Here is a 72089-nt window from a genome sequence, read left to right on the forward strand (position 1 = left end):
TAAAAACCAGTGCAAATAAAAATTGGCAAAAAAATGATTTCAAAAGAAATTCTTCTTATTAAAAATAGTGTCAAAAGATACTAAATTTCATTCATATAAAATACATTCAAATTTAAATTCTAATTATGTATCTTTTCAACAAAGTGACCTTTTTAATGAATGTTTTTCAACAAACAGTGCTGAAAATGATGTGGGAAACAACTGACCCTGCACACTTTTGGTAGTTGTTTAACAGGGTGCAATCTCTTGGGGAGTGATTTTCAACATTAACGATACTTCAATGTCACATAGACACAGGTCTAGTGATTCCATTTGCTCCAAGTAATCTCACTCACAGGCACAAAAACAATCATAGCAGTTCTTTCCATGTTGGCAAAAGGTAGGAAACAACTTCAATGCCCATCATGAAGGAAGCTAAATGAATCAGGGACAATATTTTATGCAATCATCAAAAAAGTGAAGTGGATATTTACGCAATGGTTTCTAAAATATGTTGTAAAGTGATAGAGTTCCAGACTGTATGCAGAGGGTGCTAATATTTTCAATAACAGCAGAATAATATATATATCTCTCTCTCACACACACACACACACGGACTCAAATCAATTAATTTTATTTAAGAGAGTACTGAGATAGCATAATAGTTGTGGCCTCAGGGTGAGGAAATTGCATTTTGAAATTAAAATTAGGAGGATGACTTGCCTTTTAAAATATTCCTTTTGGTAGTTGAAAATATGTCATAATCATGCTGGATTGAAAATAAAGCTTTAAAAAACCTCCTTTTAGTAGATGGTTTGTTAATCACATTGGCATATTACTGGTCAATAGCAGCCATCTTCTTACATAGGCTTCAGAGACAGCAAGATTCCCAGGGCCAGAGGAAGGTTTAAATGTCTGAGAAAGAGGGTGAGTCAGCTGTAGAGGCAGTTCTGGACTCAAGGCTCTTTACCACCTCAGTCCCCAACCACACTGCCATTCACTACAGGTTCCCCTGTAGTCTTATGAGATTGCCAAATATGTTCTTTGTCCAACTCTTCTCCAAAGAGGAATGAAAACTTGTTTGTGGTTTCTAACAATTAGGTATTACAAAAAGATATCTATTTATCTATCCATCCATCTACCTATTGATCTATTACCTATCATCTATCTATCATCTATCTGCCTGATAGAGATATAAACTAAAACATTTGTATAATTCACATAATAATAGAGATAAGAGTGGCATACATTTGAACTAAGCAATGTAAGGAAGGTAATTTTTGTCTGCTCACTGCTGAATTTAAGCATCTAGAAAAAAGTACATCTTTAATCATAAGTATTCATAAAGTGAATGAAAGAATTAAGAGAATTTCTTATTGATACAACCCAATAGTGTTTGGTCCTATTCAATACTCATTTCCCATTGAACAGGGAAGCCTACTCCACCCAAAGTAAAATCATCATCTCCAAGGAGCATTTCCTGGAACACTCAATAGATATTATTTCTATTTGCTTATCTCTCTACCAGGAGCTGCTGTCCATTTCTTTTATTCCAACTTCTCACCTTAGATTGTAAAACACTTCTGGAAAATTCTCTAAATTTTCTGTCTGCAAATGCCTTTTATGTGTTAAGTGCACACTGTGACACTGATAAGATTAATTTTCTCTGCATATTAAATGAAAGTAAATGAATCCCCAACACAAATCTTACCAGTTTTGATAAGAGCTTATGCAAAGGATAAGATGTTCAGTGGTCTCCTTGTATTCTCAAGATAATTTGGCCACTTTACTCAAATAAATTTTTTTTTAAAAAAAGTGTTTCAATAATTCTGTCTGAGCTCTTTGATGTCACTGAGGCTCAGGTTCTCGCCTGCATGGCAGACGACAAAGTTGTCCTGGATTCATCCCACACTGTCTGAAATCCATTCTCACTGGGAAATGCTTCTCTTTTCCTTTCTTGCAGTAGTATTTAAACAGGAATGATGCAAAGTTATAGGTGTCTGGGGAAAGTCATTCCCTAAAGTGTCTCTTCCCTTTTAATTAAGACACATGAACTAGATGTGATAAAGAACTTAATCTTCAATATGTATTAATAGATTATGGGTAAACGGTAATCTCTTCTTGCAATTAAAGGTGTTATTTGGGCCATAAATGACATCTTTTGACTAAAAAAGCCCCAAACAAACAGTGATTATCTACTGGCATAGTGCCCAGGACTTGGTATCTTATACCATTATCCAAGAAAATGAATTAGGACTTCTTAAAGAAATGGCTGATTCTAGGTTTGGGGCAGGGAATGTACAAGATGAACTGGAGCATCTTGTAAGGTTAGAAAGTACAGATGTTAATGCACACACACAAGTACAGTCACTCACACTCTTGAGAATATGCCAAAGGGACACAAGAGCCAATGGATAGACCTTCCAATGCCAAAAGATGAAAAAAAAAATTGAGCAACAAAATCAATGACACTGAATTGAAGTATGTAACTCATAGTTTATAAAATCCACAAGTTCATAATTATATAACCCTTAAATAAATAATTAAAAAGGCGTTAATAGACAATTCTTCCATTAAAAATAATTCCTAATGATTTTGTAGGTTGTCTGCTCTCAAAGGGTTATAGGATAACTCTCAATCTCTTCTTTGTGTGCTGTACACAACTGAATTCCTTCCTAAAGGCACATTGTGGAATGGGGCAGGGGTACAAAATTACAGAGGAGAAATGTGACAATACCACTTCAGCCAGTTGATCAGAATTAACATGAACAGTAATGAATCACACTGAAAGTATGTATCCACTGGTATGATGTGATGCAAATGGCACTTTGCCTCTGTGACCTCCCAATAACCCACAAGCCCAGTCTAATCTTGAATGAAGTACCAGACAAACCCCACATGAAGTTTTTTATATAAAATATCTGACTAGTTCTTCTTGGAACTGTCAAGATTATCAAAAACAAGAAATATTGAGCACAAATATTGTGATGGATACTGAGTAAGGTGTAGAATTGTTGAATCATCACACACCTGAAACTAATATAACACTGTATATTAATCTACTTGAAATAAATAAATAAAAGAATATTCAGAAAAACGGTCACTTTTTTCAGGGGTGCTAACAAAGACATGATAGTTGAATGCAACGTGGTATGGCAGATGAAATTTTGGAGAAGAAAAGTGGCATTATTTAGAAAATAAAGTATGGATGTTAGTTAACAATAATGCATTCACATCAGGTGTATTAGTTGTGACACATGTACCACACTATATAAGATGGTAATAAGAGAAACTGAGTATAAGATATATGGGGGCTCTGTGTATTATTTCCACAATTTTCCTGTAAGTGTAAACCTGTTACAAAATATAAAGTTTATTAAAAATAGTTTATTTGACTTAATATGTCATAAAAGTTTGTGTTTTAGCATGGGTCCGAAATACCTTCCTGTTCAATACCAAATAAAATTTCACTGTATGCATGCCACAGTTTGTTTATTCATATGTTGATGGACACTTGGGTTGCTTACACGTTTTGACTATCATGACTAATGCTGATATGGACATGGGTGTACACAGATCTCTTCTGGTGCCCACTCAATGCTTTGGCATATACCCAGAAGTGGAAATGCTAGGTCAGTTGGTTTTATTTTATTTTATTTTTTACTTTCTGATGAATGTCATACTGCCTTTCACAGTGGTTGCACCATTTTTATATTCCCTTTTTTTAACAGTTCAATAAGATTCCTTTATTTTTTTAGTTTTTATTTTATTTATTTATTTTTTTAATAAATTAATTTTTTATTGGTGTTCAATTTACCAACATACAGAATAACACCCAGTGCTCATCCCGTCAAGTACCCCCCTCAGTGCCCGTCACCCATTCACCCCCACCCCCCACCCTCCTCCCCTTCCACCACCCCTAGTTCATTTCCCAGAGTTAGGAGTCTTTATGTTCTGTCTCCCTTTCTGATATTTCCCACACATTTCTTCTCCCTTCCCTTATATTCCCTTTCACTATTATTTATATTGCCCAAATGAATGAGACCATATAATGTTTGTCCTTCTCCGATTGACTTACTTCATTCAGCATAATACCCTCCAGTTCCATCCACGTTGAAGCAAATCGTGGGTATTTGTCGTTTCTAATGGCTGAGGAATATTCCATTGTATACATAGACCACATCTTCTTTATCCATTCATCTTTCGATGGGCACCGAGGCTCCTTCCACAGTTTGGCTATTGTGGACATTGCTGCTAGAAACATCGGGGTGCAGGAGTCCCGGCGTTTCATTGCATCTGCATCTTTGGGGTAAATCCCCAACAGCGCAATTGCTGGGTCATAGGGCAGGTTTATTTTTAACTCTTTGAGGAACCTCCACACAGTTTTCCAGAGTGGGTGCACCAGTTCACACTCCCACCAACAGTGTAAGAGGGTTCCCTTTTCTCCGCATCCTCTCCAACATTTGTGGTTTCCTGCCTTGTTAATTTTCCCCATTCTCACTGGTGTGAGGTGGTATCTCATTGTGGTTTTGATTTGTATTTCCCTGATGGCAAGTGATGCAGAGCAGTTTCTCATGTGCATGTTGGCCATGTCTATGTCTTCCTCTGTGAGATATCTCTTCATGTCTTTTGCCCATTTCATGATTGGATTGTTTGTTTCATTAGTGTTGAGTTTAATAAGTTCTTTATAGATTTTGGAAACTAGCCCTTTATCTGATACGTCAATTGCAAATATCTTCTCCCATTCTGTAGGTTGTCTTTGAGTTTTGTTGACTGTATCCTTGCTGTGCAAAAGCTTCTTATCTTGATGAAGTCCCAATAGTTCATTTTTTTGCTTTTGTTTCTTTTGCCTTCGTGGATGTATCTTGCAAGAAGTTACTGTGACCGAGTTCAAAAAGGGTGTTGCCTGTGTTCTCCTCTAGGATTTTGATGGAATCTTTTCTCACATTTAGATCTTTCATCCATTTTGAGTTTATCTTTGTGTATGGTGAAAGAGAGTGGTCTAGTTTCATTCTTCTGCATGTGGATGTCCAATTTTCCCAGCGCCTTTTATTGAAGAGACTGTCTTTCTTCCAGTGGCTTGTCTTTCCTCCTTTATCGAACATTAGTTGACCATAAAGTTCAGGGTCCACTTCTGGGTTCTCTATTCCTTTCCACTGATCTATGTGTCTGTTTTTGTGTCAGTACCACACTGTCTTGATGACCACAGCTTTGTAGTACAACCTGAAATCTGGCATTGTGATGCCCCCAGCTATGGTTTTCTTTTTTAAAATTCCCCTGGCTATTCGGGGTCTTTGGAGTCATTGGAGTTTTAATAGGGATTGTATTAATAGTGTATTGTTTTGGATATTATTGACATCTAAACAATATTGAGTCTTCTGATCCATGAAAACATGGTATCTTTCAGAGCACACACATAACACACACAAATAGATTTACTGTAAAGAATTGGCTTTTTTGTATATGGGAGATGGCAGGTGAAAATCTGTACAATGTCCCATTTTGAGTCTATAGACCAGAAACTACTATAAACCAGTAAGAGCCAATGTCCCAGTTCAGGTCAATGGGCAGGAGGCTACTATAGAATCAGGAAGAGTTAATGTGTCCATGACAATCCCTCAGACATGAAGAGCTTATAGTTCAGTTTGGGCCCCAGGTAGGAGAATTCCCTCTTACTCAGGTGAGGTTAGCCTTTTGTAATTTTCAGGCCTTTGTTTGGCTGGATGAGGATCCTACATTAGTGAGAGCAATCTACTTTATTCAGGGTGCCAATTCAAAAGTTAATATCATCCAGAAAAAAATCTCATGGTCACAACCCAAAACAACACACAAACAAATATGTGTGCACTCTGAGGTTCAGGCACTCTGCAGCCAGTACAAGTTCATTGCTTATCCACTAGCATCAATAGACATCTCCTTAAATTGTACTGAATCTCCAAATAAAGACAACTCAAGGTCATAATTCTACCTAACATCATAAAGCTATTCTCTATACAACAGAAAATACACTAAAATTTCCACAAGTAGGGAAGGTGATTTTTGAGGGTGATTACGTTTACGTTCATATTCAATAAGTTAAATACTATGATGAAAAATAAAAATTCTGAGGATTCTTGGGTGGCTCAGCGGTTTAGCACCTGCCTTCGGCCCAGGGCATGATCCTGGAACCCTGGGATTGAGTCCTACATCAGGTTCCTTGCATGGAGCCTGCTTATCCCTCTGCCTGTGTCTCTACCTCCCTTCTCTTTCTGTGCCTCTCATGAATAGATAAATAAAATCTTTTAAAAAAGAGAAAAAGAAAAATTCTGAAATGCTATGACAGAAAGCCAGTATGTGTTCTGTTACATGTTAAGGTAATAAGAGAGGGAAGAAAACAAAAAATATTTGCTTTATATATATTCACACACAAATATATTCGTAATACAAAGAGTAAATACAATCTTCACTTTTGTAACAGTCACATGAATAATTTATAGTTTCTTCTGTTAATCATCCTGTATTCAATGTGCCTTTTGTACAAGCACCAAAGCTGGTCATAGCTGGTTCCTTAGCTGGTGGAGTGACATTTTTTACTTTATTTAAAGTTGTTTGTTTTTTTTTTTTTTTTTTTTGACATAAAGAGACATAGAGACAGAGATGGAGAGCACAAGCAGGGAGAAGAGAGTCTGGGGTCATTGCCTGAGCCAAAAGCAGACTCTTAACCAATTGAGCCATCCAGGCTCCCCCGAATCTTGACACCTTTAAGAAAAAAATCTGGCAAGTTAGTCCCAAAATACTACTCCAGAAAATATTAAATAACAAATTTTATTATTTTTTTATTATTATTTTATTATTTTTGTTTAAAAATAAAAATTTTTAACAAAATTTTTATCATAATTAAGGAAATTCTGGTCAAAATTAGGGTCAAATTTATTTTAATCATATCATTCTTTCTAAGCACACTGGATTCCAAAAATGAGATTTTTTCCTTTTATAAATATGATTACTGAAGGGTCTGGGTCATTAGTAATTCTGTCTCTATGGTTGTAGTTTTCCATTGACCTTATCACAGAGCATGGGTACTAACAGTGGTCCTACAGGATCTCCTGTATTCTGCCTATACTCTTCCTTCCATTCTGGAGCAGTCGTCCAACTACCCTTGGTTACCAGGTTCAATCACCACAGCCAGCACAGCAACTTACTTCTTTGCCTATTGATTCAAGGTCATGAGCAGCCCAAAGGGGTGAGTTGGCAGTCTCAGCTCTCTGTTCAGTTGAGTCTTGTCTCTCCTGCCGGGAGAATTTCTCCCTTTGGAATGAAGACTTCAAAGCAAGAAAAACATAAGTTAATGGGAACAGGAAACAAACTTTTTGCTACTGTGTCACTAAGGGTTATAAGAGTGCTGCCTTTTCCATTTCTACCTTTGGTTACAGGACTTGCTTTGAGTAGAAAAGCAACAAGTAATGAGTGTTGATGCAGAGCATATATGGCCTTCCAGAGATCTGAAGACTCTTGCTCCAGCTCTAGAAGGTGTTGCTACCTAGCTGGTAGTATAACGAATTTTGCCAAAGTTCACTGCACCATTTTATCAGGCCAATTGCTTCAAGATAGTGTGAAATATAATAAGACTGGTGGGTTCCATGTGCGTGGGACCACTGTGACACTTCATTTGCTGTGAAGTGAGATCATTGATCAGAAGCAATGCTGTATGCAATACTATAATGGTGGATTAAATGTTCTCTAAATCCATGGATGGTAATGTTGGCGGAAGAGTTGCATGCAGAGAAGGAAAATCCTTATCCCATGAAAGTGTCTATGCTATTAGCAACAAAATCCTTCTCTTCCATGATAGAAGCAGTCCAATGTAATCAACCTGCAAGCAGGCTGATCATGCTAAGGTCTGGTGCCATATTGGGGACTTTATGTTGCTTCTTTGCTTCCGCTGCTGGAAGGTTGGGCATTTAGCAGTGCTCTCATGATCAGGCTATCTTTGGTAGGGGAAAGTCCATGTTATTGAGCTCATGTACAATCCCCATCTCTGCCACCATGGCCACTTTGTTCATAAGCCCACTGGGTGATGACAGAAGTGACTGGGATAGAGGCTGACTGGTACGTGATGTTGGGTCATTGTACCCACTTGATTATTAAATTCCTCCTCTCCTGGTCACTCTTTGATGGGTACTCATAAAGGACACAAATACACTTTGTGTATTTTTACTAATTCAGAAAGTTATGCAAACATGCCTCTTTCTCACGGTTTCTTGTTACCAATTTTCCAATAATGTTTTCTTCGTGTCCCTGATCATTCAACCAAATCCTTGGCCAAAACTCATGAATCAGTATACCGTCTACATCTGGCCATTTCTCCTTCCAAGAACATGAATACCAGGTGTATTGCTTAAAGTTCTCGCCACTGAGTTCTCTTCACCACTGTCCTTCATGGATTTTCCAGAATGGGGCTCTGGTGTTGCATCAAGTTGCTTTTGAGGTATACTCACATATCGCCACAGAATTTTCTCTACAGCAGGCCCAAATCTTTTCTACTTCTGCCAATTGATCATAGTGAATCCCTCATGAAGCCTTGGGTACAGGCTAGGAGAGAGAAAGCATTAAAGCAAAAGTGGGGACCATGAGTATCTGGCCACTTCTTCATGTTAATTTTTCTTCAGTTCCTTTTTGGGCCAGATCACATATACAGTGATCCTTCCTTATACTGGGGGAGATATGTGTTTCAAGACCCTCAGTGGATGCTGAATCTATGGATAGTACTGAACCCTATATATAATGTGATTTTCTATACATACATACCTGTGATATAGATTAATTTCTAAATTAGGCATAGTAAGAGATTAACAACAATAATAAAATAGAAAAATTACCACAATACACTATAATAAAAGTTATCTGAATATAGTCTGTGTGTGTGTGTGTGTGTGTGTGTGTGTGTGTGTCTTTCTCAAATACCTGAATGTATTGTACTCACCCTTCTCCTTGGGATGATGTGAGATGATAAAATGCTGTTGTGATGAGATGAAGTGAGGGGAATAACACAGACATTGTACTATAGCATGACTCTACTACTGACCTTTTGACAATATGTGAGAAGGATCATCTGCTTCTGAATTCAAGGTAATTATAACCATGGAAAGAAAATCATGAATCACTTGATAAATAGACCATAGTAAAACACTCAAATGAAGAATCTGTTGCCCTTCCAATCCAAGGAGGCCTACTGGCTGTTGTGCATCATTTTGGTGTTGGAGGGGATAGTTGGCCCAAGATACTCTTCACTTTAAAAGGGATATCTTTTGGTTAGGTTTTATTTAAATTCAAGTTAGTTAACATATAGTGATTATTAATTTGGGAGTAGAATTTAGTGATATATCAGTTGCATAGAACAGCCAGTGCTCATCACCTCATGTGCCCTCCTTAATGCCCATCATCCAATTACCCCAACCCCCCACTCTCCTCCCTTCCAGCAACCCTCAGTGTTTTCTGGGTACTTAAGAGTCTCTTATGATTTTTCTCCCTCTCTGTTTCTATCCTATTTTATATTTCCTTCAAAAGAACTATCTCGAGGGGATCCTTGGGTGGCTCAGCGATTTGGCTCCTGTCTTTGGAGGGCCTGATCCTGTTCTCTCTCTCTCTCTATCATAAATAAACAAATAAATAAATAAATCTTAAAAAATAAAAAAGAACTATCTCGATATGTTTTATATCCCTTGGACCATGGAAATTTCACAAAGCTTCAGTTACTTGAATTTTAATTATATTTATTTTGCATCCTGTGACTGCATCCGCAGAAGTGTCTTACCAATAAGTCTAGAGTAGTTATGTCTTAATCATTGGAACCACTCAGTGTAATGTCACCCTTATGATGTACCCGTTTGGATACTTTGTATAATGAAAGACAATCAAGGTTCCTACAAATTAAATTATGACATTGTGCCTGAGAGTTGACACACCCCTAAGAGAGGTCAGTGAAGGCATGTTGCTGGCCTTGTAAGGTGAAGTAAAATATTAAAGGGGATCTATCAAGGCCAAAACAAACAAACAAACAAACAAACAAAAAACAAAAATGCCTGGTGTCAGAGAGAGGAGTCCATACAGTTGTGTAACCTCTATGAGTCTCAAAGTTTTCATTTCCCAAATCAGGTTAATGACATTTAACAACTATCTTTTGAAGAATTGGACTGAGGCTAAAATATATTATACTATTTGAAAACTGTTGAAACACAATGTTTACTATATATAGAAAATACCAGTCTTTAAGATGCTACTGAAAACCCTACCTTATAGACTTAGATGATCTCAATGATGTTTAGGGATTTTCAGGAATAATTACACCTTCAAATTGACCTCTTCTTGGATAGTAAACTTTCAATATGAAAGATAAGACACACTCAGACACAGACTATTAGGCAATTAGATAACCAATTTATGGTTCTTGAAAAGTGTTTCTATTAATCTAAATCTTTCTTTCTACCCTAAGGCATCAAAATTCTTCATAGAAAATCCGGGATTTGAATTTAGAATGAATTATTTTGAAACTCTGTGGAGAAATGGTCTCCAGATGGCTTTGGTCCCATAGGCTAGAGACAAGAAATGTGGAGGAAACACTTTCTTTTCTTTTCATTTTTTTTTTTCCAAATGGGTCATTCTTGTAATGAATCTTGCTCTGGAAATGTAAACGCTTCACAATATTTTCCTCTGGCATCGCAGAGATATTTAAAGAGATTTCCAAAAAGATTCAAGGACCTTGGCTTAGAGCTGCTGCTTTCTCGCTCTGGAATGATCTCCTGTGATGGAAAGACTTTGTCTTAGAAGCAGGTATGCTAAAGAGACATGATTGAGAAACACCCAATTTTGAGTAAGGAATTGCATTCCCTCTACTGGGAACCCAACCATGCAAGAATGCCCTTTCTTTTTGTGAACTTTGGTTTCCAAGAAGGCTAAAGGTAATGTGAATAGGAAAATGGCATAATTTGGGTGTGGAGTCCTGTAATGTTCTTAACCTGTTGACTCAGGTCACAGAAAGACCTTCTGCCTCCCTAACAATATTAAAACATTTCTGAAAATTTGCTATTAATTGCATCAGAGCTAGAGCAATGAGGGCATAAAATCAATGGAATGAAATTAAACAGAAGCTCTAATAGGCTCCTAATTAATAATCTCTGGAACTCATGATCTGGTCAGTAAGGACTAGGCAACATTAAAGTTGTGGAGAGATATCAAAACACAAGCAGTAAATTCTAATTTTAACCACAAGAATTGTTCCACATTCTTGTCACCTGGTATTGTTATTTTCCATGTAGTCATTCAAGGAGGTATGTGGTGATATAGTATTGTGGTTTTGATTTGCTTTCCCTGATGACTAATGATGTTGAGCATTTTTTTTTCACACTATTTTTGGCCATTTCCATATACATTTTAAGTTTTCATTTAAATTGCAGTTAGTTAACATACAAGGTAATATTAGTTTCAGGTGTACAATATAGTGATTCAAATCTATAAGGCTCATCACAAGTGCCGTCCTTAACCCTCCTTACTTATTTAACACACACCCCCCCCCATCTCCCTTCTGGTAACCATCATATTGTTCTCTATATTTAGAAGTCTGTTTCTTGGTTTTCCTCCATCTCTCTGATCTCTCTGTCTCTTCCTCCCCCCATACTTCATTGCTTTATTTCTTAAATTCCACATATGAGTGAAATCATATGGTATTTATATTTCTCTGACTTATTTTGTTTAGCATAATACTTTCTTGCTCCATCTATGTCATTGCAAATGTAAGTTTTCATTCTTTTTGTTGGTTAATCATTCCATTTTATACATATGGTTATATATATATGGTTATATATATGGTTGTATATATGGATATATATATCATATTACATCAAATCCAACACATCTTCTTTATCCATTTATCAGGTGATGGATTCTTGGACAATTTCCATGATTTGGCTATTGTAAAAAATGCTGCTGTAAATATTGAGATGCATGTATCCTTTGAGTTAGTACTTTTGTATTCTTTGAACAAATACCTAATAGTGCAATACCTGTATTATTGGGTGGTATCCAAAATATATATAGAACTTATAAAACTTAAGAATCAAAGAACAAATAATCCCATTAGAAAATGGGCATAAGACTTGAATAGACATTTTTCCAGAGATGACATGCAGATGGCTAACAGACACATGAAAAGATGCTCAACATCACTGCTCATGAGGAAACACAAACCAAAACTTCAATGAGAAATCACCTCACACTTGTCAGAATGGCTAAAATCTACAATACAAGAAGGAAAAGATGTAGGCAAGGATGTGGATACAGGGGAACACTTTTGCACTGTCAGTGGTAATGCAAAGAGGTGCAGCCACTCTAGAAAATAGTACAGAGGTTCCTCAAAAAGGTAAAAACAAAACTACCTTATGACTCAGCATTTGCATATCTTTTTGTGTTGATTTCTTCCAAGACGTTTGTACAACATAAAAATAGTAGTTCTCAGTTTTTTATTACTTCTCTCTAAGCATTCTTTATATATTCTGGATATAGGACTTTTTGCTATATATATCATATATTAAAATAGATATAAACTATATTTTATATAGTTTACATATAAAATTACATATACAAATTTTATATAATATAAAATGTTCATAAAGTGTATGTCTATATATGGCTTTTTCCTAGTGCATGGATAGCCTTTACATATTTAAAAATTGCATCTAATGAGAAAAAGAATTAAAACTTTAACATTTTTCTAATAATTTCTTATAATAATTAAAATTGTTATAATTATTTTGCAATATTTAATAAATATTGATCTACCCCCAAAGTTAAAAATACTCTTTTTCATATGTTTATAGGTTTTTCTTTTAACATCTAAATGTCTGATTCATTTTTGGTTAATTTTTGTGTATAATGTGAAATAGTATCTGTGATTCATTCTTTTTCTCATATGGATATCCAATTGACCCAGCATAATTAGTAGAAAAAAAGTCTATTCTTTCCTTCATAGAATTACCTTGACATCTTTGTAAAAAAAATCACACATTTAGGTCTATTTATGGACATTCTATTGTTTCGATGATCTATGTTTATCCTTATAGCAATACCACACAGCGTTGTTATGGGAACTTAATATAGATCTTTTATTTAGCTAGAATAAATTTTCTAACTATTCTCCTTTTTTCTCCCTAGATTTTACATATAGGTGGTAGCACACACTATTTGTCTTTCCCCTTCTGGCTTCTTTTACTTAGCATAATGCTTTCCAGATTTACCTTGACATTGCAAATGGCAAGATTTTCTTCTTTTAAATGGGCAAATAATATTTATCTTCTTTATTCATTCATTTAGAAGGACATTTGTTTTTCCCCATATCTTGATTATTGCAAATAATGCTGAAGTTAATATGGGTGTGCAGATATGTCCTCATGTTATTAATTTTTTTTAAATTGTATGTGTTTAAGTAGGCTTCACACCCAAGGTGAAGCTTAAGCTCCAGGTCCTGAGATCGAGAGTCACATGCTCTACAGACTGAGCCAACCAGGAACCCCCAAGGTGCTTAATTTAAGTCTTTTAAATATACATCATATCTATGATAGTACATTTTTAAAGTTTTTGAAGTCTGACCATATTCTTTCTCTAATGGCCATGCAACTTTGCATTGCCACCAACAGTGGCAGAACAACAGAATTGTTCCCATTCTTGCTAACATTTTTTATCTTTTGTCTTGTTTTATAATAACAGTCTGAACAGGTGTGAGGTGATAATTTTTTTTTTTCAGTTGTGGTTTTGATTTACACTTCCCGGTAATGATGTTGAGCACCTTTTCATATATATATTCTTTGGCCTTTTCTATGTCTTCTTTGAAAAAATGACGATTCAGGTCTTTTGCCCGATTTCAATTGGATTATTTATTTATTTACTTGCTATTAAGTTGCAAGAATTCAATATGTGTTTTCTTTTATCTTATGATTTTTAAAAACTTCTTATCAATTACGTTTTGTGAATATTTTCCCCATTCTGTAGATTGCCTTTCAATGTCCTGTATCTTGTTTCTTTTCTGTGCAGAATTCTTTGATTTGATGTAGTCTCACTTGTTCATTGGATTTTGTTGCCTGGTTCTTTTTTTTTTTTTTTTCTGATCCAAGAAATAATTTGCAAGAGTAATGTCAAAAATCTTTTTCCCATGGTATTTTGATAGGGATTGCATTGAACGTGTAAATTGCCCTGGGTAGCATTGACATTTTCACAATATTAATTCTGCCAATCCATGAGCATGGAATATTTTTCCATCTCTTTGTGTCTTCCTCAATTTCTTTCAGAAGTGTTCTATAGTTTTTAGGGTATAGATCCTTTACCTCTTTGGTTAGGTTTATTCCTAGGTATCTTATGCTTTTGGGTGCAATTGTAAATGGGATGGACTCCTTAATTTCTCTTTCTTCAGTCTCATTGTTAGTGTATAGGAATGCCATTGATTTCTGGGCATTGATTTTGTATCCTGCCACGCTACCAAATTGCTGTATGAGTTCTTTTTCAGAGACTTAGAACAAATTATTGTAAGATTTGTGTGGAATCAGAAAAGACCCCGAATAGCCAGGGGAATTTTAAAAAAGAAAACCATAGCTGGGGGCATCACAATGCCAGATTTCAGGTTGTACTACAAAGCTGTGGTCATCAAGACAGTGTGGTACTGGCACAAAAACAGACACATAGACCAATGGAACAGAATAGAGAATCCAGAAATGGACCCTGAACTTTATGGTCAACTAATATTCGACAAAGGAGGAAAGACGATCCACTGGAAGAAAGACAGTCTCTTCAATAAATGGTGCTGGGAAAACTGGACATCCACATGCAGAAGAATGAAACTAGACCACTCTCTTGCACCATACACAAAGATAAACTCAAAATGGATGAAAGATTTAAATGTGAGACAAGACTCCATCAAAATCCTAGAGGAGAACACAGGCAACACCCTTTTTGAACTTGGCCACAGTAACTTCTTGCAAGATACATCCACGAAAACAAAAGAAACAAAAGCAAAAATGAACTATTGGGACTTCATCAAGATAAGAAGCTTTTGCACAGCAAAGGATACAGTCAACAAAACTCAAAGACAACCTACAGAATGGGAGAAGATATTTGCAAATGACGTATCAGATAAAGGGCTAGTTTATGTCAAAAATCTTTTTCCCTCTTTTTTCTTCGGGGAGTTTTATGGTATTAAGTCTTATGTTTACCTCTGGTTTACTCCAATTTAATTTTATGATTTTTGTGAAGTAGATGTCCTATTTTATTTTTTTCATATGGATATCCAGTTTTCTCAAAACTATTTTTTGAACATATTGTTCTTTCCCTATTGTGTGTTTTGGAACCCTAGTCAAAAATCAGTTGACTATATATGTGTATGTTGTCTAGGTTCTTTGTTCTGTGTCACTGTTCCATGTACTGTTTTTATGGCAATATCATACTGTTTGTTTACTATAGCTTTGTCATCCAGCTTGAAATTAGGTATGGGATGCCTCCAGGTTTACTCTTCTTTCTCAAAGATTGCTTTGGTTATTCAGGGTATTTTTGTAGTTCCAAAGAGAATAAGGATTGTTTTTGTCTCTTCCCGAGAGAAATGCCATTAGAATTTTGATCAGAATTGCGTTGAATCTATAGATCACTTTGGGGTATATGGATATTTTCACAATATTTATCTTTCTAATCCATAAGCACAGCTTACCTTTCCATTTATTTGTGTATCTCTGAATCCATTTCATCAACGTCTTATGTTTTTCAGTCTACGAAGCTTTTTCCTGCTTGGTTAAATTTATTTCTGAGTAGTTTATTGATTTTGAAGTTGTTGTAAACGGGATCACTTTCTTAATTTCTCTTTTGGGGTTTGTCGTTACTTTGTAGAAATGCAATTGATTTTTATATGTTGATTTTTTATTTTTCAACTTAATGTGATTCATTTATTATTTCTAATATTTTTTGGTGGAGTCTTTAGGATTTTCTATATATATGTCATTTGTTAATAGAAGAGCGTTCCTTCTTCTTTTCTCAATAAGATGCTTTTATTTATTTTGTAACCTAGTTTACTAAAAGTCTTTTTAGTAAAAAGTTGAATATAAGTAGTGAGAGTGAATACCCTTGTATTTTTTTACTTTAACAGGGAAATATTGTGTAGATTGTGGTTTTGGATTGTTTAGTGATTTTTCTAAATTGTTTTCTTAAAAATCTATATTCTTTGCTATGTGCAGTTATTGAACTGTCCCTTCGATTAGCCTAGTGGTTAGCTAGTTATTTGACAGAGACATCTTTAAACTATTTGAACAAAAAATAATAATACATAAATCTTGATCTAACATTTGTTGTGTTCAGATTGATGTAATGTGTCTTCTTTAATATAGGTTATGGCTTTTTCTTTTTTAATAATATAATATTTAGTTGTGCAAATATTCCATCTACACATGCAAATAATATGTATTCTTTGTTAGATGTATAATTTTATGTATGTGTCTACAATACTTTTAAAAGTATTGTGTAGATTTTCTCTATCTTTCCTGATGTATTGCTTGCTTTATTTATCAATAATTTAAAAAGGAACACTGAAATCTTCAACTGTGAAGATGGATTCATATTTTTTTCGTATGGATTTACTTAATTTTGTTTCATGCATTTTGAATCTGTATTCTTATGTGCATGTATGAGTCTGAGTCCTGTGCCAAAAAGAAGACAAATGGTATAATTTAAGAGCTGTATTGGAAGTGGTTATTTTCATGATGTGTACAACTGTAGGAGATCCCAAGGAATGTGTAATGGCCCTTGTGAAGTTGAGTGTGTTAGAGTATGGTGGGTGCACAGAAGGGGTGAGCAGAAGACATGGAAATGAGCAATATAGGAAAGAAAAATATATTATAAAATAAAACCTTAGATGGACCTTCATGGACCCATGACAATCATGTGGTATGAACTAAGGGCTATCATTTACTCAACCTGTTCCCATTAGATTCTACTGACATTCTAGTTCTCTCTCACCCAAGGTAGGGAGGGAGATAAAAGAAAGCAAAACAAAAACAAACAAACAAAAAAAAAAAACTAAAATAAGGAGAGAAATGATTGTGCGTTGTGGCCTTTCCAAATTCTAACCACTGCCCAAACTAGGTAATATCCAGTAACATAGAAAGGTTATAATTGGAATGATAAGGAATTCAATACTAATTATATATATACATATATATATAATGTAATGTATATATAATGTAATATATATAATATATATTATATATGTATCGTGATAATACTGATATATTAATAATATATACATATATAATGTAATGTGATATATATATGTATCTTACTAAACAACAGAGACTTCAGTCTTTAAATAAATTATTCTAGGAGAGGAGAGAGGGGGGAAAAACAAATACCCATAATATTACATCAGTGCTATAACACTAGAGAAGTACTGAATCACTCAGGTAATAACTCTCATGAGATAAATAAAATAAACCTCAAGCCCATATATGGGCTTCGATGATCTTATAAAAATATGAGCTTTATTTATCAAATAGTAACCACATATGCATTGGCCACTGTAAGATGCCTGTGGGACTTTCAGGCCCCTCTGTGCTTTTAATTCAAGGTATTCCCAGTAATGCTCTCCTGAAAGGTTCTTTTGGTTGGAAGATTCACAGGAGAGTCAGAGACATTCCACATGTATTTTCTGTTGTATAGCACAGGCATAGAAATTAAAAAACAAAACAAAATAGCCTCAGAGATCCTTGACATTCCAAAGAGATGCAAAATCCTGCAGAAATGAGCATTCTGGTATGTCTCTCTGTGTGTGCGTGTGTGTGTGTGTGTGTAGTATTTTTATATATTAATTTTTACATATATATGTATATTTAAATTGGGAGAAAATAATTGGGATTTTTAGCAATTCATTTTACACAAAAATTTGGTCTTATTGAAATCCTATCTTTATGTGTAAATTCTTCTGGAATAAATTTTCTTCATGGTTATTTCTAAGAGAAATCATTAAAGATATTCAGAATAAAATATGGATAATTTGAGGACAAATTGAAGATTTAAAGATTTTCTTTATACATGTAAGAGGGTATTTAAGCAAAATGAATGAAGTGTGAGCTCCCAAATCATACAGAAAAAGATTAGATACAGACTCCCCCTTAGTGCTTGTGTAACCTTGGGTCCAAATTTCCTTATTTGTGAAACGGGGACAATAGTACAATAATATACCTCATCAAGTCATAGTGTAGGTGAAATGGCTGTTATATGAAAAGTACTTACTAAATACTAAAGTGCCTAGAGTATATTATTACTTAGTATTTGGTATTTAAACATTTTAGTCTAAATATATCACATAATTCAGCCCATACCTTTCAACTTCACATTTTATTTTATTATAAATATGATAAATCATTTTAAAAAGCCAAAAAGAAATCAGGGTGGTTTGGTGGCTCAGTCAGTTAAGCATCTGACTCTGGTTTAGGCCCAGGTCATGATCTCAGGGTCTTGAGATCAAGTCCTGCACTGGCTCTGCATTCAGTGTGGGGTCTGCTTGAGATTCTCTCTCTCCTCCTGCCCCTGCCCCTGCTTGCTCTCTCTCTCAAATAAATAAATATTTTTAAAAAGGCAGAAAAATCATGTCAAATTGTCCTTGATACATTCTGTAGACTCTTATGCTTTAGTCATAATCCCCACTTCCAAATAAGCTAATGAAACTTTTTTTCTTTTTAACCTGTAGTTGACATGTGTTTGCAAATAATTCCTCAGAGATTTTTCTCAAGTAACTTAAAATTTAAGGGGAGATCCTTGAAAGAAATTCTTTAAATAAAAAGTATGCAAAAAGATGGACTCAAATTTCATTACCCCAAAAACCTGTAAATATTTGTGGTGTGTGTTTGTATGAGAGAGGGGGTGGGGAAGAGAGAGGGAGAGAGGAGGAACAGGTTTGTTTTGTTTTTATGGATTAAATAAAGACCACAAAGAAAATGATCTGAAGATGAGCCAGGGTATATTCATGCATAAAGGAACTTTCCCAGAGGATTCTATGGGCACTGTTTTGCAGAACGTTTTTCTATATGGAACTGTGTTTTCCTAACTGATGTTCAATCACTGTAAGCTGAGCGACACTGGACCAAACATTGGGAGGGGTTGACTCTTGCACCAATGTCCAGGACACATTCTAAACTGAGAGTTGAACTTGCTACAGTTTTGTTCTACAATTTTATGAAAAATTATCCTTGAATTCATATATGTCCTTTAACCAATCATATTCTTCCACATAAATAAGGAATAGGTTTGGATATTATCAATTTATACATAGAAAATACTTTGCTAAGCTCCATTGTTTCAACCCAGAACAAATTGATACAAACACCGATTTTTGTCTTTGCATTTAATATATTTGTAATGAGTTTTTCAACTATCCTGTTGTAGTAGAATACAAAATCCACAGGGAAAATCAATCAACTGATGAAAGTATCGATAATCTGTTTCCTTATATAACAACTTGTTCTTTTACATTTTGGGGAGCATTCTTCTTCACCCTTGATCATATCAGAATCATAAGCCTCTGTAAGTGAACTTTATTTCACTCTTGGCACAGGGCAGGCATATCCAGTATCACTACGAGCTGAAGCAGGAGGATTGGGAAGAATGAATTGCTCAGTACTAAGAAGAAAAAGGTAACAAGACATAGGAGACTGGATGCTCACCTTCATGATCATTAGACCAGAGACTGTCCACTACATCATACTGTTCCCTCACTGGTATCATTAAAATAAATCATTGACATTAACAGTGTTTTAGGAAAGTTATGATTTTGCTGTGGCAGATATTTGTTCATGGGTAAAAGGTGATGGTTCAACATATTCACTCTCTGCTCTTAGGTCTACTGCATCTAAGTGACTGTGCAGCTCTAACTGCATGTTTAAATATACAGGACACTATTTAATCACATTGGGTTCTTCAATACATCAACAGAAAACAACTAGCTTTCCACAATGTTTCTAATGTTTCAACAGCAGCCTCTAACATGTGTCTTTAGAATGATGGGGAAAAAGGGAAAGTTTTTGTATAACAATAAACTGTGTTCCTATATTCAGTTGCCCAGATTGTGTTCCAGTTCCCTGTTCCCTTCCTCTCCATGTTCTGAATCTCAACCAAACCTGTCAAAAAGAAGAATCACTGAAACTATTATCAACTAATTAAGGATATTTCTCTGCTACGATTAAGAGCCTTGATTTTGTCCTAATTTCAATAATTTATCTTAAGTTCTACTGGATATGTTGAAAGTTTGTGTGTGATTGGTACATTATATATAAATTCCCAAATGTCCATCAACTGATGAATGGATAAAGAAGATGTGGTGGTACATATAAACAGTGAAATATTACTCAGTTATTAAAAGAATGAAATCTTGCAATTTGCAACAATGTGGATGGAGCTAGAGTGTATTATGTTAAGCAAAATAGGTCAATCAGAGAAAGACAAATACCATATGATCTCATTCATTTGTGGAATTTAAGAAACAAACTAGATGAACATAGGATAAGGGAAAAAATAAAGAAAGGGTAGCAGACCATAAAAGACTCTTAACTACAGAGAACAAAATGAGGGTTGTCGGAGGGAGGTGGGTGGGAGAGGGGCTAGATAGGTGATGGGTATTATGGAGGGCACTTGAGATGAGCACTGGGTGTTATACATGTAAGGTACAAATCACTAGATTCCATACCTGCACCCAATTTTACCATATATATCAAAATTATTTTGGCTATTATTTATATAGCTAAAATTTAAATGAAAAATTGAAACAAAAAAAGAAATATGACAATTACATGCAACACACACAAATATATGTAGCACAGTGAAGGGATGGTATTTGTTTAAACTTATATGGGTAGTTAATGGCAGAGATGGAGTAAGACCCGTATCTTTGGGATCCCTGGGTGGCGCAGCGGTTTGGCGCCTGCCTTTGGCCCAGGGCGCGATCCTGGAGACACGGGATCGAATCCCACGTCGGGCTCCTGGTGCATGGAGCCTGCTTCTCCCTCTGCCTGTGTCTCTGCCTCTCTCTCTCTCTCTCACTGTGCGCCTATCATAAATAAATAAAAATTAAAAAAAAAGACCCGTATCTTTTAAGGAGGTGGAAAACAGCTGGAAGCCCATTTACTCAGTGGGTAATGTGGCATAGATGTTAAGAGCATAGAAATGGCATCTGATATAGGCATCTGATATCTTAGATTGCTACCTAATACTTTAATGATTTGGTGGAATTAACTGAACCAACCTATTTTTTCTGTTTTCTCATATGTAAAATGAGTATCAGAATAGTAACCATTGCCTTGTTATGACTTCAATGCTTGCAAAATGTTTACAACAATTTCAAACATAATATATGCTTTTATCAAATATAATTTGAGAGCAGCCCGGATGACTCAGTAGTTTAGCGCTGCCTTCAGCCTAGGGCATGATCCTAGAGTCCTGGGACCAGGTCCCATATCAGGCTCCCTGCATGGAGCCTGCTTCTCCCTCTACCTGTGTTTCTGCCTCTCTCTCTCTCTCTCTCTCTCTCTCTCTCTCTCTCTCTCTCTGTGTGTGTGTCTCATAAATATATAAATAAAATCTTTAAAAAAAATAAATAAATAAATAATATAAATAATAATTTGAAATATAATGATGCACTTCCTCTGAAAGGATTTAAAAGAGTGTAGCAAATTCTCTATAATCTAAATCTTTTTTAATAAATATTCCAAAACTTAAAACACTATTGTAGATATCATATATTCTTTATCATTTCAGATGAATTAAGTTTCTGTTGTGTCTCTGGAATCACCTCAACCTCATGGAAAATCAGAACAATGTCACAGAATTTGTTTTCATGGGTCTATGGGAAAATAAACAAGCGGAGCTACTGTTCTTTCTCTTGTTCCTGCTCTGTTATTTGGCAATCTTAATGGGAAACTTCATCATCTTACTCACGATCATCCACAGCCATCTAATTGAACAACCAATGTACTACTTTCTCTGCCACCTTTCCCTCATGGACCTCTGCTACACCTCCACTGTAGTCCCCAGACTAATCAGGGACTTAGGTGCAGCAAGAAAAACATTTCCTATAACAACTGTATGACCCAGCTCTTCACTGCCCACTTGCTGGCAGGTGTGGAGATATTCATCTTGGTGTCCATGGCTTTAGACCGCTATGTTGCCATTGTCAAGCCCCTGCATTACATGGTCATCATGAACCGGCGGAGGTGTAACCTGTTGATTTTCATGGCCTGGGGTGTGGGGTTTTGGCACTCTGTTGCTCTATTGCTCATGGTACTCAATTTACCTTTCTGTGGTCCTAATCAGATAGATCATTACATATGTGATGTGAAGCCTCTTTTGAAACTGGTGTGCAGAGATATTCGTGTTGTTAATATCTTGGTGATTTCAAACGCAAGAATGGTGGTGGTTGCTGTGTTTCTTGTCCTGGTGGCTTCTTACATTCTCATATTATATAATCTTAGGACCCACTCCTCTGTAGGGAGACGCAAAGCTCTCTCCACCTGCAGCTCTCATGTAATGGTGGTCATTGTATTCTTTGTGCCTTGTATCTATATTTATGTTCTACCTGCAGGGAGTGAAAACAAGGATAAGGAGATCTCTGTGTTTTACACTGTGATTGCTCCCTTGTTGAATCCTCTCATCTATACCCTGAGAAACATGGAGATGAGAAATGCCATGTGGAAGGTGTGGTCTAAATTGGCACATATGAAATTCAGGTAAAGATGAAATTCATTCCACTTCTGACTATGTGTTCCCAGGGTATATATAATTTGAGATGTTATAGAAAACATATAGCTTTCTTTGGGGAGTTGAACTAAATGAGCTCTAACAATATGAGACAAGAAGCAAGTCACTGTGGTTCAGATTGCAATATGTACACTAAGGTTGCCAACTAGTTCCGGATGTGGTTGAATGGGTTTGAGGAATGCTAGAAATGTCTTTCTAAAACACATGCCTAATCATAGCACTGTCCTCTCCAATAATGTACACAGAACAAGATTTCCTTGGAATAAAATCCAAAGTTCTCACTTATTAATCACAATTGGTCCTGGCTGAATCTGCTAATCTCAGAAGGCACTATAATGGTAGAAAGGATGGTGTTAAAATGTAAACAAGTTTTTGGGTCAGGGAGAGCTCAGTGATTACTGACTCCGGTACATTTTTATCTTTGTGTCTTGGCAATTTGCTTTAATTATATATGCATCTCCATCTTTCAAATATCTATGAAATGTGTAATACTGTACTTTATAAAGTTGAAATATTGCCTTGGTTAACATGTGTGAAGATTGAGAAGCATGTGGCTTCTAGAAACATAGATTTTTCCTCTTTTTGTACTTTTCTTCATTTGTTTCCCTCTCCTTGGATGCTTGCAGCCAGCTACACTGCACTCTACATTCTCCAAACATACTCTAAAGTCTATCAGCTCTATGACTGTTTCCTCTATCTTTTCTGCTTATAATGCTGCTCCCATGACGCGTTAGTGTTCATGTCTTACGTATAAGTCACACTCCTGATATTTTCTTATTCCAGAAGATTTTGCCAATTCATGAACAAACCAGTAGTATTTATTATTTTTTCCTTGTTCTTTTGTTGCTATGAAACTGGGTAATTACTCCTTTTAAAATAATACTGTGTTCCATATTGGTGTTTCTTCTTATATGTTTTTCCAGTTTGATCGAGTCAACTCAGTCAAAAATGTACTGTATCTTTATTTTTCTTTTATCTATTTTCTAGGAATAAACCCATACAAATTAATAAATAAACAGTGAATTAAATTCAAAGATGCTATCTTTTCTTTTTATTGGATTTTACATGCTCTTCTCACATATCCAGAACTTCCCCTTATGTTATGAACTATCATGCATTAGTAACAAAATATGTAATGTCAGAAAAGTTAAAAATTCAACATACGTCCCATGTAGCTCTCAGGAAAGGAATAAATCCATGAGATTCCAGCTCCCTATTATGTCTTTTTACTTATTTTCTACATTTGAAGACACTACTACTTTAATTTTCTTTTATCCTCTTGTCTTTTGAATCATATAATCCCATTAGCTCTGTGTCTTCGTTCCCATTTGTGTAGACATTTCTCTCTGCTGAAGCATTTGCCCTTTCTCAGAAGAATGATTGCATATTTTGGACATAGAGTTCACTCAGCTCAAATACTCCTGCCCGAGAGTAAGGAGAAGCCCAGGAAAAACCATAAATGTGATGGTGTTTATCTTCTGTGTCAGGAAATCTTCTTTTGTTACTTGTAGTTTTAGAACTATTCACATCTAACTGATAACTGATTTTTTTCATGGATCCATGATAACCTGTAGAATAGCAAGGGAAAATGTTCTATTTCATAGGAAATTAAGTTTGTCTAGTTATTGTTTGGTTTGACTTCGATTAACATATTAATTATCCAAGGATTTTTTTGATTATTTTGTAATGTATAATAATGTAGCATGTACATTTGTGCTAGCCTGTAGACAATAATCTAATATCTTCAAAAATACCTGAAATCTCAGTTTTATAAATAATCCCATATAACCCACAAAATAAATGGTTTTAGAAGGGGCTAGAAAATAAGGAAAAATAAAACAAAATCAATTCTCAGAAGAGCAAGTTAATATGAACCGAGACACGTGGAGGGCTTAGGGTTACACATGAGGTACTTGTACGCATCTCTAAGGAGTATCCTGGTGTATTTGTGTGTGTCAGTGGTAAACATATGACCAGCTATCTCCTTCTATGTATTGACACAATTCTCTCTTCTTTGAGAGAAGCTTGGTCAAAAACATTATGTTGAAATAGACAACCAGTAGAACAGTGAGTTCTGATATCCATCATGCTAAGTAGTAGAATCTCTTATTTCTGCAGGGTTACTACACTTTTTTTTAAAGATTTATTTATTTATGATAGACACAGATAAGAGAGAGAGAGGCAGAGACACAGGCAGAGGGAGAAGCAGGCTCCATGCCGGGAGCCCGATGCGGGACTGGATCCCGGGACTCCAGGATCGCGCCCTGGGCCAAAGGCAGGCGCCGAACCGGTGAGCCCCTGAGCCACCCAGGGATCCCCGATTACTACAATTTCAGAGCCGGGAAGCATATAGTAGACATAAAAACCTGCTCCTTTCCCTCACAGAAAGCACACAGTTCCTTTTCTTATTTTTATCTAGTAGCTCTTGGAGCAAATTGTTTTAACTTCTAAAGAATTGTGTGTGTGTGTGTATAAAATTGAAGTACTATTTTTATTCTTAAATTTTTTATTGGAGTTCATTTGCAAACATATAGTATAACACCCAGTGCTTCAGCATATAGTATAACAACCAGTGCTCATCCTATCAAGTGCCCTCTTCAGGGCTTATCACCCAATCACCCCATCCCCCCACCTGCCTCCCCTTCCACTACCCCTTGTTCACTGCCCAGAGTTAGGAGTCTCTCATGTTTTGTCACCCTCTCTAATTTTTCCCACTCATTTCCTCTCCTTTCCTCTATAATCCATTCAAGAAACAAACAATCCAATCATGAAATGGACAAAAGACATGAACAGAAATGTCACCAAAGAAGGCATACACATGGCCAACAAGCACATGAGAACTTGCTTCGCATCACTTGCCATCAGGGAAATACAGATCAAAACCACAATGAGATACACCGCACACCAGTGAGAGTGGGGAAAATTAACAAGACAGGAAATAACAAATGTTGGAGAGGATGTGGAGAAAGAGGAACCCTCTTGCCCTGTTGGTGGGAATGCAAACAGGTACAGCCACTCTGGAAAACTGTGTGAAGGTTCTTCAAAGAGTTGAAAAGAGAGTCTACCCTATGACATAGCAATTGCACTACTGGGTATTTACCCCAAAGAATTGTGTTCTTATTGGAACAATGGAACTAACATTACTTATCTCACAATATGCACTATTGTGAGATGAGATGATATAATGACCCTAAGACACAAAATAATTTCTCAATAATTGTTGTTATTGTGGTTGTTATCATTATTTTGTAGTGGCTAAGATCCTATAAAAATGTATCTGAAGTTTAATGTGTATAAAGGAAATTGTTAATATATGGATCTGTGCATAATGGAAGAATATTGGTTCACTGAATGTCAGTGTGCACATTTTGGTCTCAACCAAATAAACTGCAGAAATGAAATCACATAGGACTAAGCCAATGGAAAACAGAATAAATTTTGCATTGAGTCCTGATTCCCCCCCCCATGTTTTATTATAGTCTTACCTGACAAAATAACTTTTTTACACTAACGTGTATAAAGAACAGGTTGTTTATTCTTTTACCATTCCTTTCCTTCTGCCCTCCATTTCCCTACCATCTATATCCTCGTTAATCCATGACAATAAATAACCCAAGTTAGAGTCCTGATATTGTAGGTCACTATTTTATCCATCTATCTACTCTACTGATGCAGGTTACTGTAGATAATGATGCATATTGGACCGTACTGCATCTGCTTGGTTCTATTTGTCTTTCCCCATCTCAGATTTTTTTAAATACTTTTTTTTAAGATTTTAATTTATTTATTCATGAGAGAGAGAGAGAGAGAGAGAGAGAAAGAGAGAGAGGCAGAGACACAGGCAGAGGGAGAAGCAGGCTCCATACCCAGAGCCTGCCGTGGGACTCCATCCCAGGACTCCCACGCCCTGGGCCAAAGGCAGGCACTGAACCGCTGAGCCACCCAGGGATCCCCCATCTCAGATTTTTCCAAACTACTGTAAAAGTAAATTTCCAACTGGAGCAAGAAAGCTTACTTAAGAGAGTCTTTCTTTAAAAAATAAGATCAGGAAGCCATAAATGAGGAAGAATTTATGCACGTCCTCATTGAAGAAACCATGAAGATTTTTGAAATTTTCAGAGAGCTGCAAGCCCTCAGCCTGGACTTAACTTCCTCCTCACCATGACCCCTGAATCATCTGCATTCTTTACTTCTAAAGGAACTCCAATCCCTCATTTAGCCCAACCAATCCCAGCTGCCCTAATTCCAACCTCTGTTTTGCGTAGAGAACCTGAATGAGAATTACACTCACAGCCTTTCAGCTATATGACTCTGCTTCACTTTATCTTCCTGGGAACACACTTTAGGTTTCTTTTTCTTTTTTTTTTTTTTTCTTGGTGTGTCTCAGATGTTTATTTTATTTTATTTTATTTTATTTTTTTATAAATTAATTTTTATTGGTGTTCAATTTACCAACATACAGAATAACACCCAGTGCTCATCCCGTCAAGTGTCCCCCTCCGTGCCCGTCACCCATTCACCCCCACCCCCCGCCCTCCTCCCCTTCCACCACCCCTAGTTCGTTTCCCAGAGTTAGGAGTCTTTATGTTCTGTGTCCCTTTCTGATATCTCCCACACATTTCTTCTCCCTTCCCTTATATTCCCCTTCACTATTATTCATATTCCCCAAATGAGTGAGAACATACACTGTTTGTCCTTCCCCGATTGACTTACTTCACTCAGCATAATACCCTCCAGTTCCATCCACGTTGAAGCAAATGGTGGGTATTTGTCGTTTCTAATGGCTGAGTAATATTCCATTGTATACATAAACCACATCTTCTTTATCCATTCATCTTTCGATGGGCACCGAGGCTCCTTCCACAGTTTGGCTATTGTGGACATGGCTGCTAGAAACATCGGGGTGCAGGTGCCCCGGCGTTTCATTGCATCTGAATCTTCGGGGTAAATCCCTAACAGTGCAATTGCTGGGTCGTAGGGCAGGTCTATTTTTAATTCTTTGAGGAACCTCCACACAGTTTTCCAGAGTGGCTGCACCAGTTCACATTCCCACCAACAGTGTAAGAGGGTTCCCTTTTCTCCACATCCTCTCCAACATTTGTTGTTTCCTGCCTTATTAATTTTCCCCATTCTCACTGGTGTGAGGTGGTATCTCATTGTGGTTTTGATTTGTATTTCCCTGATGGCAAGTGATGCAGAGCATTTTCTCATGTGCATGTTGGCCATGTCTATGTCTTCCTCTGTGAGATTTCTCTTCATGTCTTTTGCCCATTTCATGATTGGATTGTTTGTTTCTTTGGTGTTGAGTTTAAGAAGTTCTTTATAGATTTTGGAAACTAGCGCTTTATCTGATATGTTATTTGCAAATATCTTCTCCCATTCTGTAGGTTGTCTTTGAGTTTTGTTGACTGTATCCTTTGCTGTGCAAAAGCTTCTTATCTTGATGAAGTCCCAATAGTTCATTTTTGCTTTTGTTTCTTTTGTTTTCGTGGATGTATCTTGCAAGAGTTACTGTGGCCAAGTTCAAAAAGGGTGTTGCCTGTGTTCTCCTCTAGGATTTTGATGGAGTCTTGTCTCAAACTCTCCCTCTTCGCCGATGACATGATACTCTACATAGAAAACCCAAAAGCCTCCACCCCAAGATTGCTAGAACTCATACAGCAATTTGGTAGCGTGGCAGGATACAAAATCAATGCCCAGAAATCAATGGCATTTCTATACACTAACAATGAGACTGAAGAAAGAGAAATTAAGGAGTCAATCCCATTTACAATTGCATCCAAAAGCATAAGATACCTAGGAATAAACCTAACCAAAGAGGTAAAGGATCTATACCCTAAAAACTATAGAACACTTCTGAAAGAAATTGAGGAAGACACAAAGAGATGGAAAAATATTCCATGCTCATGGATTGGCAGAATTAATATTGTGAAAATGTCAATGCTACCCAGGGCAATTTACACTTTAGGTTTCTACCTGAGTCTGTGTCTTTGAAATTGCAATTCTAATGGCCCAAACAAATGTTTATATTATTATTGTTATTACTTTTTAATGCCTGAGAGACAGTGAGAGAGACATAAGCAGAGGGAGAAGCAGGCTCCCTGCAGGGAACCCAATGCAAGACTACATCCCAGGTACCAAGAATCATGCCCTGAGATGAAGGCAGATGCTCATCAACCACTGAGCCACACCGAGGAATCCCAAATGGTTGTATGTTTAAATTTTCAGTGAATTCTTTCTTAGTCAGCACTACCCTAATACTATTCCATACAATATGATTTTTTCTTCAGAAAGCAAGATGAGCCCAAGGTCAGCTTGTGGAGCCTCCAGAGAAACTTCATGACACAGGCTAGCACACAGATAAGTAAAGTTATATCCAGAAAATGCCCACAGGCACCAGGGTCAGTACCAGGGAGAGCAACACAGAGCCTTGGATGAAGTTCTGTTCAGAAATGCCTCTGGGAGATAATTCTCTACAGTTGCAAAGACCTATTAATTCTTGTGTTGTCATATGTTATATTCTGCTCTTCTGAATCAACTTTCCCTTTAGGGATACACACAAAATAAATAACTCCTAGAACTTAAAATGTATATTTGTTTTTGCAAGAATCTCAAAATATTTACAGTTTTTTTTAAGTCTGAAAATCCACTTCTTCCATTCCTGATGGTCAATGGATGTTTAGGTTCTACTCTCCTTGCAAATATATAAAATGTCCTAAGACATGTTGATATTCCTTAAATAATTTTAGGGAATCAACCTAAACGTGTCTAAATAATTGGCTTATAATCTCTGCATTTTATTTCGTTTTTAGATACTGGAGAAGGATCAGCAGAGTGAGTACGTCAGGTGAGAGCCCTCCTGATTTGATCTAAAACTAATCTTACAGAGACTGAAAGCTAATGATCGGTGAATTAACCATGGCATTTTCATTGGAGAATGCTCCACCAACTGTGCTTTGGGTTGGTTATCTGCTACTTAAATTTATTACATTTAATCCCAATCATAGGCTATATTTTCTGTAGCAGCATAAGATAATTTGATCACTACAAAAACAATTTAGCCAACTGTAGTCTTATTATACATTATTATGCGGAGAATTCCACTTAAGAACGAAAACAGTTGAGGTTAATGAAATCTTTAAGTTTCAGTGAACTTTATTGAGTTCCTTTTTGGTTGCTTTTATATTTTTCTCCATATTCTCTTATGAATAGCCCAGTTTATGATTGTATGTCCCAATGATGAATAATCTTACTAACTTTCAAAAAACCTTGTCACCCTAAAATGGACTAGATTTATTTGACTGAATTAAGGTGACTTTATAGTTGGCCATATTCTGATATCATTAGGAGAAAATTTGAACTCATAGAGGAAACTCTAACTATAAGAACAAGTATTCTTATTGTTTAAATAGCACAATCAAAAGACAATGCAGCATGTTTATGTAGTGCAACCAAAGAAATAAAGTAATAATTTGACTGTATCTTTACAGTGCACGGAAATGGCAGGCTAGGTTATTAGTATTAAGAAATGCCAAAGACAACCAATGTTTTAGAGTAATTCTATTTCTCTTTACTAACCGATTGTTCCAAATTGAGATTTATCATGGTCATTCTCTTTAATATATATTGTGATATTTTGTGGGAGGATTTTGTTTCCTTGTGAGACTGGTTATATATGCACACATGGCAATTTCAGAGACTGTTGATTCCAAAAGGTAAAAAAGGAAACTAATGTGCAGATTTGAACCTTGAATGTCCTGGGGTGGTTTACATTATTTTTGGTATTCTTCAATATATTTCTGGATTATGTAATAGTTAATGGATTCTATAAATGTGGACAATGAAATTTTAAGAGGTCAGCAATAACCTCAATATTCATAAATGGTATGGAAGGGGAAAATTAATTTTGTGTACTGAGATCTTATTAAAAGTTATTGGATATAGGAAAGGAAGACAATAAAGTAAATGAGAAAGATGTTTGGATAGTGTCTGCTTAAAATGGTTGATCGACTTCTCATAGAACATTGGCCAGATTACTCTGATTTTAAACTGTACACATCAATTCTAAATAACCATAACTAAAATGGAATAAAGCAAATATAAGGACACAGTTCACTTAATATCAAACCTCTGACTAATAGGAGTATTTAGGTAACTGGTTTTCTTTTTATATTCAGGTTGTTACTCCTATAGAAACATAATCTGAATCAAAACCATTCTCCATTCAGTTATTATCCTTCTCTGTGTGTCTACATCTTTTTTGTTCTGGGATTCCAACCAGGGAATGAATAATATTTTTTCCTTTCATCACTTATGATTTCGATTATTTAACAAATTGAGGACATGTGGTCAAGAATACAGTATGTGTTTCAAGGACAATAATTTTCTCACTGGACTGCATTCACAGGTCCCTTTTATTTCAGCAAACAGCAGTGATTATGATAGCACATCCCCTTATATATCAGGATGAAAGTTTAAGAGCTACTGTGTGTGGAACATCTGTGATAATCCAGAAATTGAGACAGAATCCTACCTGAAAGAAAGTTCATTTTGCTAAAACCCATGAAAAATTATTTCAAAGTTATTTGGTATCAAGAATCCCCCAAGTATTCATAAACGTAGTTTAGGTAATGGTAATCTGTCACCTTGCATACTTTTTTTTTTTATTGAGATAAGAATCAACATGCCTCTTCTCCCTGCTGGCCTCCAGGATACCTGAACTTTGTTCTTTGTTCACAAGAATGGGATGCAACCCCGGACTGGGTGGGAATCAAGATATCTGTCCTCCACATGATATTAGTTTTTGATGCTAATAAATTACTTAGATTGCCTTTATCTGAATCTCTTTATTGAAAATCAGGGGTTTGGATATACAATTGACATCTTTAAGTTGTTTACTAACCGACTTATCTAACAATTAACTTTAAGTCCATTTGTTTTAGGCAAACACAACTCTCTGTAAACAGTATGCCATTTCGTAAATTAGGAATCAGCACTGGCTGTAATAAGGTAAGGTGAAAATTGATCAATGAATTATAAAATTATTAACCTCTATTTAAATACTGTTCACTGTTGAACACTGTGAACCTGATAATTACTTTTGCTTTGTTAAAGACAAGAGAGAGATCAGAAAGCCTGATAGCAGTTCTAAAGTCATAGTGGGAACAGAAGGAGATTTTTTTCTTCTTGATGACATTAGGGTTGAATGATAATTTAAAACAGAGTTTCTTAGAGTATACACCATTTTTAAATGCTACATCAGTTACCTCTAAAATGATCCTAAAGACAGATGTCTTGAGTTTGTTAGTGGTTTTGATGGCTTCTAAATAACTTTGCTGCAGTTATATTCTGTGTTTTTAAAATATTCAACCAAGTGCCCAGATATAGTGGTTTCATTGCACCAGACAAAGGTGGAAAGTGTGCTGCAATGTTTGCATCTCGTTAAGTGTCCGTTAATTCCTCAACACTGGCTAAAACACCTCCCAGGGTGCATTCCCTGTTCCTACACTCTATTTCCCTATCTATAGATGTCTCAACTTTGTGCAAGATACAAGCTTGTGAATCTATGATCCATTCACTAATGCAAGATCTAGTTAGTGAGTGCTGAGACAAGTCCCCCTTGGAATTACATTCTGTAACAGATTCTTTGGTTGAATTTTATGCCTAGATTGTGTATAAAATACTGAAGTTCCTAGGAAAAGTCATGAATTATAAAAAGTGCAAATATGCTTGGGCAATTTCTTTTTATTTATCATTTATCACTTGCCATCACAAATTTAGATTATTTTTAAACAAAATTTTTGTTTAGTTTGTAATCTGTAAATAGGATAAATGAATCAATTGGCTCTTTATTTTTTACAACTTGAATCCATTGACAGTCTATTTGCTGCATAATTTTCAAGCATTCTTTGCTTTTAATGTGCCTGAACCTATTTTAGTTTAAAATGTGCAATTTATATTTGTCCACAGGGCAAGGAAGATTATCTTTATTTTTATTATTTTTTTTCTTTAGAGAGAGAGAAGAGGGAGAGGAGCAGAAGCTGAGGGAGAGAGAGAGAGAATCTTAAGCAGGTTCCATGCCTGACACAGGGCTCTCTCCTGTTCTTCTTTCAGGATGATCTGGACAAATTCTGTTTTATTCGGGACTGTGTCTTCAGGATAGATAATTTATTTAAAAATATCAGTTTGTGGAGCGCCTGGGTGGCTCATTTAGTTAAGCATCCAACTCTTAATTTCAGCTCAGGTCATGATCTCAGAGTACACATTACAACGCACATGTTGATTTTTAAAAATCATGTAAATTATATTCCTTTTGTTATCTAATATTATAACTGACAATAATAAAATTGCTTCTTTAACAGCAAACTAACATTTAAATATTCCTTAATCATTAATGGTAAAGTTGAGATTTTACCCTATTCCATTATAGAATTATTTACAATAGATTTCTAAAATGAGAAAAATAAAAAAGAAGCATAAATCTCAATGTCAGGAATAATTAATATCACTTATACAATGACAGCAGTCTGATTTTTTGTAAATTTATGGTATTGTTGTCATGATGCTAATTTTGTATAGATTCATGTTTTCTTTCGTTTCAGATATTGAACCCATCTGTTTACAATATATGCCAGTCCAAAACACATGGAGGGCCAGAGGAATGTCTCAGAATTCATTCTTTTGGGACTTTCGCATGACCAGAACATGCAAATATTTTGCTTTGTGCTCTTCTTATTCTGTTATGCTGCTCTCTTGGTAGGAAACCTTCTGATCCTTGTCTCTATTCGATGCAGCCCTCTTTTTCACCAACCAATGTACTACTTCCTCAGCCACTTATCCACTTTGGATATCTGCTATACCTCTAGCGTTACACCCAAATTAATTGCTGACCTGCTAGTGGAAAGAAAAGCCATCTCCTATGTAATTGTATGTTTCAGGTCTTTGCCATGCACTTCTTTGGAATGATTGAAGTTCTAATCCTTACAGTCATGGCCTTTGATCGCTATGCTGCCATCTGCAAACCTCTCCACTACCTGCTTATCATGAACAGGACAAGATGCAATCTCCTAGTCTTAGCTGCTTGGGCTGGTGGGGCTGTCCACTCCTTTCCTCAATTTTGTATGGTAATCAGATTGCCCTTCTGTGGGCCTAATGAGATTGATCACTATTTCTGTGATATATTTCCTTTGCTAAAGGTTGCCTGCACTGATACCTACATCACTGGTGTCCTTATGGTTGTCAATTCGGGAATGGTTACCTTAGTGACATTTGTGGTTTTATTTTTTTCTTATGTCATTATATTATTCACTTTAAGAAATCACTCAGCGGAAGGAAGACGCAAAGCCCTCTCTACCTGTGGATCTCACATCACGGTTATAGTCTTATTTTTTGGGCCTTCCATCTTTGCCTACCTTAGACCTCCAACCAATTTCCCTGAGGATAAAGTATTTGCTCTGTTTTACACCATCATTGCTCCTATGTTCAATCCTTTAATCTATACTCTGAGAAATTCAGAGATGAAAAATGCCATGAGAAAATTTTGGTGTCAAACGTGAGAGCTCAACATCATTTTAGCAAAACAGAGGGGCAGCTACATGTGGATAGGGGAGGGAGGAAACCATCTGACAGGGTATTTCTCCTACTGGTATCATGTTATGAGTGACAGAACTTAGGACTTAGAGTTTCATAATAACTCAAAGAAATATTAATTCAACCATACAAACATAAGTTTAAAACATAGTTAATTTTGTGGATTTTGAGATGGCATGAGCAAGTTTACATGCATAAAAAGTTATATGTGCAGTTAAGACAATGCCATATGAGCTGTGAATTGTGATGTAGAGAAGAAAATTCTAATAATAATTGTATTAGAAAAGTCAGGTTTGGTGGCTAGACCACATGATGAAACATTCTGGATGGCAAAGGAGTAGTTAAAATCCATGATTTTATAACCAAGTTTTGGTTCATGATAGGGTCTTCAGCTAAATGAACTCAAGTCGTATTTAGAAGTTTATGACAAATCAAGAAGTTTCCATAACAGAACCTGATTTAAACCGATTCCCTGGTTTTAAACTCTTGGCTACACATTGGAAATAAAAATAAACTAGTAGGGCAACCCCAGTGGCCCAGTGGTTTAGTGCCGCCTTCAGCCAAGGCATGATCCTGGAGACCTGGGATCGAGTCCCGTGTCCGGCTCCCTGCATGGAGCCTCCTTCTCCCTCTGCCTGTGTCTCTGCCTCTCTCTGTGTGTTTCTCATGAATAAATAAATAAAATCTTTAAAACATATGTATACTAGTAAAAATAGAGTGAAGTCAGTCACCCAGGATATTAAAAACACACTCGCTGCTCTTGTACATATTGGCTCATGTAAAAAATCCATAAAGGAACAGCGATCTATGAAATGCCAGAAATTAGTATGAAGTCTCTATTTATTAGATCCAGAGGCTTTCTTATGTTCACAAGTAAAACATAAGCAAAAAGCAAATAAGAGCTCAAATTAACAAAAACTTCAATCAAAAAACCCCGTGACACAAGTCATGGAAATGAATGGAAATACAAATCATCTTTGTAAATAACCTGAAGAGTAGATGCATGAGAAATATTTCCTAGAGGAACCTGAAAAAAAATTCGATGTGATCTGTTTATTTGAATGTCTGACAAGATACAAAAAGAAACGACTACTTAGAAACCAGAGCAAGTATCGTTAAGACAGAAGAGATTGTGTAACCAGGATAGGATGATGGTGAAAATACACAAGGACAGTTTTGTCCATATAAATGCAATACTAAAATTATAATGATTATACAAGGCCCTATATACAGAAGGAAGGAAGGGTAGAAAAATTGATAAGGGAGATGTACTATCTTTCCTTCTTTGGCTTACCTGCTTAGCATAATGCCCACAAGTTCTATCTCTGTAGCTTTTCCTTCTTTCTCTTGGTTAATTTATGTGTATATTTCATCTCTTTTACCCACTCATCCACTTAGATTGTTCTGTATCATGTCTTTTATGAATACTCTGCACAAAAAGAATTTTAGTTTCAAATAGTTCATTCTTTCCCCTGATTATTTAGATAATCAAATTTCCCAAAGCATTTAGATTTTATTAAATATCTCTTAGACCTGCTGCTTCATCTGAAAGTCACACAGTAGTCTTATTTTCCTTCACATTCAGACACTTTTACTGTAAAATGAACTATAATATGAATTGGGTCCCTCATAAGGAAAATTAGACTATCAGCTCAACATATCAGAGGAAGTTGGAGAGTTTTCTGAGATATGGGTCCCAACATTTCAGTCAAGTTCAACTTTACAGCTACAGTGATTAGAGTATGTTATCACATTCAGATGGTCCTGAGGGGATATGACATGCCATTGCATTACAGTGAGGAAATTTAACTCCTGAGTCAGTAAGACCTGATTATGACAGGCTAACTGTGTGACTTTAAACATAGCCCAGAGGGTGGTCTAATTCCTGGTGAATAGTGCTAAAAAGAAAATCACAGGCCCAAAATGACATCAGTTAGGTTAAGGCCCAAAGTCAGGAAAGCAAGGCTTACTACCTAACTTAACTGCCTTTTCAACCCTTCTAGGGATATAACTTTAACCAGTCAACATGGAATTTCCTGGTCAGCAGTACAAAATTTAATGATAGACCCCATCCATCCCCCTTCGAAGGGCAACTTTGCCTGAAACAGTGCACTCTTCCTTTTTTATGGTGCTCCTCTGCCTTTAAAACCTTTTCTTTTTCTGCAGTTCTCTAGACAAACTCTTTTCTACTATCTAGGTAGGAGCTGCCTGATTCATGAATCATTCAATAAAGCCAGCAGGATGTTTTAAATGATTCTGGTGAATTTCTGGGTTTAACAGTAATAAGGATTTTGTAAGTGTTGTATTTTGTTATTTTATTAGGATTTTAGAGGATTTAAGTATCTTACCCAGACGTGTTAAGCAGTAGGGCTAGGAAAGGGTATCTAAGCTCTCTGAGTTTCAAGTTTCAAGTTTTCAAAAACTATGCTCCCTACCTGTCCATGAGCATCACTAACTGTTGTTCTTATTAGTAACTTTAAAAAGAAGAACAGGTGTTTTGTTTCCTCCTTAGCTGGGGCCACGTATTGATGAGGAAATGGAGATGATGTTCTTGATTTTGTCCTGAAGTCAAGTTTGGGCTTGAGTGGCTGTTGTTTCTGAGGAACAGGGGTGTGCCTTAATGTCATGTTTTCCTTAGAAGGAAAGAAGAACCTTGGAAGCCACTATTAGGCCTGCAGAATGGCCTGGCTCCATTCAATAACCATCCTCGAGGTCTGCCAGGGTCTATCCCATGTGCAAGGGCTTTTGGATTGGATTGCCAAACACTTGTTAATATTTATATCCTAAATTTTAAACTTAATGTAATGGTTTCTTTCACTGGTATCATTTATTTCTGGGCTTTCAGAAATTGTAAACCCTATGATAAATTTATGAAATAACAAATTTGTAATGATATGTCCGTACCACAACTATACCTAAAACATAAGGACGGGCAATACACCATGTTTTACTTAAACATATTCCTTTTCTTTCAACCACAAAAGCTTTGTTAACTGTATTAAGACTTTCTCAGGAGCTCTCTCTTTGTAATTAGTTGTTTATCAAACTGCTTCTTATTGTTTATTCAAATTTGCTTTTCATAGGCTCTCCATTCAAATCACCCAAATCATCAAACAAAAATTGAGTTGAGCTCTCAATCTAACTTGAGAGGTTTCACACAGAATGTGTAGGCTAATTTCAAGTTGGGTCTTGGCACCTTAGACTCTGCAGAACACCTGATCTCTCCTGTTTGCTAAGATTCCTGCCCCATGTGCCCCATCCAGGTTGCAAGAAGTCTGGCCTTAGAGTTTTTGGAACTGTTTCTGAAATGGCTCTGTAAGCTGCCTTTAAGTCTAAGGACTCATCTCTATTTGAGTATAATTGGTCATCTGCTCTTTGAAACTTATTACAAACAAAATATGGCATATCTAAGACTGAGCCATGGTCATGTGACACATTGTTTCTCTTAAGACCAGGTATAACTCCATATCTAATGTTGCTAACTCTACATTTAACTGATGATACTTGGGCTAGTCATGCAAAATCATGGATTTTTAAACAAATATCTAAATGTAGAATTGATGGAAAAATGGCTTATTGTAGCTTGATTAGATACTGTCAAACTATATTTCAATGTTTTCATACAATTTTGCACTTCATTAGCAATATAGAATTCCAGTCCTTATACTGGTAATTTGTGTTTTTTTCTTTCCTTCTCTCTCTGTCTCTCTCTCTCTCTCTCTTTTTCTCTCTATTGATCTTGATAAGTTTTTCTTGGTTTTATTCATCTCTTTAGAGGAACAACTTTTGCTTTTGAAGGGGAGCAGAATACGTGATCCCAGAATATGCCCCTTTAGCATGTAGCCTATTTGAGCTGAAGGCAAGTAAAGTCCAACAGACTCAGATAGAGTTGTTTTACCTCTCCTTGAAGTATCTAAGATAATTTAGGTAGAGGTCTGTATCAGGAAGAGAGTTAACAATAGACACACATTTTTACATCAGAAAGACTTACCTGATTATCAGGACAAACATCTGTTTACCAAACTTTTGCTCTTCTATCTTCTTGTGAATTGTCTTCTTTGCCTTTGAAGCTCTAGAGCCCAACCCCTTCTCCTGAGCTCAAGACTGCCCAAATTTTGATTGCCTGACTCTCAGGGAGTCTTATATCTTTGGGATTCCTATATGTACAAAGTTAAATTTCTTTTTAATCTGTTCTGTGTCAATTTAATTATTAGATCAGCCAACGGAGATCTAATATTAGATCCAGAAGGGAGAAGGGAGAAGGAATAGTTTTCAACTCATATACCTTTTTTTTAAATTCTCTATTTAAGGCTGCTAGCTATATCCTTGACTTCATTCCTATTATAACTTGTAAATAAATTTATAATCTGTTATGTCCTATTTTCATATCTGGTCTTAATTTACTTCTATATTTCTATATATTACTTTCTAGGATATTTGTAGACCATTGAACACTAAGCACTTATTTTTCATGTTAGAGGCAGTATCACTACACATTCTACAGATTTTAGATGGATAATAAAGGAATATAGTGATCATCACAAGATCAATATATTCAACAAGTTAGATAGTATGAACAAATCCTTTGGTATTAATTACCCAAGCACATTTAAAACATAATAGATATTTGGGGCCCCTGGGTAGCTCAGTTGATTAAGTATCCAAGTCCTGATTTCAACTCAGGTCACGATATCAGGCTTACGAGTGTGGAACAACAGCTTGGGATTCTCTCTCTCTCCCTCTCCCAATCAAGTACATAATAAATGAATATCTAAAATAAAAATAGATACTCTCAATGATTTGTGTTTCTTAAAGAAACTTAGTATACTGTATCGTCTCCCTACACCCTGTCCACATAGCTTCAATGGTGTGTTCTACCAAATTTTAAAGAAAACAGTAATATTCATTTTATACAAACTCTTTAAAAAAAAACAGAAGTAAATGTTCTGCACTGAATGTATTAGTATAACATTTTTTTTGAGACATCAATTGTACTAGCTTCTCTGAACCTTCCTTAGAACTTTCTATTTAGGCAATCACTTCACTGTCAATATGGACAGTTTTAGTTCTACATTTTAATGTGAATTTAGCATGATTGCAGGATATAATATCAATAGTTAAAAATCAAATTACATAGCTTAATACTAGCAACTGACAAATAAAAATTAGATTTAAAAAATCCCACTTACAATATTATAATATTATAAAATTATAAAATAATTAAGGATGACTATAGCAACATATAAGGCATACATTTTCTCTGAAAGCCAAATATTTTTTAAGAGAATATAAACACCTTAACACAGAAAATACACTGTGTTCATGGACAGATGACTCAACATTATTAAGATGTGAATTCTCCCCAAAGGAATCTCCAGAGTCAAGCATTTTCAAAAACACAAAATTACATGCACATTTTTAAATTTTTCAAAATTGATTGAAAAGTTATATGGAAATACATGGCCTTAAACTGGGTCCCACAACTTTAAAAAAGAACAAAGTTGGAGAACTTAAGCCATCTGATTTCCAGCGATGTTTTAAAGCTACTGTGTTCAAAATGATGTGGTATGTTCATAAAGATATCCCAAAAGATCAACAAAACAGACTAGAGAGCCCAGTAGTAGACCTGAACACCTATGGTCACCCTCATCTCAACAAAAGTCTGTAGTCAATTCACTGGAGAAAAAAATAGTGTGCAAGAAACGAGAGTGGCAACGTTGGACATCTGGATCTACCCACACAAAACAAAAACAAAAAAAAGACAGAAAATCTTTTATCTATACATTAAAGTTGTACAGGTTTATTTAAAATGGATCTTAGACCTATATGTGAAATATAATGGCAAAAAAAATTGGAGACATTATAGGGGATCTTCATGACTTTGGATTACAAGGAAAATTTTCTAAATGTGTGGAATAGAAGTGTCCAAATAGGGGCACCTGGGTGGCAAAGTTGGTTAAGCATCTAACTCTTGGTTTCCCCTAGGTGGTGATGTTGGAGTCCTGAGGTGGAGCTCCTTGCAAGGCTCAGCACCCAGGGTGAGTTGGCTTGAGGCTTTCTTTCCCTCTCTTTCTACCCTTCCACTGTGTGCACATGCTATCTCTCTCTCGTTCTTTCTCTCTCTCCCCTCTAGCATGAATAAATGAATCTAAAACAAAGCTGCTCATAAAAAAATGACTTGCACTTCAACAAAATTAAATCTATGTAACAAAAACTAGTATATAAAGAGGGATGCATTAAACAGTTGAGGATATAAATGCAACTTATATTCATCCCCAAGGGTTGTCCAAGTGTGTGTACAGGAAGAGGTTAGAGATATGACCAGTTATCTCCTGCTGTAGATCGGTATAGGCTAGCCCTTGAGTACATCTTGGTCAGCACTGGGCATAACGTTAAAGTAGAGAAGCTATAAATCACTGGGTTATAAAGTGCTGCAAGAGGAAGCGCTTACAATCCTTCATTTCCTCAGGGCTATACAACATTTAAGGCCCCCAGAGAAGTACTAAAGTAAAATAATGCATTTTCTTGCTTCAGTTCTCTACTGCCAATTTGAGACAGTTATTTAACTTCTAGAACCTTCTGTGTTTCTGTCTATATAGTAAAGCTAATAATATTTTGTGTCAAAATTTGCATTTATTATGAGCATTAAATAATATGATTAACTTAGTCTACCCAACAATCTCTCACTAAATTTTGGTTGTTATTTGGCCAAGTAGATTGATCTGGAACAGATTAAATATTATAAAATTTGATTTCCTGTCACTTCTTGCATGAGAAAACTTTACATACATGATTGGCATCTAATAGAGAGAGACCGATTAGCTTCAGTGCATGCAGATAAGACTGAGTCTAAACAACCTGTGAATAGCCAGTGAGTAGAGAAAACCGGATGGAAAACACACTAAAGGCTTTGCTGTACTTTGCTTCCTTCCTCTGATTTTTCCATATCATTTTTGCTTTTTGTCCCAGCCACATTATGAGGAAGAGTTATTTATTCTTATTCAGTCTTTGTCTCTCGTTTTCCAATGGCTCATCCATTCAGTGCTAACTTCATACCAATGATATTATCAGAAATCATTGATTTTATTTATCTAAGTACTCTGTGCACCAAAGATCTTGAAAACTTCCAAAAAAGGACTGCAAGTGGTTGTCTTTGGTTTTTCCTTTTCCTAACTCATCTCAGATTTTCCAGAAAGCTAACTTGTTAGTATTACAGGCTCAATTTCCTTCCTACTTTTGAGAAAAAAGGAAGTGCAGGGCAGTCAGATTATAGCCTTTTGGGGCCTCCAGGGAAAAGGGCCAATATTTTTCTTTTTCTCAGATAGGCAAATATGGAAAGTTTATATACCCAAGAGCACCAAGCACACTTCTGTGGATGGTGACTTTGCAACACTTAGGCCAAGACCTGTTTAGAAATGCCTTTGGGAACATAATTACATAAAGCTTTCAAAGACCTATTATATCTCGCATTGCCACTTAAGTTTGTATTTGTCCCCTCTGAATGAATTGTCTTCAGGCATAGGCATAAAATAAGTGGATGAGTCTTATAACCTAAGTACTTGTGTTAGCTTTTGAAGGAATATAAAAACACATATTGCTTATTTTTTATTTCTGAGCTTTTCTTAAGAAGTTAAATCAACTCTCAAAATTCCCAGCCTGCTTTCCTGTGGGATGAAGATCCAGTTCTCTCGTCAACAAGTCTAAGTGAATACTTGAAGTCCCACTTCCCTTGTAAACTGTAGAAGGTTTAAGACATGCCGAAATTTTCAAAGTATTTGTAGAGAATTAATCTGAATGTGTTTGAATTTATGGCTTTGTAATTGTCTTCTTTTATTCCAGGTTTTGATACTAGAGACAAACTGGCAGAGTGAATATCTGAGGATGCATATCTGAATGCAGCCCCAAACTAACATGACAGACACTGAGATCTTATGGTTAGTGGATTACCCTTTGTCACCTTGGTTTGGGAAGGGTACCACCCCACGTGTGCTAGGCTAATTGTGTGTGTCTTTACAATTATTGTATATAAATTCATCCTAAAGGCTACAACTTCTCCTGAAGCATATGACAATTTGATTACTATACAAAAGTTTTAGCTTTACTTCAGTTTTAATGGGACATTAGCTTTAAGCAAAATTCCCCTTTTTTGGAGAGCAAAACAGTAGAGTTAGTTGAAACATGTTCAAATTGACATTGAATTTCATTGTGACCCCGAATCTTGCTTACAGGCAGTCCTCTGTATTATTATTAAGAAACAGACTCTATGCTTGAATATGTACAATGACAAAGAATTTCTTATTATTTCAAAACATCTGTCATCCTAAAATAGAGTAGTTTCATTTGAGCCAACTACGGTAAAAACTTATCGCATCCCACATTCTGTTACACTAAGAAAGTTTGAATGTGTGGTAGAAACTTTTATTCAAATATAAGAAACTTCCTTATGAATACTGTAATTCAAAAGACATACATAATTTGTATTCAACAATACCAAAAACCAAAGTAATCCTTTGAGTACCTTTTGGTAGACAAAAAAAATTAAACAAGTGATTAGTGTTAAGAAAAATGCTACAATAACCTATTGATTATGACATTAACACACTTTCAGTAACAGATTGCTGAAATTGGAGTTTATCATGATCATACTTGCTAAATCCATGTTATGAATGTTCTTTTTAATTTCCTTTATTTTTCCATTGGTTGTGTGTGCACACATGACAATCTGTGGTCTTAAAAACTAGTCATTCAAAGAGAAAAGACCATAAAAGAAAAATGACAGCTTTAAACCATACATGTCACGGGCTATTTCACATTACCTCATGTATCCCTCATTAAACTTCCGAATTTTATAATGCTATCTTAATTGTGAAATGAGTACCATGAGACCTAAGAGAGATTAAGCAATTCGCTCAAGGATCACATTGGCCAGTTTATTTGAGATGTCTCAATGTTTTACACCTTTCTGTGTTACTATTGTTTCAATCTTTTGTTCATGGTTCCCTGAAGTTCTTACTTTACCAACTGTGACTTCAGTTTTCTCATGGGAGGATTCCTCAGTATCACTATATTGTTTTATGACAATAATTCTCATCAACTGACTCTTCCCTCTTACCTTTTCCCTCTAAAAAGCAGCACTGATCACAGAGCAAGTTCCCTCAGAATACAGGATGAGGTTTTGAGCTATTGGAGATGAAATTCCAATGATGATTTAGAAGACAAGCAGGATCGTTTTTTTTTTTTTTTTTTTTTTAAGATTTATTTATTTATTCATGAGAGACACACACAGAGAGAGAGGCAGAAACAGGGCAGAGGGAGAAGCACAGTCCTCTCAGGGAGCTAGATTGGGAACTCAATACCGGACCAAAATAAGGACCTGAGCCAAAGGCAGACGCTCAACTGCTGAGCCACCCAGGTGTCCCAACAAGCAGGAACCTTGATTAGGAATATTTGTCTTTGTAAAACTGAAGGCGAATTATTTCAAATGTTTTAGAATCAGAGAATTCTATGATATGTGTGTATATTAAATATTCCCTACCTCTTTACCGATATAAATACTCAAAAGACAGACGGGTTGTCTATTAACCCATTGTCTTGTATATTCCTTTCTGCTCAGATGGGGAACCAAAAGAGTTCTTTCATGCTGTCCTTCATGACATTCCTATCAGTTCTCTCCCATATGAAAGATAGCCCCAGATTGAGGAAGAATCAGAATTTCTGTCTTTTAATATTTACCGTGTATTCCCTTTCAAATCTGAAAAATTACTAGGATTCTCTTTAATGTCTCTTCTCTTTAGACCCAGAGAAAATTACTTATCAGTTAAAAATTACTTAAATTTAATTTTTTTTAAAAAAAAGGAACTTAAATCAGTTTGTTATAGTAATTAGGTATAACTTAAGAACTAACATTGTTTCTAATTCATGGACACAGATTAGTACCCGTTGCAATGAACAGAAGATGAGTCAATGATCCTCATACTCCTAAAAATTCTCAGTATTTCTTTAGTTGCTGTTAATTGCTGAACACTCTGATATCAGTTGTGATATAATTATTTTATTTGTTATATAATGGAGGATAGGAAGCCTTGTTAGTGATTCTGAAAGCAAAGTAGGAACTAATTGAAAATTTCTATTTTATGAAGTTAGAATTTGTGAGTAGTAATTTAAAATAGAATTGATGTGGTAAGGTAGAGACCATTCTAAAAATGTAATAGCTGTCAATTATTTGCCTTGTAAAATCTTCTTAAAGCCTATCAATAACATTGATATTAAATTTGTGAGTCACTCCAGATGATTGTTGTTAAACAATATTGTTTATAGCAATATTGTTAAACATTTTTTTACAATTTTTCATTATTTTATTTTTTTAAATTTTTGTTTGAGAGAGGGGAGAGCGTGTGAGAGAGCACGAGGAGGAGGAAGTGTTAGAGGGAGAAGCAGACTCCTGGCCAAGTAGGGAGCCCACCTTGGGACTTGATCCCAGGACCCCAGGATGAAGAACTGAGCCAAAGGCAGCTGCTCAATGGATTGGGCCACACAGGTGCCCACATTTTATTATTTTTTAAAAAAACATCTGAGGGTCAGATATATATCTGTCACTTCAGAATCAGACTAAGGTAGAGGATGTGTTAGTTTTTTGCAAAACCCGCTAGGATCAGATATTTCCTCCTTAGAGGGTAAAATAGCTTTTCGGAATGTTTCTTCATTATCCTACACTCATTTTGCCCCAATTAAATGATGTCGTAAAAATGTTACAAAGATGTGATTTCCTGAATATTACATTTAGTCATTATTGCAACAGATACCACCAAGTGCTAACTTACCCCAAAATTTGTCTTTCAAGTTGCTTTCACTTTTATTTCCTTTAATTGGTATTTGATTTTTCACATTGTAACTAAAGTATGAAATTTTCAGCAAGAGCCATGGCTCATGTATAATTCAAATATATTTGGGCAATTCAACAATCTTACCGTTCCTTGATCAATTGCTATCACAAACTTCCATGATCCTATGTATTTTTAATTTTTTAATTTTTTTTTTTTTTATTGGTGTTCAATTTGTCAACATATAGAATAACACCCAGTGCTCATCCTGTCAAGCGCCACCTCACTGCCCGTCACCCTGTCACCCCCACCCCCTCCCATCTCCCCTTCCCACCACCCCTACTATGTATTTTTTAAATTTTAACTCATAAAGTATAAATGTGACAAATGAATGGGCTTCCAGAATATTTCTCAAAATTTCAGTCATTAATTGATATTCTTTCTTTTGCTGTATTGTTTTCAAAACACTTTGCTTTCTAATGTAAGTGAAATTCCATCGGTTTAACATGATACATTGACAATATTTGACTACGTAGGAAAATATAGTATGCTCTACAGAAATCAAAGTTAAGTAGTTCAAACTGGATCTATAAACAAATGTGCATTTCTTCAGGATTCATTCCCAGAATACTAAGAGTGTTTTCTCAGGTAATTTTAAAGGAGGATCATTTATTTTATTTGTAAGGTATAAGAACTGGTAAATATGGACAAAATCTTTTCTTGTTTAAGACTAAACTCATATAATTAGCAGTTCTTTAAATATGTCATTAATAGTAATAAAAGGTATTATCAAAATATTTAAATATTTTAAAAAGTACTAATAACAGTGAGTAAAATATGTAATTATTCTTATGATTGCCATTATGAAATTATGTCATGCTAGATTTATAAAAGACAAAATAAAGAGAATCAGCTTAATTCAATAAATCAAGAAAAATTAATCTTTATGTCAATATTCATTTTAATAAATTTTACATTATTGTGTTTATAGAGTTAACTTTCACCTTTGGTTATGTGTTCTTTCTTTCAGAAACCTAAGTCCCTGTGGAAGCATATGCCAAAGCAAAATATATGACAAGCCAGAGAAACATCTCCGAATTCATACTTCTAGGACTTTCATATGACCAGAGCATACAAATATTTTGTTTTGTCATTTTCTTACTCTGTTATGTTGCTCTGTTGGCAGGAAATCTTCTGATCCTTATCTCCATTCGATGCAGCCCTCTTTTTCACCAACCAATGTACTACTTCCTTATACACTTATCCTTAATAGACATCTGCTACACCTCTACAGTTACACCCAAGTTAATTGGTGACTTGCTAGTGGAAAGGAAAATCATCTCCTATGACAATTGCATGTTACAGGTCTTTACAATGCACTTCTTTGGAGGCATTGAGATCTTCATTCTCACCGCCATGGCCTTTGATCGCTATGCTGCCATCTGCAAACCTCTCCACTACGTGATTATCATGAACAGGACAAGATGCAATCTCCTAGTCTTAGCTGCTTGGGCTGGTGGGGCTCTTCATGCTTTTCCTTTATTTATCTACTGCAATTGGTTTGCCCTTTTGTGGTCCTAATGAAATTGATCATTACTTTTGTGATATTTTTCCTTTGCTGAAAGTGCCTGTACTGATACTTACATCATTGGTGTCCTTGTGGTTGCCTTTTCAGGTATGGTTGCATTAGTTACCTTTATTGTCTTATCTGTTTCTTATGGCATTATACTGTTCACTTTAAGAAATCTCTCAGCTGAAGGAAGACGCAAAGCTCTCTCTACCTGTTGGTCTCATATCACTGTGGTCATCTTATTTTTTGGGCCTGTAATCTTTATATACCTTAGGCCACACCTACTACTTTTCCTGAGGACAAAATATTTGCTCTGTTTTACACCATCATTGCTCCTATGTTCAATCCCTTAATCTATACTCTGAGAAATTCAGAGATGAAAAAAGCAATGAGGAAAGTTTGGTGTCCATCAGTATTTTCAAAGGAAGCATGTAATTAGTTTGAAGAAGTTTATTGGTTAAGCAACTCTGAGAAACAAAAGAGGAAGATGTGAATGAAAAAGGCAGGGACTATCTCACGGGTTTTGTATATCATCAGTCGTGCAAGCAGAATGAAGGGGGCAATAGGACTACAGGTTTAAAGTAATTTCGGAAGAAATACTAATTCTTGCATTCCAAAATTAATTGGAAACTTAGTCTTTGGAGTATTAAGATGGTAGAGGTAGTGAAACCTTCATGAAAAAACGATTGAGTCAATGGACAGAAACCAATGGTATATTAATTAGTGAATTATAAAAGAAAATATTTTGATGATAATTTTATTAAAATACTTGACTCAGAGGCCAGACTACAAAATAATAGATATTCTTTGTTAGTTCAGAAGTTGTAATCTAATAAAAAAAGGTTATGATCTAAAACTAAATGAATTAATCTAAATTTGTGATAGAACATTCATATATAGAGAAGAGACAGAGAGAAGGAAAGAATTAGCAAAGAGAAACAAGATTTGATTTCATCACAAAGTAAATGAAAAAAACAAATGCATTTTGGTTGCACATGGATTTATTTTTAAAGATTTTGCTTATTTATTCATGAGAGACACTGAGAGAGGGAGAAACACAGGCAAAAGGAGAAGGAAAATCACTTCAGGGAGCCCGATGTGGGACTTGATCCTGGAATCTTGGGATCACGTCCTGAGCCAAAGGCAGAAGCTCAACCAGGGCCCCCCAGGCATCCTGCACATGGGTGTTTATGGCAGCTTTCTTCCTAATCAACAAACCTTGGATGCAACCAAGATGTCTTCCTGGACGTGAAGAAATAAATAAACTATTGTACATCTGGAGAATGGGGCATTATTCAGCACATAAAGAACTGAACTATAAAGGTAAGAAACTATATGCAGGAAACATAAATGAATATTTCAGGGTTAAAGAAGCCAATGTGAAGGGAGAAACTTTGTATGATTTCAACTAGAGTTCTTCCTTCAGTTACAAGGGAGTTATGTCCCAATAATCCATCATAAGTAGAAAATATCTTACATCAAAAATTCATGTAACACTTTCAACGTATCAAACCTTATAGCTTAGCCTAGCCTAACTTAACTGTGCTCAGAACACTTACATTAATTAGCCTACAGTTGGTAAAAGTCATCAAATACAAGGCCTATTTTATGATAAACAATTGAAAATTTTCATGTAACTTATTGAATACTGTACTTTAACATGAAAAAGAAAATGGTGATATGGGTACAGAATTGTTGTAAGTTTGATCATTGACCCACGAGAAGCTCACTATCCCTGCCCACAATCACAAAAGAGTATTATACTACATATCACTAGCCCAGAAAAAGATCTAAATCCAAAATTCAGAATAAAATTTCTACTACACTTATGCATCACTTTTGCCCAATTGTAAAGGGAAAAGTACAAGTCAAACCATTGTAAGATGGGAGCAATCTGTGTATGACATTCTGGAAAAGGCAAAACTATGGAAAGAGCAAAAAGATCCATCAGTGGATGCCAAGGATTAAAGACAGGAGAGGGATGAATAGGTGGAACATAGAGGATTTTTAGGGTAGTGAAACTTCGGTATGTCACTGCATTTTGGAAATTGTCATTATACATGTCAGAACTCACAGAATGTACAACAGCAACAGTGAACCCTGATGTAAACTGAATTTTGGGTAATAATGATGTGTCAGTGTAGGTTCATTTGACTGTAACACATGTAGCACTCTGGGGGAGAGGCTGTCCCCGTGAGAGGGACAGGTGGGTATCTCTGTAGTTTCCACTGTATATTATGATGAAAGTAAAACTGCTCTAAAAAAATAAGATGTATTAATAAAAACAAATGCATTGCAGCACAATACCTGGATGAAATCATCTTCTAACTAAATGAAGCATCTTCTGAAAAAGATTTTCTAGTATAAACAGGTTAATACCTTAAAATCATTCAACTGTAATATCAGGTCTTTTGCTCATGTTTCATAGTTTCAAAGATATGATCTCTTAAGAAACAAAGCAATTATGACAGAGAAGGGACTGGAGAGTGGAATTTTGTGAGAAGAAGGTAGTCACAATCCTGGAAGAGTTTCATTTGTTATTAAAAACTTTATATTTATATGAGAGAGAGCATGAGAGCACACAGGAGCCAGAATAGGGGAGGAAGAAACAGAGGGAAAGGGAGAGAAGCCGGCTCCCCACTGAGCAGGATGCCAGACACTCCGCTTGATCCTGGGACCCTGAGATCATGACATGAGCTGAGGGCAGATGCTCAACCAACTGAGTCACCAAGGTGCCTCTGAAAGAATTTCAGATTAGGCACATGTGATGCAAGAAGTGCAATCATTCTGGAGGCACTGTGCAAAGAAGCATGAATAGCAGGGAAAAAAATGATGAGGGAGAAAACATTAAGTAGAGTTCTTATAGCAATGAAAAATTGGACAAACTACCTTCTCAGCAGCTACTAATAAAGAAACGAGAATATTGCAAGGTTTGATTTTATCTTTTGAAAAACCATCACAAAACATTTGTCAGTCTAAAGATTGAAAGGGCATGTGCTTAAAATGACCAACTTCATTACTAGAAGAAAGATCATCTTCATGTGTAGAATGGGTAGATCCATAAAATGAGCAATATCATGTAATTAGCAATCAGATTAAAAGTCACAAATTACCAATACACCAGAAGTCCTCTTCATACTTCTTTAAAATCACCACCTTCAGAAAGTAATCACTAGCTTCATCTATAAAGTTGATGAAATTTACCTAGTGTTTGATTTTGTAGAAAAATACTAATGCAGATTATACTCCTCAGTGTCTATTTTCTCATTGTTATGTTCATGAGATTCATTCTTCATGTTTTATCTAGACATTCAGACCATTTCTATTTAAGGATATTAAGAGTAGAGCTGCTTTGAACATTTTGAAACATGTCTTTTGGTGACTATTTTTCATCCATAAATACATGCTTTTTACAAAAAATGCACTTTACCCCTAGGGCAAAGCAAAATTTGAAACTAAAAACATGAAAAAGATAGAGCAGTCACAATGAAATAGTATTTGAAATAGCTATATATACATATATATATATATATTATTGTTAATATTATACATAAAACAAAAAACAGACTTTAAGGCAAGAGCCATTATCAATTCCCAAAATATTGTTGATAGAATTTGCAACCCTGAAACATTTACAAATCTGAATGTGTATGCATATAGAAGGACATAGAGGATTTGATCCAAAATAATAAGCAGCAAAGTATATACATATATATAGATAGATATAAAACACTACACTCATCAGCTGGTGAGTGAAGATGAGTTATTTAAAGTAATTTATCCTATTTTGTGCCACAAATTTATTCTTAACAAGTGTCAAATTATCTGTAGAGGAACTTATCTAATGACAATGCATTAAAGTACAAAACAATAATAAAAACATAGTTTTTAAACTTGAGTATACAGTACTTTAAAAGCTTTAAAATAAATCATAAATGGAAATTAGAGAATAATTTTAAAATTAATACAAAATAGTATTTATCAAAAATGTATACCAATGCTTAGAGGTAAATTCCTAGCTTGTGTTAAGGCAAAAAAATACATTATTACATCAAGAGTTGATTTGTTATCAGATTATAACTACACCTTATCCTAGCCGAACCACTAGGTGTTATATGTATTGGATCACTAAATTCTACACCAGAAACTAACATTATACTGCATATTAACTACCTGGAATTTAAATAAACATTTGAAACAAACAAATTAAATTTTAAAAAAAGAAAAACAATTCTGTACCTAACTCTAATATTTTACTGTCTGATAACTGAAATTTAAATTAAAATTTGAACAAAAACCCTAGTTGTAACAATGCCCAAATTATTACCAATAAATATTTTAGAGAACCAACAACATATTGAATTGTGATAAGCTAAAAGTTATTCCTTTGGAATCAGGAAGAAGTGACCCTTAGTATCACCAATTCAAATTAACATTATTCCATATTTTACTGAAAGAACTAGCCAATTCGTAAGATGTGCAACCAAATAACAAACTGATAAAGATTGTATCCAAAATGAATAGAATACTATTTCCACAGACTCTATAGAAAGTATGAGTTGAGAGAATATTTCGAACAAGTCTATGCTAAATTTAAAAAGACTGACGATGCCAACTTTTGGTGAAGTTATGGGGACATGGGAACTCTCAGACATTGCTGGTGGACATGTAACATAGCACCACCACTTTTGGAAACAGTTTGGCAATTTTTTTAAAATGCTAACATACATTTAACATATAACTCAGCAATTCCATGCTCAGGTATCAATCTGAGATAAACGGTAATTTAAGTCCTCACTAAAGCTTGTATATGAGTAGTCACAGCAGCTTCATTGACTATGGCCATTACCTGGACACAATTGAAATGTCCATCAGCTAGTGAATAAGTATACAAAATGTGGGAGAGCTGTACAGTGGAATAGTATTCTTACTAAAAGGAATGAACTACTGATAATGCAATGTGATAAACCTCTAAAACACTATGTTACATGAAGAAAAGAATAAAATTGAACACTGTATTGTTTTTAGAAGTCTATTTCTCTCCTGGTTATATTATGTGGCTTCACTATTTCACAAATGAGGGAAAAACGGATGTGTCCTTGAGATTCCCTAGCTCTCTGACCAAAGCTCTCATAACACATGGATCCTGAGTTTCATCCTCTACCCAGAAATGACAATTATCAGGTCAAGGTGGTTCTTGTCATTCACCTCAGCTGTGTTATGCCCTATTTTTAATATCATTTCCTCTAGTTCTTCTTCCCTTAGTAGCTCTCCAGACTTATCAGAGTTGATTCTGTTTTCCATAATTGCTACCTTATCATGTGTGAGCATGTGTCTGCTTTGTTACTCCTTCCCACCCAGGAATCTGGCATTCACATTTTAAACTGAACTATAAGGAGTCTATCTGTAAAGTGTGAGTCTTTGGACCTGAAGAAATAAAGAAACAGAATTTAATAGACAATTCTGATTCCATTGCTCACTCTTCAGAAACTGTATGTAATGACCCATTGCCCTTGGAATAAATCTAACTTTATGTAAGAACAGTATTGTATGTAGAATTCAACATAAGTTGACCTTAATATGATGAAGGGACTAAATATGTGTATGTCAGATCAAAGGTCAAACACAGCAGAGAATCTGAACCCATCACATTTCAATTGTGAGGTTTTGACCAATTTGCTTCAAGTCCATGAACCTTCTATTATTAATCAATATGCACATATTGGATAAGCAAATGACTCAAATGATGTTTTACCATGATACACCTGTTAGGATGGACAAAATATGGGACACTGTCACCAACAAATGCTGGTGAGGATGTGAAGCAACAGGAACTCCTATTTATTGCTGGTGGGAAAGCAAAATGGATGGCCATTTGAGAACATGTTTTTTCAGTTTCTCACAAAACTAAACATGTACTTACTGTACAATCCAGCAATCTCACTCCTTGGCATTGACCCAAAAGAGATGAAAACTTATACCCATATAAAACCTGCTCATGGATGTTTAACAGCAGCTTTATTGATAATTGTCAAAACAGTTGGAAGCAGCCAAGATGTCCTTTAATAGGTTAGGATAGATAAAGTGCAACATCAGACAATGGGGTACATTTCAGTGCAAAAAGAAATAAAGTATAGGCCATGAAAGGATGGGGAAGAACTTTTCAATGTTCTCTCCATGGTCCTTAGCATTCAGCTTAAACACAATTACGAGACTCTTCTTGATCTTCCCTGTCACTAATTTTCCATTTTCGTATTTTACTACACAGACTTTTACAAGCTCAGTGTCCAGCTAAGAACCCAACACACAGGAGTGGCTCAATGATTAGTTATTGAGTGAATAGCTATAACCATATTGAAATAATTAGGTTTTCCGCATACACTTTTTCACCCCCTGGCGTTTGTTATGCATCTTTTCCTAAGAATACTCTCAGCCTAACATAGGCCTTTTCACTCTGATGATTCCCCTTCATCCATTTTTGATGTCTTTTCATCTAGGAAATCTTCCTGACTCCCGATCTTTGCTGTGTGTCCCTCAAACATGCTTTCCCAGCACCCTGTGCTGCCACTACCTTACCATTTATTAACAGGATGTTGTCACTTTCTGCTCCTCTCTGGATATTTCTCTGTGGTTCTAAGCTCTGTGACAGCAAGACCCAGGTTCCTCTCAATTCATCATTGAAGGCCCAGCAACCATCAATGTCTTTGATATATTCTTTGGACTTAAGAAACTTCTATTGATGAATGAGAGAGGGATACATTATCAAATATAAATAAATGGAATATATTTATTCTGAAGTTGTTTTGCATGTAGATGGAGCCACATATTTTTAAACACAGCTTTTCACAATGAAATGTTACAAGTAAACTAATTAACACAGTACAATGACATGAACAGCTCACATTCATAAGATGAGGAAATCTTGTTGAGAGCATAGTGAATATCAAGGTAAGCTATTTGCTCCTTCGCTGAGAATCTCCATTTCAATTTCTTTCTCATTACACAGTTTAAGCAGAAGTTAAAACAAATTGTGGTTTCTCGAGGAGATCTAGCTAGAATTCTCAAGAGTCTGAATCAGATAAGAGTAGGAAAAAAGTCCCTTGTCTCCAGTACTATTTCTTTGCTCTACAATTTCTTGCCTTTATTCATCTTCCTTTTTTTAAAAAAAGAATTATTTATTTATTTATTCATGAGAAACTCACAGAGAGAGAGGGGGGCAGAGACACAGGCAGAGGGAGAAGCAGGCTCCATGCAAAGAGCCTGATGTGGGACTCGTTCCCGAGTCTCCAGGATCACACCCTGGGCTGCAGACTGCGCTAAACCGCTGCGCTACCGGGGCTGCCCTTTATTCATCTTCCTTTATACCATTATTTACTCATTGAATATTTATTGTGCATCAGACACGCTGTCTTATCAAAAAATTTTAATAAGTAGTTAAGTACTCTGTAGAGTGTGACTCTATTTAATAAATAGGAATTCTTCTCAAATAATTAGATGTTGATTTATTTGAACCCTCATTCTATCTGATAGGTTAGCATCATAAGATGGGTGACATGAGCAATACAAAATGACTTGACATCTAAAGGGAAATTTGGAAACTTGGGGTAATCTTAATTATCCCTCAGAGGTCAAAAAACTCTTTGTTTCTATGACCCCATATTTATTTTTTACCATGATTTATTAGGCAACTTGTATTCATCAAGCCCAGTGTACAAAAATGAGCAGAATAATTAATAAAAACATTAGAATTTATAGATGGTTAATATATGTATAAGGTTTGTAGCATAGTCTGTAGTTGGGTTTACCCTGTCTTGCACACCTTTCTGCTCCACTCAGTGCAGAATCTATTATTCATAGCAGTTTAGTTTTTTTTTTTTTAACTTGGTAAGTATTCCTTGCTGAGATTATCCACTGGCAAACGCCAATGTCCTTTTGACCTTTTTCTTTCCATTGAATCAATGTTGAACTTCAGGCATATTTATTTCTCATCTGAAATAACTTTTCTACTGCACAATTTCCTAATGGCATTTTTCATCTGATCATTTCTCAAGGCATAGATTAAGGGATTTAACATGGGTGTTATCATAGTGTAGAAAACTGCAACTGCTTTATCAATAGGTAAAGTAGCTGCGGGTCTCATGTACACAAATATGCAGGGCACAAAGAATAGGACGACCACTGTGATGTGGGAGACACAGGTGGAGAGGGCTTTGAGCCTTGCCTCCAAGCTGTGGTTCCTTAGGGAGTGCAGAATGACCACATAGGAGACCATGAGGAGGAGGAAGTTTAAGGCACAGAGGAAACCACTGTTGGCAGCAACAAAGAACCCAAGAGTGTGGGTATCAGTGCAGGCGAGATTGAGCAAAGGATTCAGATCACACATAAAGTGATCTATGACGTTAGGGCCACAGAAAGGTAGAGGGATGATAAAGAAGATCTGTATGGCTGCATGAAGAAAGCCTCCCACCCACACCACTGCCATGAGCAGGCCACACACCTGTCGATTCATGATGGTCATGTAATGTAGTGGCTTGCAGATGGCAACATAGCGGTCATAAGCCATCACAGTAAGCAGGATGACATCAGCACCTCCAAAAAAATGTTCCCCAAAGATTTGGGTTACACATGCATTGAATGTGGTGGTCTTCTTTTCACGGAGTGAATCTACAATCAGTTTAGGGTTAGAGACAGAAGAATAGCAGGCATCAATGAAGGACAGATAGGCCAGGAAAAAGTACATGGGGACCCCAATAATGGGCTGGCGGTGATAGCTGCCACGGTGAGCACATTTCCTACCACAGAGATGATGTAGATTATCAAAAACACAACAAATACAACTTTCTGCATCTTTGGATTCTCTGTGAGCCCCAGTAGAACAAACTCTGTCACATTGTTTCTATTCCCCATTATTTCATATTACACTTAATTACATGACCTGAAAAAGAAATCCCTTTTGTTATTGCAAACTTGAATTTATTAAGCTTCTTCATCTAGTAAATAATAACAGCCTAGATTCTACTGAGTTGTTTATTCTCCATAAGGTTTTTTGAGATAGAATATAAGCTCCGTGTCCCTGAAGATTACTTAAATTATCTCCTGGGTGAAATTTCTGTTGAGTATAGACATAAGGAAATTTATAAATTACACAGGCTGGAGATCATCAGTGTATACATCATCATCTGAGGTGACTAAGCCTAACATGAAGTAGTGTAGTGTTCACAAGTGACAGGGAAGTAGGTAAAGGGAGGTAGGTTATGATGTAAAGGCTAAGGATGCAAGGTTAACATATTTTCCCTTTGTCGTTAGGAAATGGGGCACCATGGTGAGACATTGAGAAGATAGGTAGAAAAGTGAAGATAAATTTGAGGAAGGGGAATAGAGCTATAATTTTAATAAAGATCTTCATGTGTCTTGGGTGAAGTAGGGTGAAGTTCAGTAAGGGGATGGAAGCCAGAGATAGAAACCCAAATTAGGAGATTATTTATAATAGTTGACGTAGGAGTAATAGGGCATTGGAGGTGGGTATGTAAAGAAAGTATACAAAAGTTACTATAAAAATAACTTATAATGCTTATTGTTTAAATACAATAACCTTATAGTTGCTAAATATATAATTGGAACATAGAACACAATTGATTGCTATGCTCGTGGTATAGTAGCAAGTAGCTCTCTAAAGGATCCCATTTAATACTGAAAACATCCTGTGTAGCTGGTCTTATATCATCCATTTTGAGATGTGGAAACAGTCTTAGAGACTTATGTTGGTGATAATAATAACAGCAACAGTATTTATTAAAATTGAATATTTTGTGGCCTTGAGTGTTTCTGTAGACATTTGCTGATTTAATCCCCACCACAAACCTGTAAGATAATTCCCACTATTGTTAGCCTGCCAAGATCAAGATGCTAATTAAGGGCAGAGCCAAGATTCCTTCTAATTATACTTAATAGTTTTCCTCCAAATTCTTTATTGCTATAACTTACAACATTGAACTAGTAACCTTTATATGACTGTAATGGTTATAATGGTCTTATTAATCCTGTAGAGGCAAATGTGTATAATACAATTACATTAGCAGACACACACATACACTGACATGTTTGAAATGTCAATTATCAAATAAAATGTGGTACTGTACTCATTGAAAGGTCTTTTTACCTTGACTTCTCTCTCTCTCAGACCCAGTTCTCCCTACTACATTCCATCTCCAAAGAACCATCTGTAAAATGTTAAAAAAGGTTTCCACTGTTGTTAATTATTTGGTCTGAAAATCAAAAAGACAAGGTTAGAATTCTCATTTTTCCACCTGCATCTTCTTTTATCTGGAGTGCATTTCTAGCACATTTCATCCTTGTTTCCTTATCTGTAAAGCAAGATTAATAATATCCACTTGAAAGCTTTTGATGCAAATTGATTAATGAAACATATTTGAATATATCACCACCATGTTGTACACACAGAAGACTTTCATCACCTTTTTAACTGTGTATGCACTAGATATAGGAATGATTGACATTTTGAGTGTTAATTATTCGATAATTTAACTGTGCAAGATGTTCAGGAAGAATCATCTCTAATTATTTTAACTTTTAATAGAAGGCAGGGATGCCTGGTGGGCTCAGTGGCTGAGTGTCTGCCTTCAGCTCAGGGAGTGATCCTGGGGTCTTGGGATCGAGTTCTGCATCAGAGTCCCTGAAAGGAGCTTCAATGTCCCCTGTCAATGTCTCTGACTCTCACTGTGTCTTTCATGAATAAATAAATAAAATCTTTTAAAAAAATCAATGAATAAAGAAGGCATAGGGACTCCATTAGCCATAGCTTTTGTTATCAGAAAGAATTAACCTTTCATGCTTAGACTAAACAAATGATGATATCAGTGGCATTTATTATTCATACTTGTGTTTTTTTATGTGAGAAATATATTTACATTTTGTTTTCACTCTCATTATGAGTCTAGATTATTAAAACACATCTCATTGCAAAAGCATGCTGTCTAGTGATGAAGAGTACAGTCCTACAATTGGTTTCAGTTCCATGAGTCTCAAATGTTTTCATGTGTCACCTTATGTATATGATATTTATCAAGTATCTTTTGAAGAAATGAAGTGAGGATGGAATACTGCATTACTATGTTTGAAGGGACTGAAGCAATGATTAAAATATAGGGGAAGTAACAATCTTCAAGATAATCAGCAATATTGAAAACTTACCTTACAGACTTAGAAGATCTTAATGATGCTTTGGGGTGTTGAGAAATAATCCCATCTTCAAACTGATCTCTTCTTAGATAGTAACTTTCAATAGGAAAGATATGACGCACTCAGAAAGAAATTCTTCAAGTAATTTGATATCAAATCAACAGTTTTTAAGAAAGTATTTTTATAAGTCAGAAGCTTCCCTTCTAGCCTATGGCCTCAAAAACCTTTTTTTTAAGATTTTATTTATTTATTCTTGAGAGACAGAGAGAGAGAGAGGCAGACACACAGGCAGAGAAGCAGGCCCCATGCATGGAGCCTGATGTGGGACTCGATCCCGGGTCTCCAGGATTATGTCCTGGGCTGAAGGTGGCGCCAAACCGCTGAGCCACCCAGGCTGCCCCCCTCAAAAACTTTTTTGGATTTGAATTTAAAATGGATTCCTTTGAAACACTATGGAGAAATCATCTACAGATGGCTCTGGTCCCATAGGCAAAAAAGCAAGAAATGTGGAGGAAACACCTTCAAATGGCTTATTCTAACCATAATGAATCTTCCTCTGGAAATGTGGTCAACAAAAATCATTTTCACCTTACACTGCATGGATATTTAAAGAGGTTTCCATAAGGGTTCAAGGACCTTGTCTTATAGCTGCTACTTTCTCTCCCAGGAATTAATTATCTCCTCTGATGGAAAGACTTTGTCTTAGAAACCATGCTAAAGAGACATGTTAGACAAACATAAAATTTTGAATAGGGAATTGCATTCCATGTACTTTGAACCCAAGCATGTAAGAATCACCTTTTTCTATGTGAACCTGAGTTTCTAAGAAAGCTAAAAGTCAGGTAAATAGAAAAATGGCATGATTCCAGTGTGGGACCTCTAATGTAGTTAACCTGTTGACTCATGTCACAGAGAGAACTTCTGCCTTCTTAGCAATAATAAAACTTTTCTGGAACCTGCTACTGATTGCTTGAGAGCTAAAGCAGTGAGGGCATGAAATCAATGGTAGTCATTTTATAGTTCTTCCCTCCAAAAGCTGTTTTTTTTTTTCTCCATATTCACCAGGAGGCAGGAAGTAAATAGAAATTCTAAAAGGCTCTCAGTTTTCTTTGGGATTCATGGTTTGGTCAATACAGAGTACTAGGCAACATTAAAATTGTGGAGAGAGATCAAAACACAAGAAGGCTCCCAGTTGTTCCACATCTTTGTCACTTGGTACTGTTAGTTATTTCCTTTGAGTCATTCTAGGGGCCATGTGATGATGCGTTGTTGTGGTTTTAATTTGCTTTCTTTGATGATGCATGATGTTGATTTTTTTTATCTTATTATTGGCCATTTGTATACCTTCTTTTGTGTACTTTTGTTTGAGTCCTTCACATAACTTAAAAATAAGGGTTCTGGTTTCCTGGTTACTAAATTATAAATGTTCTTTACATACAATTCAGGTCTTTATCACATATATGATACACATCTATACAAAATTTTCAGCTACTCCACGGATTGCCTCTTCTTTTATAAATGGTGTTACCTGATAAGCACTGAATTTTAAAACTTTGATGAATTGCAATTTTTAATCTTTTCTTATAGTTCATGATTATTGTTTTATATCTAACAAATATTCAATATTGGTTGACCACTAAGTTCAAAAAGAATTCTTCTGGAATTTCTGTGGATTTAGCTTTAACATTTTGGCCTCTGACTCATTTTGAGTTAATTTTGTGTGTGGTGTGAGGTGAGGTTGTGGTTTTAGATTCCTTTTGTTTTTTTCTACTATGGATATCTCAATTGATCCGGTATAATTTGTGGAAAAGTCTATACTTTTCTCATTGAATTACTTGATATCTTTGTAAAAATTCATATACTCAGCTTATTTCTGGGTATTTTTTTGTGTTGTTTGAGGTCTGAGGGTTTATCCTTATGACAATACCACACAGCATTGATAATGGGAGCTTTATAGCAATTCTTGAATTTAAGTAGAGTAAGCATTCAAACTATGTTGTGGGGTTTTTTTTAATGATTTTATCTTCTAGATTTCAATAAATTTGTATATTTCTACATACATTTCAGAATAGAATTGTTGATTTCTTTTAAAATATTCTTGAGATTGTTATTTAAATTGTATTGAAAACATGAAATAATATGTAAAATTGAGTCTTTAACCCAATGTCAAGTATTTCTTCATTTTTGTACTTTATTTTTCTCTGCAGTGCTTTCTAGTATTCATGTATATTTCTTGAATATACATGAATGAGTTTACAATTTATTCCTGGAAACCTGGGTGACTCAGTTGTTGAGTTGAGTATCTGACTCTTGATTTTGGCTTGGGTCATGATCTCAGGATCTTGACTTGAGATTCTCTCTCTCTTATTCCCTCTAGCCTCCACCCACACTTACTCTCTTTCTCTAAAAAAAAAATTAAAAATATTATTCCTCAATTTTGTTATAAGTATTTTACTTATTTATTTTAGTATTTTAGAGAGAAAGCACAAGTTGGGGGGATATAGGGAGAGGCAGAGAATCTCAAGCCAACTCTTTGCTGAGCAAGGAGACTGACAGAGGGCTAGATCTCACAACCACAAGATCATGACCTGAGCCAAACCAGAGTTGGACACTCAACCAATGGAGCCACTCAGGCACACCTCAAAATTTTACGTTTTAAAATAATATTCTACATAGTATTGTTTCTAATCTTAATTTCTAATCGTTGCAATTATAGAAGTATGTATGGTATTTTGTCTTTCCACTGCATCTTGTGACCTTACTAAATTAACTAATTAGGTCCATTAGAATTTTTGTAGGCACTTAACACTTTCTGCCTACATAATCATGTCATCTTAACATAAATCTACTTTTGCAAATTGCTTCTTCCTTTCCAATCTGCATGTCTTTACTTCTTTTTCCCATCTTACTGCAGTGACTAGAATGTAAGGGACAATGCAGAAAAGAAATGATGGGTGGACACGGTTGATTTGTTCCAATCCTAAAAAAAAGGAATTTACTATTAAATAATATAATACTTGTAGGTTTTATAGATATGCTTCTTATCAAGCTGAACAATTCTTTTCTTCATTTGTTAAGATCTTCTTTCTTAGATTTTATTTATTTATTTGAGAGACAGACTAAGAGAGAGCATGAGAGTGGGGTGAGGGGTGGAGGGAGAAGCGGGCTTCCCTGCTGAGCAGGGAGCCCAATGCAGGGCTCAATCTCAGGACCCTGGGATCATGACCTAAGCCAAAGACATACATTTAAATGAGTGAGCCACCCAGGTGCCCTTGTTAAAGTCTTGTTTTAATCATAAAAATCAATTGAAATTTATCCAGTGATGTTTATATCAACTTGAAATGACCTTTTAATTCTTCATTCTGTTAACTTAGTGAATTACATGGATTTTTAAATGTTAGATCAACCTGTTATTCCTAGCATAAATTCCACATCATCATGGTTAATTATTATTTTTAAAGCAACATCGATGGATTTGGTTGACTGGTATTTTGTTTAAGATCTTTGAGAATGAGTTCATAAGGGATGTTTGTCATTTTTTTCTTGTAATATGAATTTGGCATCTAGGCAAAACCAACCTCATATATTAATTGTGTAGTATTCTCTCCATTTTCTGAAAGACTTTGTGTAGAACTTGTAGTATTTTATTTTCTGGAGCCCATACAATGCTTTTAAATTTTAGGATTAACTTTCCATTTGACAAAAAGGGCTATTGATATCTTTGTAGAGGTTGCATGAAATCTGTAGATCACTTGAGGAATATTGCCATCTTATTTTATTATAGTCTTCTAAGCCATGAATTTGAACTGTGTTTCTATTCAATTAGGTCTTCTCTAATTTCCCTGAAAAGTATTTTGTGGTTTTTCACATGAAAGTCTTTCATTCTTCCATTGCAAAATTATTTATAAAATCTAAGGTATGAAAATAACCTTACTGTCCATCAGTGGAGAATGGATAAAGAAAATGTTCATTTACCATTCTGAAAATGCTGGGACCCTCTCATGAATGACTTTGAGGGGTTCCAGACTTCAGTGGAGGAAGTAATTGCAGATGCGGTGGAAATAGCAAGAGAACCAGAATCCGAAGTGGAGGATGAGGATGTGACTGAATTGCTGCAATCTTATAATCAAATTTCAACATGTGAGGAGTTGCGTTTTTATGGGGGAGCAAAGAAAGTGGTTCCTGAGATGGAATCTACTCCTGGTGATGATGCTGTGAAGATTGTTGAAATGACAACAAAAGATTTAGAAGAGTGCATAAAATTGTAGATAGAGCAAGAACAGGGTTTGAGAGGATTGACTCCAGTGTTCAGAGAAGGTCGACTGTGGGTATAATGCTACCAAACAGTATCTCATGCTACAGAGAACTCATTTGTGAAAGGAAAACTCAATCAATTCAGCAAAACTCATGGAGAGAGAGAGGCAGAGACACAGGCAGAGGGAGAACCAGGCTTTCTGCCTGTTGCAGGACTCAATTCCAGGATCCCAAGATCACGACTTGAGTCAAAGGCAGACACTCAACCACTGAGCCACCCAGGTGGCCATACAGATCGGATTTTTGTCTCACTGTGCTGCATTACAGTGTTGAATAGAATGGTGATAGAAATGAGCATTTGTCTCATTCTTGGTGTTAAAGAGAATGTATCTAGCTTCATCCCTCTGAAATAACATTTTATGTAGGATTTTTAAGAAATATTATTTTTAGTATTAGGCAAGTTCCTTTGTATTAATATATTTTTGAGTTTTAATGGCCCCATTAAGTTTTAATGGCCCCTTATTCATGGCCCCACAACATTTTTATGATGAATTTGTAAGTTTATCACATGCTGTTTCTGCATCTATTGAAATATTTACTTGGTTTTTCACTTTTAATTTCCAGCTTGATGACATATTTTTCAAGTTTCTAATAATAAACTATTAAAGAATATCTGGGATAAAACTTGGTGATGGAACATTGACTTTTTTATAAAGTTAAGTAATTTAATTTATTATTAAGATTTTTATAGTCACCCTCAGAAGGAAAAGGATCAAAGATTAATTGTATTTCCTTGTAACCATAGCCTTGCAAAATGAATTAATGATAGTTTCATTTTTACTCATTTATGAGAAACTGTAAGAGAGTGGAATAATCTATTTTGAAAAACTATGGTAAAATATTATAAATCCATTTGAGACTGGTATTTCTTTCTACAGGATTATTTTTGTTTAACTCTAGTTTTACTAGTTATAGACTAGTTTATCTTCTGTATTTCTTCTCCAGTTAGTTTTGTTATAATTTTTTGTAGAAACATGTTTTTCTGTTTATCCTTTAAAATTATTGGCATTTGGTTGTTCATAATGTTTTATATTTTCCTCTCCATTTTTACCAATAGTTATGTTATTCTTCACTAAATACTATATCATTTTTCTTTTATATTGATCCATGTTGTTAAAACTTCAACTATTTTGAAAGGTTTTTTCAAAGATTCAATATCAAAATTTATTATTTCTTTTGTATTTTTCTTTTTAATTTTCACTTTGATTTGCCTATGTTTTCTTCATATTACTTTTTGATGGGCTCCTGTCTTCTAATGATATATTCTTTTTCAGATTTTCTTTTTTCTGATTTTCTAAATATTAAATATTAAAATTCTAATTTTCTAATTTTCTAAAATATTAAAGTTATAATTTTCTTCAAAAGTACCACTATTCCTATATCCTATAAACTTTGACAGGCAGTATGTTCCTTATATTTCAAGTATAGGTAGATTTTTAAATTTCCAGTGTGGTTTATTTCTTAACAAACTAGATATTTTGCAAAGTATAGTTTTAATTACCAATAATGTACTTGTCTGTGTGCTTATGTTCATATCTACCTATATCTATATCTACTTATACCTTTTATTGTACTCAGAGTTTTGGATAATGTCACATCTTTAAATATGGTGAAGCTTTTAAAGATAATCTAATTATTATATGTATATCCCGTCTGTGCATACAAAATAATTAATTTTATGTATATTCCACCTATATATCCTTGTTAGATGTATAGTTATATATTATATATATTATATATAATATATATGATGTATATATCCATATACTTTTAAGTTCTATTGTTCAGATCTTTTATACCCTCTATACTTACTGCCTTCCTTATGCATCAATAATTTGAAAGAGGAAGGTTGAAATCTTCCAGTGTGAAGGTACATTCATATTTTTCTTCATATGAATTATCTAAACTTATGTATTTGAGGGCTAGATTATTAAGTGCATCCATGAGAAAGGGTCATGCAGCAAGAAGACAGAACCAAATGCCATAATTTGAGGATAGTATTGGAAGACGTTATATTCAAGATGTGGATAGTTGTAGGAAAATCACAAGGAATATACAATGTCCTGGGCTAGTGGAATTGAGTACAGTTGAATACAGTAGGTGCACAAAAGTGGCAAGCAGAAGTACAAATGAACAATGAATAAAAAAATATAAAGTAAAATTAGACTTACATGGATCTAGTATGAACCCATGTGGATTGCTGCTATGAACAAAGGACTACAATTCACTCAATTGGATTTACTCAAACAATGTAAAACAAAACAAAACTAAAATAAGGAAAATAACTAATTGTGCATCTTGGCATTTTCCAAATTCTAACTGATACCCTACTATTAGCACAAAACAATGTATAGGATTTCAAAGTTTCCAATGGATGTAACTATTGAGAATAATTTCAAAATCTTCATCTATTGGCAATGACTCTATGTTGATGGGTAAGATATTAATAATCTTCTATAACCTTTTTGTATATTTAACTCAGATGATGTGAACAATTAAAAATTTATATGTACATATATATCTCCAGTCTTCAAGGAAATTATTCTAGAAGAGGAGAGAGAGAAAAATAGATATCCACATTACATCAGTACTATAACATTACAAAAATATTGAATCATTTAGGCAATAATCCTCCAGAGACAAATCAAGGGGTGCCTGAGTGTCTCAGTTGGTTAAGCACCCAACTCTGATTTCAGCTTAGGTCATGATCTCTGGGTCCTAGGATTCAGTCCACCTTGTGCTCCATGGTCAGTGGGGAGTCTGCTTCCGGATTGTCTTTCTCTCTCTTTCTCCTTCTGATCCTCCCCTTGCTCTCTTCCTCAAATAAATAAATCTTTAAAAAAAAAGAAATATATCAAGTAAGACTCAAGACCATCTATATGACCGCTCTATTAATACAGGCTTTATTTTTCAAATTATAATCACAAACACATTGGCTACTATAAGATACCTGTGGGAGGTTCCCCCTCAGGACCCCTTCATGCTTTAATTCATGGTATTCCCAACAATGTTTTCCTGAAAGCTCCTTTGGATGTAAGATTCACAGGAGAGTCAGAGGTGCATCACATCTGTTTGCTGTTGCATGGTACAGACACAGAAAGTAAAAAGAAATGCCTGAAAGATTACTTTGACATATATATTGTTTATAATATATATGATACAGAGAAAATAATTGTAATGTCCATAAATCTTCATTTTATAAAAATTTGATTTCATAATTTAAATTTTTAAATTCTTCTGTAATAACTTTGTTGGTGGTTATTTTCAAGACAGTCCATTCAGGAAAATCTTGAGTGCAATTGATGAGGGTTTTAAGCCTTTATTTGTATTTTGAATATAACACCTAAGTATAATGAAAAAGTAGGCACTTACAAATCTTATGGCTGAAATCAATGGTTTAGAAGTAGACCTCCCTCTTAGTACTTGTGCAATCTTGGACTCAAGTTTCCTTATTTGCAAAACAAGGACAATAATACAGTAGTCCCCTTTACTCATGGTTCATGTTCCATGGGGTCAGTTACCTGCTGTCAAACATGGTTCAAAAGCAAATGATCCTCATTTGATGTCTTGTAAGGTCAAGAGTAGCTAACACTACCTCACAATGCCTACCTCATTTACCTCACTTCATCCCATCATGTAGGCATTTTATCATCTCATATTATCACAAGAAGAAGGGTGAGTACAATAAAGGTGAGTACAGTGTGATATTTTGGGAGAGAGAGGGAGAGACAAAGAATAGGGAAAGGGAAAGAGAGGAAAATGTCACAGGGTATTTTATGGATTTTTTTTCTTTTTCCAGAAGATTCTCAGGAGAAACTTTATAGGAGCTGCTTTGAAGGATATTTTTCTATATTGATCTATATTTTCACAACTGATTTTTAAGCTTTGTAGGTTGATCAGTACTGGACCTTATGTTAAGAGATGATGAGGTTTGCACTACTGTTAAGGACACACTGTAAACCAAGAGTTGCATTTCCTACGGTTTTGATTTTTTTATTTTGTTCTACGATTTTAATGAAAAGCTACCCTGGGATTTATATATGTCCTCTAACTGATCATATTCTTCTGTATAAACAAAGGTTAGGCTTGGATATTCTCCATTTATATATAAAGAAGTACTTTGCTAAGCTCTATGTTGAACCTAGAACAAACTTATTCCTACGTCAATTTTTTTTTCCTTATCCTTATATGAAATCTTCTACCTATCCCTTCTGGCAGAATACAAAATACACAGTTAAAACCAATTAATTGATGAAGAAAATTCTGATATCTATTTTTTATACAACTGTTTTTCCTCTCCAAATATTTTTGGGAGTACTCTTCTGTGGACATGACAAGTAAGAATCGTAAGACCCTCTATTGTATATTCTTAAATGCTCTCCATTTTGCTCTTGGCACAAGGCAAATGTATCCAGTATTTTTACTTCCACTTACCAGCTGGAGAAGGATCAGAGGGAATGAATTGCTCAGTGCTAACAAGAGAAAGGTGACAAGACATAGGAGCCTGGATGCTCACCTTCATGATCATTAGACCAGACACTGCCCACTACATCATACTGTTCTCCCACTTGTGCCATTAAAATAATTCATTCACATTGAGAGCTTTCTAGGAAAATCATGTTTTTGTTGTGGCAGACCTTTGGTTATGGGTAAAATGTGATGGTTCAACATATTCACTCTCTCTGCTCCTAGGTCTACTGTAACTAGGCAGCTGCACTACTCTAACTGCATGGTTAAATACACAGGACACGGGATGCCTGGGTGGCTCAGCAGTTGAGCACCTGCCTTTGCCCCCAGGGCGTGGTCCTAGAGTCCCAGGATCGAGTCCCACGTTGGTCTCACTACATGGAGCCTGCTTTCTCCCTCTGCCTATGTCTCTGCCTCTCTCTCTCTCTCTCTCTCTCTCTCTCTCTCTCTCTCTCTCTGTGTGTGTGTGTGTGTGTGTGTGCCTCATGAATAAATAAATAAAATCTTTTAAAAAATACACCAGACACTCTCTAATCACCTTGGGTTCTTCAATATGCCAACAAAAAACAACTACCTTACCACAATGTTTCTAACATTTTAAACAGCAACCTCTAAAATGTGTCTTTAGAATTATTCGGGAAAATAGAAAAGTTTTATATAATAATAACCTGTATTCCTGTATTCAGATACCCAGGTTATGCCTCCCATTCCATTTCCTGCCTCTCCATGCTCTGAATCCTGACCAAACTGCCAAGAAGAAGAGTCACCAAATTTATTATCAACTAATTCAGGTTATTTATCTGCTATGATTAAGAATCTTGATTTTGCTTTCATTTCAAGAATAAATATTTAGTTCTACTGTGTATGGAATGTGGCGTGAGACTGTGACTTCATAAATTATTAGAAATAGCATATAGGAGAGAGAATTGCTTATAGTCTTTTGAGTGTTAATTGCTGCTATTCAGCAGTATGTTTTCTCCATTAATGGCAGAGATGGAAAAAAATGTATCTTTTAAGGAGGTAGAAAACAGGTAGAAGTCCATTTGGTCAGTGGCTAATGTAGCATAGCTCTAAAGAGAATAGAACTCTGCATCAGATACTGGTTCATATCTTAGGTTACTGCTTAATATCTGAATGAATACGTATTGTTATCTGAACCCACCTGTTTTTGTTTATTCATATGAAAAATGAGTATCAGAATAGTAACTCTTTGGTTATAGTGAGTTAAGTGCATGCAAAATGTGTATGAAAGTTCTCCCCATAAAGTATGCTGTCATTAAACATCATTTGAAATGTGATAATAGCCTTAAGCCAAAACAATTTAAAAGACTGAGCGCAATAATTTCTCTGCAACATGCATATTTTTTTGGTGCAAAAATACTCCAAAGGGACGCCTGGGTGGCTCAGCGGTTGAGCCTTTGGCTCAGGGCATGGTCCTGAGGATCCAGTCCTGCATCGGGCTCCCTGAATGGAGCCTGCTTCTCTCTCAGCCTATGTCTCTGCCTCTCTCTCTCTCTCTAATGAATAAATAAAATCTTAAAAAAACTCCAAAAATTTAAAAAGGATTACTAAAAATGTCATATATTCTTTATCATTTCAGGTGAACTAAGTTTCTATTGTGTCTCTGGAATCACCTCAACCTCATGGAAAATCAGAACAATGTCACAGAATTTGTTTTCATGGGGCTATGGGGAAATAAGCAACTAGAACTACTGTTCTTTTTCTTGTTCCTGCTCTGCTACCTGGCTGTCTTAATGGGAAACTTCATTATCTTACTCACGATCACCTGCAGCCATCTAATTGAACATCCGATGTACTACTTTCTCTGCCACCTTTCCCTCATGGACCTCTGCTACACCTCCACTGTGGTCCCCAGGCTAATCAGGGACTTAGGTGCAGCAAGAAAAAACATTTCCTATAACAACTGTATGACCCAGCTCTTCACTGCCCACTTGCTGGCAGGTGTGGAGATATTCATCTTGGTGTCCATGGCTTTAGACCGCTATGTTGCCATTGTCAAGCCCCTGCATTACATGGTCATCATGAACCGGCGGAGGTGTAACCTGTTGATTTTCATGGCCTGGGGTGTGGGGTTTTGGCACTCTGTTGCTCTATTGCTCATGGTACTCAATTTACCTTTCTGTGGTCCTAATCAGATAGATCATTACATATGTGATGTGAAGCCTCTTTTGAAACTGGTGTGCAGAGATATTCGTGTTGTTAGTATCTTAGTGATTGCAAACTCAGGAATGGTGGTGGTTGTCATTTTTCTTGTCCTGGTGGCTTCTTACATTCTCATATTATATAATCTTAGGACCCACTCCTCTGTAGGGAGACGCAAAGCTCTCTCCACCTGCAGCTCTCATGTAATGGTGGTCATTTTATTCTTTGTGCCTTGTATCTATACTTATGTTCTACCTGCAGGGAGTGAAAACAAGGATAAGGAAATCTCTGTGTTTTACACTGTGATTGCTCCCATGCTGAATCCTCTCATCTATACCTTAAGAAACCTGGAGATGAAAATCGCCATGCAGAAGGTGTGGTCTAAAGTGGCACATTCAGAATTCAAGTAAATAAAGTGATTTTCATTGTGCTTTCAGTTCTGTGTCTGAAGAGCATTTATCATTTGTGATGTTATAGAAAGCATATAGGCTTTCTTTGGGGAACTTAACTGAATGACCTCTGAAGTTGTTAAGAGCTAAAGAAGCCAGTCATTGTAATTCAGCTCATTATCTCCACTTTATAGGGTTCGATTAATTCCAAGTGTGAGCACTTCAATTTGAGGTAATCAAGAAATGCCCTTCTCCAGCACTTCTCTGATCAAATCACTGCTATCTCCAAAAACTATATATGGAACCCTACTATTCTTGGAATAAAATCCAACCTTCTCACTTGTTTATCTTATAAGTCCCCCCAAATGGTTTGGATCTAACTTGCTAATATCAGAGGTCATTGCACTGTTACAATGACAGGCTTTGGGTTCAGAGAGAGCTGGGTGACACACTGACTCTGTAAGCTTTTATCTCTGGGTCTTGGAAATTTGATTTAGTTGTTTGAGTGTCTATGAAATGGGGTAATGTTATACTTCATGAAGATATAATATCACTTGGACTAACACACGTGAAGTTTTAACACAGAATAAGGCACATTGTAAAGTCAAATTATGTATTTCCCTCTTTCCCTGCCTTTCCTCTCATGTGTCCCTTTGCTTGGTGCTTTCAGTCAACTACACTGGGTCCATCTACAAACACACTCTAGAATCTATCAGCATTATGGCTGTATTTCAGCAATCTCTTCTAATTAGGATTCACTCCCATGTTTGAGGGTCCATGTCTTATGTGTAATTCACACTCCTAATGTTTTCTTGTTCAGGAAAATTTTGCAAATCTAACAGATCCAAAGTACTTCTGATTTCTGCCCTGTCCTTTTGTTACTATTCAGCAGCATGTTTTCTCCATTTCAAATAATTCTGTGTTCTATAATAGTGTTTCTTCTTGTGAACTGTGTTTTTTTCCAGTTTGAGCAGTAAAAGTATGCGGTATATCTTTCTCTTTTTTAAATATTTTATTTATTTATTAATGAGAGACACAGAGAGGGGGTGGGGCAGAGACACAGGCAGAGGGAGAAGCAGGCTCCGTGCAGGGAGCCCAACGTGGGACTCGATCCTGGATCTGCAGGATCAGGCCCTGGGCTCAAGGCAGCGCTAAACCGCTGAGCCACCCGGGCTGCCCCTATCTTTCTCTTTTTATATTTCTTTTTTTCTGATAATAAACTTGCACTAATTAAGATGCAAACAAAGAGGAACTGATTTAAATTCTAGGGTCATATCTTCCTCTTTTATTTGACTGTATGTATTGTTCTTACATATCTAGAACTTCTCCTTGTTTCATGAACAACCATATGTTAATAACAAAAAAAGTAATGTTAGAAAGGCTGAAAATTTAACATATATTCCAATGTGCCTATTAGGTAAGTAATGAAATTCAACAGACTACTAGACCTTTAGATTTTGTTTTTTTTTTTACTTATTTGTTTTCTGCTTTAAGGAAACTGTTCTCTCAAATATTGTTTACCTCTTTGTCCATTGAATCACATTACCCAATCTCAGCTCTGTGCTTCCATTTATATTTGTCTGGACATTTCTCTCTTCCTCTTGTCTTTTCTCAGCAGAATAATTACATTGCTTCCACACAAACTTTACTTGATTCAGATACCCAGAGCCAAGGCAAAATCCAAGAGAAATCCTGGAGGTAATTAGTGATTACCTTAGTGCTGGGTCCACTCTTTTGATGTTTCCACTTTTAGAAACTTTCACATGTATAGCTAATATTTTTTTCCCTCCTAATTCAAGCCTCTGGAATATGATGGGGAAACATTTTGTCTGTTCCATAGGAAATTAGCTTTGACAAGTTGTTCATAGTTCTGTTTGGTGGCTTAATGTAGACCCTTTCCAAAGTGTTTTGGATTTTTTTTTCAAGTATACAAATGTCATGTGCCTCGTGTGTGTGTGTGTGTGTGTGTGTGTGTGTGTGTGTGATGATTGTGTCTGTGCATGTATTGTTTGGGAACTCTTGGGGCTCTTGGAGTTCTTGAGGACAGGTCAGAGAAATTCCTATCCCACTGGAAAGAATGTTATGCAACAAAATAAAAAAAAATGTGAGTTTTATTAGTTCTTTCAGAGAATTAACCTTTGATTTTTAGCTATTCTCTATTTTATAATGTTAGTTATGTTAGTGATTTCTTTTCTTAGTTTATTTTATAGTTATTTCTATTTTGTTTGGATTTAATTTGGCTTTAGTTTCCTGGATCTTGATTCCTGAGATATTTATGACTTATTGATTGCTACACATAGTTGTTTTTATAACAGAAGTGATATCACTACATATTCTACAGATTTTTAAAATAATAACAAAGACATATTGATCTTATTAAGACTAATAAATCCAACCCCTTAGTAAAATGAAAAAAAAAATTTCAAATGATATAAACTATGCAAGCTCCTTAAAATTAAAGATATTATCAATTGTCCTTTTTTAAATCTTAAAGTAATTTAAGGGATCCCTGGCTGGCTCAGTGGATGAGCATCTGCCTTCAGCTTAGATTGTGATCTCGGAGTCCTGGGATGGAATCTCGTATTGGGCTCCCCGTGGGGAGAATGCTTCTCTTTTTGTCTATGTATCTGCCTCTCTGTGTCTCTCATGAATAAATAAATATTTTTTAAATAATAATTTATTTCATTGTCTTCACTTCCCCCATCCAGATAACTTTGGTGGTGAATTCTACCCAACATTAGAAAAAAATCATTCTTATCGTTCGTTCACAAATTCTCACAAAAATAAAACATA

The 72089-nt window shown here is 35.5% G+C and overlaps 2 protein-coding genes and 3 pseudogenes across 2 annotated transcripts; 4 read left to right on the forward strand and 1 right to left on the reverse strand.

Annotated features, from left to right (window-relative positions):
- Positions 1-21829: 21829 nt before the first annotated feature.
- LOC129514802 (olfactory receptor 4P4-like) lies at positions 21830-22758 on the forward strand (annotated as a pseudogene).
- A 10671-nt stretch (positions 22759-33429) lies between these two features.
- LOC129514801 (olfactory receptor 4P4-like) lies at positions 33430-34340 on the forward strand (annotated as a pseudogene).
- Positions 34341-46265: 11925 nt separating this feature from the next.
- On the forward strand, positions 46266-47203 carry LOC129514804 (olfactory receptor 4P4-like; annotated as a pseudogene).
- Positions 47204-54742: 7539 nt separating this feature from the next.
- On the reverse strand, positions 54743-55671 carry LOC129514810 (olfactory receptor 4C46-like). The gene is given in 2 exon segments (XM_055333514.1): positions 54743-55512; positions 55515-55671. Coding segments are annotated over 2 exon segments (927 nt in total).
- Positions 55672-68387: 12716 nt separating this feature from the next.
- LOC129514800 (olfactory receptor 4P4-like) lies at positions 68388-69317 on the forward strand. The gene has a single exon (XM_055333507.1). It carries the CDS (start codon positions 68388-68390, stop codon positions 69315-69317), a length of 930 nt encoding a protein of 309 aa, XP_055189482.1.
- The last annotated feature ends 2772 nt before the right edge of the window (positions 69318-72089 follow it).

Source organism: Nyctereutes procyonoides, unplaced genomic scaffold, assembly GCF_905146905.1.
Source record: "Nyctereutes procyonoides isolate TBG_1078 unplaced genomic scaffold, NYPRO_anot_genome, whole genome shotgun sequence".
Lineage (NCBI taxonomy): Eukaryota > Metazoa > Chordata > Mammalia > Carnivora > Canidae > Nyctereutes > Nyctereutes procyonoides.

Excerpts from the sequence above, each read along its gene's own strand:
- LOC129514800 (XM_055333507.1), top strand. The coding sequence starts at position 68,388 with ATGGAAAATCAGAACAATGTCACAGAATTTGTTTTCATGGGGCTATGG.